This window comes from Athene noctua, chromosome 15 (assembly GCF_965140245.1).
Source record: "Athene noctua chromosome 15, bAthNoc1.hap1.1, whole genome shotgun sequence".
In the NCBI taxonomy this organism is placed as follows: domain Eukaryota; kingdom Metazoa; phylum Chordata; class Aves; order Strigiformes; family Strigidae; genus Athene; species Athene noctua.
This window is the reverse complement of record NC_134051.1, coordinates 9,081,832-9,153,232: the sequence shown is the minus strand read 5'-3', so window position 1 is coordinate 9,153,232 and position 71,401 is coordinate 9,081,832. Positions and strand designations below refer to the sequence as shown.

General features: G+C 49.0%; 1 protein-coding gene across 3 annotated transcripts; it reads right to left on the bottom strand.

Moving 5' to 3' along the window:
• Window positions 1-44,823: 44,823 nt before the first annotated feature.
• MICALL2 (MICAL like 2) lies at window positions 44,824-69,904 on the bottom strand. Of its 3 annotated transcripts, XM_074919560.1 has the most exons (17): window positions 69,700-69,904; window positions 63,087-63,135; window positions 59,338-59,479; window positions 56,767-56,927; window positions 55,968-56,089; window positions 54,925-55,596; window positions 54,548-54,723; window positions 53,602-53,677; window positions 53,201-53,316; window positions 52,533-52,682; window positions 49,720-49,775; window positions 49,104-49,227; window positions 48,427-48,517; window positions 47,983-48,056; window positions 47,524-47,638; window positions 46,487-46,533; window positions 44,824-46,395 (listed from the first exon to the last, which is right to left on the bottom strand). In XM_074919560.1, the coding sequence occupies exons 1-17, from the start codon at window positions 69,840-69,842 to the stop codon at window positions 46,298-46,300; spliced, it is 2,412 nt and encodes an 803-aa protein (XP_074775661.1). In that variant the 5' UTR covers window positions 69,843-69,904; the 3' UTR covers window positions 44,824-46,297. The 3 variants fall into 3 exon arrangements, with proteins under 3 accessions (XP_074775661.1, XP_074775662.1, XP_074775663.1); XM_074919561.1 differs by lacking the exon at window positions 47,524-47,638; XM_074919562.1 differs by lacking the exon at window positions 59,338-59,479 and having other exon boundaries at window positions 69,700-69,765.
• Between the last annotated feature and the right edge of the window lie 1,497 nt (window positions 69,905-71,401).

Here is a 71,401-nt window from a genome sequence, read left to right as displayed (position 1 = left end):
TTAAATATTTACTACATTTTTATAACATCATATTTAAAATATATATTCCTCAAATTTGGGGGATTTAAAATGAGGTCCTGCAAGGACACTGGTCCCAAAAACTAATGCCCACAATTTCTTCTTCTTTTTTTTTTTTTTTTTCCATGGGGAGGAGGGACTTTGTCATGGACACCAAAACCCAGCAGCACATGGAGGAAAGTGTTCTTGTAGGGGGTGGAGGTATTCTCCTCCATCTTCTGAACCTCCCTGTGCTGTCTGGAGACTAGGGATGAATTAAACAAGTCTACTTGCCGGCAGCAGGCAGCCACTGCCAAGGAGTGGGGGAAAACACAACTTTGTACCTATTTCATTGGTACAAAACCAGATGTTGGAAAGAGAACAGAAGAAAATGCTGACAGTTAAAGCCTGTTTTAAGCTTGGAGGAAATCTGAAAGCTAAAACATCTTAAGTGAGTTTGTTCCCCTCCTGTCTCACCACCCCAAGTTTGCCCTTCCTCAAGGTGCCCACCTGGCCGAGGGAAGCCCAACACTGATCTGCCGTGCTGGGACCTCAGGATGCAGATGACATCCTGGTGACAAAGCCGTACAGACTGACCTGCAAGAAGCTCGATGGTCCAGCAAAACAGCCTCTCCCCCCATCTCTGTTAAAACAAAGAGCAAAAACATGAGAGTCCAGCCACCAGGGCAGAGCAGAGCCCTTTTGGGGTGCAAACAGGACATCCCTCTGCACATGCACCCTCTCTGTGTCTGCAGAGTTGAGATGCGTAGATGGGCTCTGCTGACCTGGGGTGAGTGTTTTGGAAAACAAAAGGCAAGAGGAACAAGCAGAAGGAGGTGTAGAAATCCCTCCGGTGGAGGTGCCTTGGCAACACGGGGAGGGGGGGGTGTTCCCCAGATAGCCCCCTGCTAACAAGGGATCCTGTTTCTGAGACAAATAAGTCACTGCTGAAACCCTGGCAACAATTATTTAAATCGAAGCTGCAACCCTCTTTCTCTGGGAGCTGGAAGATCAGTGCTGATGTCTGCCTTTTGGGGGGGTCCTGGCAGGGCTGCCTGCAGGCTGTCTGCACCCAGGGCATTGCTCGTGGGGGGCTGCAAGTATTGTTGCACCCACCTTAAAGTACCAGGAGACTTGTCCAGTGTCACCAGCCACCTTGGGCCAAAGCTAAGATCAGGTCCTTGGATTTTTCTAGGCTAAGAAAGCTCTTCCTCCTGGACATAATGTGTATTTTACCCTTGGCACCAAGCAGAGAGTCTGTGGTAAAATACCAGATTTTTTTTTGAGAGGTGGCTGGGTAGCTATTACCTCTCAGGTGGTTTTGTTGCATTCCTGTCTCCTGAACCCTCAGCTGTCACATCTGGGTCCTCATCCAGATTAGGGCCACATCCGTCCAGAAAAAAGTAGATTACATCCCCCACAACCAAGGCAAACCAACAATACCTCCAAGTCACACCCAAACAGTTTCCCCAGGATTCAAAAAGAAGATTTTACTCTCCTGGAAACTATTTCCTGGCTGGTCTATCCACAAAACATTCATGGTGTATAGATGTACCTGTCCTGCCATACACTCTGAGCAGCTGTAAAGCATCCTCTGAACACTTTCCTGAGGCTGAGCCCTGGGATGGCTCAGGTGGCTGCAGGTCTCTGAGCTGAGATGCTCTGTGAAGCCCCTACTCTGGGTCAGAGGGTTGGCAGCCAGGGTAGCTGGAGTGGGGTGCACAGGGAGGGGAGTGGGGCTGGGAGAGCACTGGGGTGCCTGCAGCTGCCAGCGAGGTCAGGGATGGTCGGGCGTGGGGATAAGCTCCCACGGGCGCCAGGCAGTGTGCTCTGGAAAAGAGTGCCACGCTGCGTCTGCGTGGGGCCTTACAGCACGCAGCTCCTCGGGGAAACACAGCCGCTGGCTCCAGCCATCCCCCATGCCTGTGGCTTCCTCGGCACCCGTGTATTTCCTGCACTATCAATAACCATGCCAGAAACGGACAAGAGCAGCACCCCACTGAGAAAACAACCGTGCTGTAATCAAAGCCAGAGGAGATCTTCCTGTGCTGCCAGCCAGAGCAAGGCAAACGACAGTGATCCCTGCAGCTGTAGCAAGATTCCTGCGCTGCTGCCCGAGCCTTTCCCCAGGCAGCACGATGGGAGAGCCCGGCGAGTGGCAGATGCTCACGGCAGTGAGGCGGCAGTGACCCTCACACGCATCAAGTGCTCTGCCACATATCGAGGATATGGACCTTACCAGTGATCCACTTGCTTCCTCCTCCTCCTCTGAAATTTGAAGACAAGAATGGCACAAGGTCTAGCAGAAATGATGTTCTCATTAAAGCTCTAGAAAGAAAACTTTAAATTGCTGGGAAAGTTGAGCATGACACAAAACCAGCATGGAAACAAGTGCAATTGGGACCTCTTGGCTGCTTGGACTTGTTCCAGGAAAAGATGTTAACATGGCGAAGGGTAGGTCATGTATGTCAGGAGGAAGAGCACAGGGACCTAGAGCACAGTAACCTAAAGCACAGAGGGATGCACCTGGAAAAGGGACAGCCCTAGAGGGACCAGGAGCTGCCGTGAACAAGGAGCTCAGCACCAGTTCCCAGTGTGCTGCTCTAGCCAAAGAATGAACAGGATCACTGGATGTATGAACACAGGAGCTGTGTGTAAAACCACCATCTTTCTGCTCAAAGATAGTAGCAATAAAATGAACAATGAAATAGGATAAAGAAGGGTGGATGTGGATCAACAATAAACCCTCCTGTTATCTCATTCTTACTGATATGGACAGGTTCAAGCTGAACTTTCTCTAGGCCTCTCTTGAGGCTCCCCAAATCATATTTATTTTCAACTTGCCTGGCTAGTGCCAACTGCGCAGGCACTTATACAAGCTATTTCCTTATTATCCCATCACAGAGAGGCTACCTGTGGCTTCCCTGGGTCCTAGTGACAACAGCCTGCCCCTACCCAAATCAAAAAACCCCATCCTTGTTAGGGACTTACCAAGCCCTGTTCCACCAGCAACATCTGTCACCCGACAGCAGATGAGACCACTCTGCTGCCTCAAACCTTCAGCGAAGTTCAATGAAAAGTCTGCCTGGTAGAGGAGAAGCAGTTAGGGAACAGCTTGGAGCTAAATCTGATTTTGTACTCCACCAAAGGCTTCCCGTGAAGCCTCAGAGCAGGTAGCAACTCCCAGAGCCTCTAAGGAAACTGGGCCTGCAAACAAGCCCTTACGGGAAACCCTCATTCCCCACCCGCAAAGCGACAGCCATAGTGCTCCCGTTTTGCAGTACCCAGCCTCCTCATGCAGAGCTCCCCAGACAAAACACAGCTCCCTGCACCCTCTACAAGGTGTCACCATGATGCAGAAGCAAAGGGAGGTCTGAAGAGCCTGGTGTGATGGTGGAGGAGGGCAGGAGGGCTGTGGATTTACACCAGCTGTGGGCAGATGATGGTGAGCTCTCCTCCCCTAGCCCCACGCAGGGGAGGTGTTACCTCGGAGAGGAGCTCTGCGCCAACACAGTTCAGCAGCTGCCCACACTTGGTTCGCAAACTAACGCCGCGTCATTTGTCACTGAGAAAAGCACCCGGCATTTGAATGGGTAATGCTGGCAGCCTCTCATCAATGTTTTCACAGGCAAATTCATACACTGACCTCCGCGGTGAAACACACAGCAAATGCCTGGAGTCTGGTTTACATCTGCCATGGGATGCTGTTACATTCAGAACAACCCTTGTCAACGCTGAATCTGTAACAATCAATAAAGAGAGAGGGTTTGTTCGTGGTGTGTGTTTTTTTTTTGTTTTGGTTGGTTTGTTTTTTTTTGTTTGTTTGTTTTGTTTTGTTTTATTAATGTTTCCTCATTCTTAATTGTGTTATTTTGCTACTCCAAGTTTTGCAAGTTTTGCGTTTGCCTCCCCCCTCCCTTTCTTGTTTTCTTTCAGGACAAGCTGTCATCTTTTCACATCTTTTCACCAGGCCATTGCAAATGTAAAACTGTAAATTGCAGGATTGTGCAAATAGCACTAATAGCATTTGCATAAAAATTGGTTGCAAAGAGCAATTAGCACTTCATTAATAATCAATGAAGGGCCAATTTACACATTGCCCAAAAGCAAATTGTAAATTCAATTTTGTCTATAATTGAGCATTTGGTGCTGGGCAGCTATACAATGGTGCCAGAAGAGACTGGCACAGCAGTTTTGGAGTAAAATCTCCAGTGAGGTGAGGTTTCAAGTGAATCCCAACATGGCTCTTTTGAAGGCCAAGACAGCACCTCCTTCACAGTGGAAGGAAACTATAGGACATAGATTTTCTTCAGAGAAAACACACAAACGTCTGCCTGCTACCAGCCTTGCTTGGATACAAACCTATTGCCAAGAACTTAGATACTGCTTATAGGGCAGAGGTCTTTGTGCTGCCCAAATCTACCTTGCAGCGATGCTGTGAAAAAAGGGAGACGTGCAAAGGACATCAGAGAAGAGATATCATCCCCTTGGTACATAGACCTGAACATCCTTCCATTGCAGTATCAGCTAATGCTCTACAAGTGACACCAGAGATCTTTCCTTTACCTCTAGATAAAGGTCTAATATAAGCCTTGTGGGTTAAGTATTCCTACTAAGCCAGTTCATTCAATCTTCAATCCATTCGCACATGACCTTTCTGGGGTATCCCAAACTTGTATGCAGCCATTAGGGTCAGAAAAAAAACCCAACTCTGTTTTATCACTTTGATTTCAGTGTCACCGAAGGGCTCCTGGCTCCTGATTTGGACATGAGGCAATGTATCCCCCAGGCTTCCCCTCAAGATGAACAGTGGCATCCAGTAAAGGAGGACAGCTTAACCACAGCAACAACTTTCCAAGCTCCAAATTCTTCACTGTCTCGTCCTCCACTTAAAAGGCACAGCCAGCTCTGTTTCATGAGCAGTCTGACTCTAAACCACTTGACATCTAAGGTTTTCTTATCACATTTTGTGTGGATCTCATGAATCTTGTGAAAAGCTAGACGATCATTTAGCAGGGGTTGGTCGCTTTATCTATTTTCCATAATAATTTGAATATTATTACAATGGCACCTTTCATCTGGGGATATACATGCACTTTACATATGTTACATTAATTTCACCGATGAGCTGGGGAAGCACTCTTTATCCCTATTGTGCAGATGAGGAAATGGAAGCACAGAGATGATATACCGCTTGCCCAGTATCACACAGGAAGTCTTTGACAGAGCCAGGAATAGAAATCACATCTCCCATGTCTTATGCAGAAGAATATCTTTATGTCCCTGCCCAGTAACTGAGCCCTTAATCCAGACTAAGACACCCACACAGGACCCACTTTGCTAATACACAGAACCCAGCAAAGCATGCCTTGCTCTGGGAGGAGACAACTGATCCAAAACTTCCCCCCCCATGAAGGTTGGAAGTGCCCTCTGCAAGCATCAGCTTATGGGGCTCAAGGGGAGGGAGGCCGGCTCCATGAGTGTTTCCATCTGAAGTGGATGTTATGAGTTGGTGTAAGCAGATGCTCGACATGGGATGCCCAGGACTTCTCAGCTTTCACCCAGCAACGTCCCTGCTCTCTTTTTCCTGCCTGTTCAATCCACCTTTACCAAGAGATTGAATTTACAATGGACTCGAACACATTTAAATCCATTTATTGCAAAATTACTTTTCAATAATTACATCACTGTGCTGGCTGTGTTGCATAATGAAATTAGCATGAGAGATATTAGAAAGAATATAAAATTATAAGAAATATTGAAATACCTCTTTCCCCGTCTGCCTTAGCACAGACCATAGCTTAACTGGAAAACGAGCACTGCTCCTGGATGGGATTTAAATGCATCAAGTGTAATTTTATAATGTCTTTTATATAAATTAATTATAATGGTTATTGCTGCTTTACATTATTAGATTGAAATTTGCCTCCACTTCAGTGCATTAAAAGAAAGCTGCACCCATTTTGCTCAGCAATGCCCTGAAAGTTCTCATGGCATGGAGCCATCCTCCCCATATTGACATCACCAGTACGTCTGAAGTTAAAAGCTTGGGCTCATGTTGACATTGCAGTGCCCCACCATGGATCCCAAAACAGCAACTCACACAACACACAACCAAAACCACAACCTCGGGGGCGGGCACTGGGACCCCCATGGAGATCTTTGGCTGGGATGGGACATTGCACCCCTTCCAAAGCCTGTTTTAGTTCTTCATCTCTGCAGCAACAGTAGGGATGCCTGGGTTGGTTTAAGCAATCCCACCCAAATTTTGTGTCTTCAGAGAATTAGAGGTGATAAAATGAATTGCAAAATCCATGCAATGACACAGGTGAAGTATTTAACTGGGAGCAAGTACAGCCCATTATATAGCTGGGGCTGCTGTCGACTGAGCACTGCTGGGTGTTTGCAGAGCAACCGTAGAAGAGCTGGGGCTGTCCTCCTGCAAAGCTCTCCTTTAAAAAAGAGTTTGGACACTGTGCAGTGCTAACAGGGAGGGTCATTTTGCGTAGCCACACTTTTACGCACAGTTCTCGTATCTCTCTTCTAACAGCTGGGCTATTATAATACATAAAAAACCAGTACAGGGAAGAAGGTGGCGAGCTCTCGGGTAGTTAACTAACCACTTGCTACGCTGGACAAACGACAGTTGTGCAAAGCAAAATGAAGACACAGTGATATGCTTTTACTGCCGCTTAATCCTCAATAGAAGTCTACTAATATTCAATTTGTGACATTATTTGCACATTGAATTAATCCAGAAACTAAAGGGCTAATGAGTTATGGAAAGTAGCACATAGCTTAATTGTAACAACAAGGGCCTGCCGGCCTCCATTTGGTCAGGAGAGCCTGGCTAAAAATAAAATTTTGCATGCACCAATACACACCAGATGGTCGGGGGAGCAGCAAACTAAACAATGCAAACTATCTGAAAGACTGTTCTTCCAAGTGCCCCAAGTTTTCCCTTTTTTCACCCATGTTCCTCATGAAATGCCACAACATTCATTAAGCGTAGCACAGAAAAGGCAGGATGATCAAAGGAAAAAAAAAAAAAAAAAGTATTACCTGCAGAGTTATTTTCCATGAAAATAATTGTGCAATTTCCTTAGAGAAAGCCAACTGGACTTCAAGGGGAGTTGGTGAAAACAAGCAAAGACTCTAGAAGAACGTAAAGAATGAAAAGGACAGTAGATATTTTCAGCATATGATGCCACCAGCCCTTGGCAAAAGCTGCTATTTTGCTCAGTGTGCTCAACCCTCAGCACAGCACTTATCCTGCAGCAGGACCCCAGCCTTGGTTCAATCCTGTATGGGTAAGAACTAGGACTTAAAAGTCTGTCTACCAAAACGAAAACAACTGTAAAACTTTTCCCCTCCTCAAGTCATCTTCTCAACCAGCTCTGCAGGCAAAAATCTCTCCACCATTTCACATCTTTCTGATACCCAGGAACACCTGTATGTCCCAGAGCAGTCCCATCTTCCAGCCATAAATGCTGAGCATCATCACGCTTCTGTCTGTGCACACACCTGGTTATGGGCCAAAGGGTCTGAAGGAAGAGGCTGCAACCAGCAATGAAGCTGATGGAAAATATGAGGAGAGAAAAGAGAGGATCAGCCCTTCATCTCACCCCACCAGTTGCTGGTGAGGTGACTGCTGGCAGCACTGCTCCTTGCCTGCTTGCTTGCCATTTCAGATGCCCAAAGCCTTTTACTGGGAAAAAAAAAGCCAGGGAGATCCTCATTTTCTGCACAGTCTTGTAGATCCTGCCCCTTCCTCCATTCCCCATGTGGCAGAAACTCATTTCTGTTATGTTCATGGTGTTGAAGGCTGGCCTTCTCTAAGATCTCCTCCAAATCTGACTTAGGCAGGAAAACCAAACACATAAAGTGGCATATCCAGCAAACCCAGCCCAAATTCCTCCTCTGCCTTGCCTGAGCTCTGCTAACAATCAGTCCAGGCAGGCGGCTTCTGCCTCCTTCCCACTTCTGCTTTTCCCAGGTCCTAAAACAAAAGCAAAATGGAGCTGCCACTCCCTCATTTCAGAGCCAGGCCAGGATCAGGAGCTCAGAAGTTTGCACTGTTTAATAGTGCAAAGTGAATAAATCTAAACAACACTTAATTTACTGATGAAGTAAGAAAGACTGTTTAATGTGGAAAACATAAGCAAGATCAATAGCAGAGAGCACAAATAGCTAAAGCTATTGACACATAAGTATTTTAAGCCTAATTGTGGGCATATGCACTTTCTAAGGGTATCCCACCTTCTAATAGCACCCTTGAGATTATGGGGTTAATTGATGCAGCTGTTTACTCCTGGCTCATGTGGTCCAGATTGGGATTCCCTGGAGGATGCTATTAAACTAAAGTGTTTAATGAAGTGCTAAAGCGTGGAGTTTCTAATATTCTTCTCTTGAATGAAATTTAATAGAAATTTGAGCAAACTTCTCTTCCCCAGGTGGAAACTGCAGCTCAGCGTTGGAGTAAATCACCCTGTGCTCCTCATGGGGAGAGCCTTGTGATGCAGGGGAGAAAGATCTGCTTGGGTTTATTTTTTAGATGGAGGTTATGGGGATACTCTTGTGGGTGTTTTCCTCCCAAATCATGGGTAGGAGAAGACACCTACAAACGTGCTCCATTTTAACACTGCCGTTGGCTAAGGAATCCCAGGAAACTAATGCAATTCACTCCAGTGGCTTTTCAGATTGATTGTTCATTCAGTATGATACTATGCTTCTGTCTTTTGGGGTGGACTGAAAGGAGGATTTGATCTCCATTTGGGAAGGAGAACAGATAACAGCACCAGTGGTGTCACCAGCCCAGGCATTTCAGCCTAATGGCAGTGGAGCAAACCAAGACTGCCAGAAAAGAGGCTCTTAAAACTAGTCTTCTTTTATAATTCGGCCCCAGTCTGGTCTGGCACCTTTGAAAACCTGGTAGATGCCTACGTATGACACCTGTGTCCAAGACTAACAACCCTGGACAAAGTGCACTGCCTTCCTGTACCCATCCGATGGTGCACAACCCAAAGCTCAATTACCTTTATCTCTGTAATGGGAAGGTCTTGGGTCTCCTTCACCTTCATCCACCACCACCAGCTTCTCCCGAGTGAGGTCTGAGCAAAGCAGAGAAAGTAATGATGGATATTTCACCTCTGCAACCCCTCACCACCACTTAGACCCTGCCTGGAGGGACCCTGGAGCCTCCCCTCCATGATCCAGCCCTCTCCCACTATCCCCCCTACAATCTCCCCCAGCCTCTCGCTCTCAGCAAGGCTTGTAATTGCTGTGAGGAAGAAATTGCTTTCTCCATTTGGCTTTTCCAGTTGGAGAGGGCACACAGACAATGAATCTGATGAGAACAGGGATGTGCCTGGAGCAAGGGGAACGGGGCTGGCGGGCCCATGTTGAGCGAGTGGGGAAGTGCGCTGATCTCAGAGCCTTCAAGGTCCACCCATGGAATTAGATGCAAGGCACAGACCCTTTAAAATAATCCTTTCCTTCCACAATGGCCTTCCTACTGCAACTTGAGATTCTCTTCTTTTAAAATCAATTAGTTTGAAGCAATTTTACAAAAACCTTTCTGCAGAATAACTATTCCCAGTGAAAATGCTCTTTCTATTGCCTCCATCCATGCTGCATCTCCCTTGAGAAGGGCAGAGGGGTGGTGGGAAAGAAACATTATGTTTGTAGCCCAGATAATGTTACTAACTCCACTGAAAATGCTTCCAGAAACAAGCACGCTGGTTCATGCATCCAGTACGCGGTTGGGAGTGTGCTGAGTTAACTAGATTGGTGGTTTCAATGTGTTGCCTACAGACTCCAGAGGGACCCATCAGGGGTTGTGGAAGGTAACTGAAAAAAGCTGGTTTGCTCTCAGTCAGCACAAATTTTAAGTATATGGAGGGGTCTGCACATGCACTGTCAAAACCTAGGGGTTCTGTGAATCCTAAAAGGCTAAAATCATGGGTGACGTGTGTTTTGGGGCTGTTTCTCCTCTGTCTCTGTCCCCCTTGTCACAAGGAATGTGGAACAGAAAGAGGCTGTGTCTTCGGCAGTTGGATGGGGTTTATCTACAGGAGAAAACCATAGTCAGCTTTAAAACATACCTGTGTCTGGCCCCTCCTTCCCTGGTATCTGGGACCTCTGTAGTTTTGGGAGGATGTGTCTGGAGCTGGAGGAGGGAAAATCTTCCTGCTATGGCAGCATGGTCATTGTCAGACTCCCAGCTCCCAGCTCTGCTCTGTGTTGACCAGGCAATTCTGGGCAAATCTGAGGGAAACAGGGAAATAATATGAGAACAGTGAAAATCCAAAAAGCTGGAGAGCTCGGCTGTGTGCTGAGGGATGTGCTTGCAGGCTCAGCTCTTTGCAGAGGTGGACATTGGAGGGGTAAAGAGAAAGGAAAGGATTCATGATCTGCTCCTCAAGTGTTGCCTCATCTTTTAGTAAGTACCAGGACTTCTCCAGTTCTCATGTCTCGCACAACAACCTCTCTGTGCCTTTCTGATTTTATACTGCCTGTGATATTTCTGCCCTCTGTGCAAACCCTCCATGCCCCACACACCACCTTGTGTGCCTTTAGCCAGCTGTGCTCCCCACACCCTTCCCTTGCACATCAACACTCCAAATTTGGATCCTGGAGCCAGAAAAGCAGCTCTTCTGGGTCATTTTAAACATGCGCTGCATCCTTATCAACCTGTGTCATGGAGCAAGGTCAGTGTCAGCTCTTCTTCTTCTCCCTGCTCTCTTGCAGCCCACCTAAATCCAACCCCTGCCATGGGACAGTCTCTGAGCCCTGACACCACTCAGACTCAGAACATCTTCAAGGCTGCATCCAAAAATGGACTCTGAGTTCCTGCTCTGGACAAGGGCACCAACATTTGCCTGGAGAAAGGTGTTGTTTTCTTCCTTGCTGCCAGCCTCATTTTGCTGTGTTTGCTCACATTTGCTCCCGTGCAGATGATTTCCCAGCCTCCAGCAGCGTCCTAGGTTCCCAGCTCAATGTCACCGATGAATGCCACAGAAGGTGTTTCTATGTCCTCGCAGAGCCAACGTGGAGGTTGATCTGCCCTGGGTGCCCCACAGCCACGTCTGCCCTGGATCTCCTGCCCACATACAATACCAGCAGCAACTCGGACAGCACATGGTCTTGCTGTGACTTTCCACACACTCCAGCAAAGCCACAACTGCCCCTCCAAACCTGTAAGACATCTCTCTTCCATTAGCTACAACCACCGTGAAGGCAGGCTTAAGCTAAGCTGTTTTATTTCACAGATGCAGCCAGGCCGGCATACAGCCAGATACTGAGGCTCTGCTGATATGTGCTAACTCATTAAACGACCATAATTTAATTGCTTGCAATTGTCCGTCCATCCCCTGAACTCCACACTCGCCACAGCATGGGGCACGGATGGTCTCCCATCCCCGCAACCTTCCCCAGTCCCCGTCAGAGCAGGACCCACAGCAGCAGGAGGGGCATCGCACAGCCCCCAAGCCCAATCCGTCCACCAAAGCCCCCAGCACTGGTATTACAGAATCATTTGTGGTGTGGAAAAAAATGAAAACAGCCAAAAGGCTGAAATGGAAAATCGGGGAGAGAGGACAATTAACTAAGAAATATGCAGCCTTGATGTCCATTTGCTAAAGAATATTTATTGTCCTCTCATGCATCTTGCTTGCTCTCCTAACAAATATAATATTTTTGAAAGAACTAGTCTCCTTTTACCATTGCTGTCTCTCTCATGCCCTTTCTCTGTCTCGCTAGCTCTGTCTCTGCCTCACTGATACCAACTCTGACAAACCGTGCGATTCTGATGGAAAATTCATTAGTTGTCCCTTTTTTTTTTTCCTTCCCCATTTTCCCAGTCAGCTTCGCGCCTGATCTGTCAGCCTCTTCCATCCTGATTATCTGGAGACGCCAATTTCAAAGAGACATCTTAATAGTGATGTCAACGAATTAATTAGATGTGTTAATGAGCTAAAAGCAACCCAAATTAAATTAATGCAGTAATAAGCACAGACAGCAAAATTAGCTCCAATTTCTGTAAATGATTCTGAACTGTACACAACATCTCATCCTGCTAGAACATTACCATCCCCCAAAGCTAATCAAGAACTCCAGTGCAATTAACTGCTTAATTACAAAACACACACACAGCTCATAGATCCAGCAGCAGGAGGGGTGCACCGGGCTGCGGAGCGAGCGGGGATATTCTCTGTAACAAACACTGTGCATCGGCCCTGCAAGAGAGGCTGCACCCCCAACCTTCTAAAATGGGGTGATCCAGAGCGAGAGCCGGAGCAGGGGCAGGAGGAGGGCATGTGGGGGAGCTCTCTGGGAGTACCCCACATGCCAGGTCCTGCTGTGGGACAACCAGTGTGGCCAGGGATGCTTGCTGGCTGTGCCAGCACGGTCCCACCAGCGGCAGAGACGTGCCCATCGCCCCGTGTTTATCAGACTGGGGGCTGCATGGAAAAGCCTAATTGTCCAGCTCTGCTCACCTCCCCCGGGGATGAGCGGGAAGACACTAATAGCTTTGCAAAGCTGCTCAGGTATCTGATTATCTCTAATTGCAGCTGGGAAGACAGAGGGAAGGAACAGGATAGCGCTGCAGATGGAGGGAAGGGGAAGAGGATGGTGGAAACGGCAAGAAAGAAAGGGCTGGGGGGCGATGGATGGAAATCCCTGGGTCAGGATGAAGGCACACATGGAGAAGGAAGGAGGAAGGAAAGGCCAACAGAAAAATGATGGATGCAAACAACAAAAAAAAGGAAAAAAAAGACAAACAAAGAACTGTAGCCAGAAACAAAGGGAAGGAAGGAAAGACAAAGAGGGCTGCATGCTGCCAGGCCCCGCAGAGCAGCCGGGGCAGGAGGGCTGATGGAGATGAGAGCGGGTCCCAGACAGGCCCAATCCCAGCCCTTCAGAGCCAGGATGTGCTGGGGATAGTGGGAAATGCAGCTGCCTCATCACGGGATGACACTACCGGTTTGGAGGTTGTAGAATCATTAGTCTGCCTAGTAAACGAGGAATATTTGCAATAAAGATGAGGAGAGAGATTCACTGTGACAAATAGCATCTCTGTGTTTCTCTTTTTTTTCCCGCCTTTTATTGCAATTAGTTCAGTCTGTTAATAAGCAAAGGATATTTTTAGTTAATTTCAGTTCCAGTTAATTGATTAAAAAGCGAAACCCAGCAACTGAGTTAAGTGATCCATGCGTCTTATGTTGTAGCAGTGAGGTACTCTCTAGGCAGCTGCCATTGCTGGGACTCATAACAGTACGGGAAGGGTGGAGAGCAGGGGGACAGCAGAACCCCCTGCCCCGAGGACGGGAGGGGGATCACCACCACCACCAGCACCTGTGCCACTTTGCCCCTTGATGCAGAATAAGCCACAGGGCGATGGATGGCCTTTGCACGCCTGGCATGGGCAAGTGTGCCAGCCCCCGTGCAAGCTGGTGTTTGCACACTGCAACAGAAATGCTCATGCCAGAAAGCTCAGTGAACGGGATGCCCGGGCTGGCTCTGTCAGCGGGATGTCCAGCCCGGCACGCTGGCTCCGATGGGCACAGCGCGAGACGGTGTTGAAGGAGAGCGTGCTACCGGGTGAACTTCCACCCCTTGCACTCCCCAGCTCCCTGAGCTATCTTGTCAGGAATGCTGGAGGGCGCATCCCTGCCCAGGGTTTTTAGCTGCCACTTGCATGAGTTTGTCTAATTCCCTTTTCCTCCCATGGTAGCAAGTTCCCAAAGTTCACTGCCTGCTGTGTCCAGAGGTGCTTTCTTTCATCTATCTCAAACTTAATCTCTTACTGTTTTCAACTGAGTGCCCCTCATTCTTCTGTTCCAGGATTTGATGAATGACAATTCTGTGTCCAGCTTATCCACTGCCTTCAGAATTTCCTAACCCTCAGCCAAATCTCCCCTCAGCCTTTTCCACCTCTGCCTGGCAGGCAGCACCATTCCCTACCAGTGTTTTTTGTCTGCATCTTGTCACAAGGGGCTGGTCCATCCTTTTCACTGGAAGACTGGATCTCCTTACCTGTTGATTTAACACAAGAGTCTCCTGTCCCTACGCTGCTGGTGTTGTCCAGCTTATGGTGCTCACAGTCATGAATAGCCAACACTTAGCAGCATTTTGATTCATAAACTCAGAATCATTTAGTTTGGAAAGGACCTTTAAGATCATGGAGTCCAACTGTTAACCAAACAGTGCCAAGTCCACCACTAAAACATGTCCCTAAGCACCACATCTACATGTCTTTTAAACACTTCCAGGGATGGTGACTCCACCACTTCCCTGGGCAGCCTGTTCCAATGCTTGACAACCTCTTTGGTGAAGACATTTTTTATAATATCCAATCTAAACCTCCCCTGGTGCAACTTGAACCCGTTTTCTCTTGTCCTATCACTTGTTACTTGGGAGAAGAGACTGACACCCACCTTGCTTCATCCTCCTTTCAGGTAGTTCCAGAGAGTGATAATGTCTCCACTGAGCCTCCTTTTTTCCAGGCTAAACAACTCCAGTTTCCTCAGCCGTTCCTCACAGGACTTGTGCTCTAGACCCCTCAGCTTCACTGACCTTCTCTGGACACAGTCCAGCACCTCAATGTCTTTCTTGTAGTGAGGGGCCCAAAATTGAACACAGTATTTGAGGTGTGGCCTCACCAGTGCCGAGTACGGGGGTATGATCACTTCCCCAGTCCTGCTGGCCACGCTATTTCTGTCACAAGCCAGGATGATATTGGCCTTCCTGGCCACGTGGATACACTGCCAGCTCATATTCAGCCAGCTGTTGACCAACACCCCAGGCCCTTTTTCACCAGGCAGCTTTGCAGCCACTCTGCCCCAATTCAGTATTACGTAGTCTGTCCTGCACCTGACTGTTGCTTTTGGGGAATTTTGGTTTCATCACTACAGGCAGAGGCAGCCTCCGCCTCCGATCCCACAAGCCCACACACCCAGGACCTCACAGCCAAGGTTTGCACAGACCAAGCAGGCCACGGGCTGCTTGGCCACATGGCTACCATGGGCATGTGTACACACTTGGATCATACGTGACTTTATAATCTGGGTTAAAGTCCAGTGGCAACCAAGCTGATCACATTGCAAGTTGTTTCCTCTATCAAGGGCTAACTCCCCTAATGCCTTTCTGAAATACCTGTTGATACAAGTCTGCTGTGTTTTCTACAGACTGCTACCGTTCTTCTAGCCTATTCTGATAGCTTCTCATGTCAATTCACAACCACCTTATAATTTCCAGGGGAAAAACAAAACTCCCAGGGCAAATAAAACAGAACCGTCAAACACTTGAAGAATGCAAGCCATAAATTGGATCTCACTGTAACAGGTACAACGCAAACAGAACACCTGGGCTGTGATCTACGAAACCAGGTTTGAAACAAGATGCAAACTGAGACAGTGGCAAATGAAGAGGCTTTTTCTGCACTGTCTTGGGGACCAAAGAGCAAGTCTACAGGATCAGACCATAACCAGTATGCAGTTCAGCATCTCTTGAAGTACGCAAACACCCTCCCATGTACATGTGCACCACAACAACTCACTTCAAGTAGACAGCATTTTCCTGGCAGCTCCATGGCTTCAGAAAGGGATCAAAAGCAACCCATCTGGAAGGCTGCAACAGAGGTTATCTAAATATGGATTGCTTAAGGCACAGAGAAACGTTGTCAGTAAGGTACGAGCAGATAGCAAGAGCATGCTCTTGAAGCATCTCTGCTCCTGAGCCGTGCACCAGCTCCCTCCAGCTCGCACCACTCCTGCTCAGTGGCCCAAAGTGACCATTAACGAAGTGTCTCCATGGAGCAGGGACACCTCTCTTCTCTTCTCATGGCTCTGCCTCCGCACCATTCTCCAACTGCCCCTCCAAAGCAATGGTGGGATGTGTCATCCACACCTTGCTTTGGCACAATGTACATTCAGCTCTCTGAGAAGAAACTCAGAAGTTGTTTTTCGTGTTGAGGAGAGCTGAAGTTGGGATAAAATTGGCACGTAATCAAACATGCTCTACCAGTTTTGTGCCTGGCCACTTCTTTACTGATCTCACTTTGATTTTAATAATAGGAGTAACATTTAAAGACAAATAATGCACTTTCATGGGACATGAATGATGCTATTTCAGTCTCTGGAGGCTACATACCACAGCAATGAGAACTAGTGATAGACAGACAGACAGAGAAATTTCTTGGTTTCTGCACCTGCATTATAACTAAGGACCTACTTAATGAAAGAGCATAATAAAAATAAGCTTTTTCAGAAAGTGCATGCTTAAACAATCTTCTGGAATAAGGCCTAATAGCAAGCCCTTTGTGCAAGGAATACATAGATCATCATGATGCAGCTTCCTTTCTTCCCCATTTTTTAAATGGGATTTTACGATGCACTATCCACATAGAAAGAAAAATCAATAGATGTGAAGTTGGGCGAGGCTCTGAGCTTCTTCAATGTGGTTGGTTTTGAGAGCATTCAGCATCTCTCAGGACCAAGGTGCAGGTCCCAGCAGCTCAGCAGCATTTGGATGAGGATAATCCTTCCCTTGACAGAAATGACAGGGACAGTTTGCTTTTTGTGCTTGTGGGGAAAAGTTGAAGGGAGAGGGTGCTCTTCAATAATGCTGCAAATTACCCACACTTTAAAATGCTAGTCCTTGATTTGTCAGCATATTTTTGAATAATTTACAGTGGATTTGGCAGGTTGCTGTGATATATAGTGTAATATGCAGGTGGAATACCTTTGAAACAGAAGTTAATACTTTCCAGGAGAAAAAGGAGATAATTGTGTCAAAACAAGCCTTAACCACTGAGGTTTACCTGTGTCTCAATACTCAGGAGTTTGCAAACATGACTCCCATTAAAGCAAACGAGAAACACACATATGAGTCTGTGTGCCTTGAGAAGAAAATATTCTTCACAAGTGCCTTTCTTGGTGTTGTATGATCAATCCACCATCTGTTTTTATTTATTCATGATTTCTCAGACTACTACAACACTATTGACATTAAATACAGCTTTGGCTTATTAATTTTTTTCATTCATATGTATTTTAAGTCAATTTTATTACTTTCCCTTGGCTTGTTCTTTTTGCTGTTTGCTTGTTTTCCTGGCCTGTTACTTTTTGCCTACCCTTACATCCATCTCCCGTGTTGTTTGTGTTTCAGGTAGCCACCAGATAGTAATTTTGGTAGCCACCAGATAGTAATTTTCTGTTCCAGGTGCTGTGGATAAGCTGAATTAAGACCCCATTGACCAGACGGAAAATTTTCTTAGCTCAGGCTGCAGGTTTGGTCAGTCCTGCTTGTCCTGGGATGACTGAGGTTCCACAAAGCTGCTCCCAGAGCCAGTAGCTATTTCAAGGTGATGGGGACAGGGCATCTACATCTCAAGGAGACCATCAATCTCCCCCACAATGGGCATATGCAGATATATCACTCGTTCTCAGTAGCATTTGTGAAACTCAGGACAGACAATTGTTAACTATATTTGTCCCCTTTCCCATCTTACTGCCCTGCAAGATCCCAGGATTGGCTAGGACTGTGCATCTTCTGACAACCCACCTCTGGCTTTGACCTGTCACTTCACGACTCTTCCAGCTCATCTCCACATGCCCTTCACATCTTTCCTGCCTCATCCCAGTTTCAAGCAACAGAGACCACATCAAATAGCTAAGCAACAAAAGGCTCCCAGCTAAGGACCTAGTCTCCATTCAGACCTTAGCTGTTAATTGCAGGGAAGATTTTGCCTCCACATTTTCAAGTTTTGGATCTTGCTCTGAATGTGCCATCCCTATGAAAGAGGACAAATCTCACCCTACTCGACAGCAGCAATTCACAACCCTATACCCCCCAAAAGCTCTGTGTCCATTTTAGGGGGTATTGCCACAGAGTGTGTCACTGTTTTCTGTAAGGTGTTTTTCCTGCCTCTCTAAGTAATCTTCCTTCTCCTCTGTTTCTGCAGCTTTATCTTCCGCATATCCCTCACGAGTCTGTACTCGTTCCTCTTTGTGCTCTGCTCTCTGATCACTGCTTCCCCCTCTTGTCATATTGTTCACTTGTGGAGTAACAACCTGTCACATTCATAACCTCTTTGCACCAAAAATGTTCTTTGATCTGTGTAAACTACATTTGATGCTGAAATCCTTGATATTAATATCTTTTGTTTGTGTGTCAATGTTCTCTAGAATCTAATTAAGAAATGTTTTGAGAGCATTATATATGTTTGAACAATTTGGCAGAGCAGACAATATGAGCTATTGACCTGCAAGGATAAATTGTGCTTGCAGATTCTAGGAATTCACACGTGCATGCTTCTTTATGCTATTTCTTCTGAAATATGTGCATTTGGAAAGAGGCCTTGCTTTGTAATAATCTCTGCAAGGCTTAATCAAGTATCTGCTCATACTTTTTACTGTAATTGCAGTGGCAGTTACAGTAGGGCAAAACAGAAGCAGGTTCAAACTAACCAACAAAAATAATAATAAAATAAACCAGAGCAAATTCTATCCAAACACTAATAACAGACATTATTCAATCAATAGCCTCTTGTTATGTATGAATAGGATAAATTGCCTTTGAATGATGTAAAGATTGACAAGGCATAGGTCAGCCTAATATAACTACTTACCCTAATTTGACTTCAGCAATTTGAAAGGCAGCATTGGATGGCAGCAGGGTCAAGGCAGCCGTGTGTGTGGGGTGGCTGGGCGCAGCGGCGATGCTGAGCACATCCTCAGAGAGTCCGCAGGGGCTCGGCAGGAGATGGGGATGCTCTGGACCTGGTGGCAAATGCTTCATACCTCTGCTGGATTGGACCTTGAGAGGGTTTTTAGAAGAGGGAGGGAGGAAAAAGAGCAACGGCAAATTGTAGGAAGGCAAGGCGGAGAGACGGCACCGCAGGGTGCGGAGCTGTGCTGTGCAGTCACTGCTGGCCCCACTTGCTAGGAAAGGTCCTGTGGCTTGAGGCAAGAAAATTGGGCCGTGTTTCTGAGTTTCCCCCACCTTGACGGCTAAGCCTGTTCACATGTAGCTACCACGTAAAAGCAGCTCCCAGTGCTGGGTTTGGAGCCCAGCGAACAGTATTTGCTGTTGAATGGAGGATGTGGTACCATTACAGAGGGAGAAAAGATCTCAGGGCATGTAAGGCTGTTAAAGAACTGGAAACAAGGGAGACCACCACATCAGTGATGACAGTGATACCCACCAGGTAGAACTGGGAACACTGGGGAGGAAGCTCCACAGGACTTTGCAATACTGGACTGGGAAGGAGTTAGAGTTTTATCTCAGAAAACAGGCACATTTTGAGTGGTAGCGATAACTCACCCCAAACCACCCGCACAACCCTGCTACGAGGCACAAACCTATGGTTCGAGCTGTGAACGTCTGTCTCTGCTCCCAGACCAGCAAGCGCAAACCTGTAGACCTGTAAAATGAAGGGCACTCTTGCACACAGGATGCTTGATGAAAAGAACAGGCAGGGTTATACTGCTGGGAACCACCCCCAGCATCACCCCACCCCTCACCTCTGCTCCACCGATTCCAAGCAGCAGGAGCACAGGGGCTAAAGTCAAACTCCAGATGAGGGCCACTGGCCAACCCAGCCACGCTCCCATGGAGCCCTGCGCCTCCTGCCAAAATAATCAGCTCCCCACAGTTGATTTCCCCAGCAAGGCACTGGCACAGCACCTGGGGGGTCCAATCTGCCTATGTCTGCCACAGAGGGGGCAAGGAGAAAAATGTTCCTGATGGGAATTTGAGCTTTTCTGACATTTGCCCGGTTTGCAGGATGGTTTTCATTCTTTTTCCCGTTAACAGATAATGTCCCGAGGTTGTGTACAAACATATCCGCTTTGCATCGTGCCTTTGGCCAAAGCAGCAGCAGCTCAGGGTGAAGGAAGGGCCACGGGGAGATTTTGCCTCTGCCTTTGCACAGGGAGAAACTTCCCTGAAGTGCAATGCTTTTCCAGAATTCGGGCATCCCGTGTGTGGCCTCCAGCAAGGCTGGGCTCCTCCAGAAACAGCACAGTGCCATCTGTTGGCTTCCTCACCGGCCATAGAGCAAAACCCTCGAAAGTCCTGGGAAACAGGAGAAAACTGGGGAAAAAAATGTTATGTTCGCCCCAAATTTCCCCAAGCTCCTGCCTGCCCTCCTCTCTAACTTCTGCAGGCAGAGATGATGGCTCTGGCAGCGTAAACACTTTGCTTTTCCATCTGATGCCTGGCGTTGCGTGTGAGCGGGGCCGTGGCGCTGCCCTCCTCGTGCTTCTGCTTCTCCAGCGTTAACGGTGACGGTGACAGCTCAGTCCCACCGGGATACCGGATAATTAACTACCACCACCACACGCCATGTCTCTTCCAATGCACCTTCCTGGAGTTTTTCTCCAGGTGGAAAAGGAGATTTTTTTCAGGGATACGCAGATGTTGCAGGACCCTGCTGGAACTGCCGATGTCCAGAAACGTTGGATGGATGGACAGCACAGGCAAAACACATCCAGGGCTCAAGTACCTGCACAGTAACTCCTACACATCCGCCTTTGGCACAGCAAACTGAGCAGAAATGGGCATCTTCTGAAAGGCTGCAGTGCACTGTGCTCCTGGGTAAAGGAACAAATGCCCTCACCCTGCCCCACCTGTGTCTGGGCTGTTTCGCTGTTTTAACTGGAAGTGCCTACATCAAGGTGGTGGGTGGATTTATCGCCATGCATTGCTTGTGTGTCAGCTTCAGTGCTCAGGGATGATTCAGGTTGAATGGCTCTGAACAAATGCAGATTATATTACCGCTGTACAGGATTAAGGAACATGGCTCTGCTCTGAACATTTTTGTTTGCATTAAAAGAAATAAAGAGAAAATGGCAAAAAAAATGGCAAAAAAAATGCTAAGATTCCTAATAGAGGAAATTTTATTTTTTTCCTGTTTTTTTTTTAACCCACTTTTCTTACTGGAGGTGAACATTTTGCAAGTGAACCCAGAGATGGTGGGCCACAGTGAAGCACTGAAGGATGCTGCCTGAGGCCGGGCAGGAAGTCCAGGCTCCAGTCCTGATCCTGCCCTACCTCCTCTCCTGCCTTGAATTTTCCATCTGCAAATGCAGATAAAGCTGCTGTGCCCCTCCATCTCATGGGAGTGGCCCAAGGCTTCATTAGTTAATATGTGCAAATGGACCTGGAAGATGTAAAGTGCTCCCTAAATGTTAAATATTATTATTCTTGCTAGAAAGCCAGAAGTTAAAAGAGACAGGGATAAAGTTCAGCCAAAGAGCTCTCTCATTACAGATAAAATAGTGTCTTGAACGATGTATGGAGAGAAAGTTTACACCACTTCCACAGAAGAATGCAATTTCCACCTGGAGTAGTTTTACTCTCTAAATTACAGTAAGTTCACGTGTCCAGAACAGCCACATTTAGTTTGCATGTGGTCTGAGCAGCAGAGAGGGGGAGAGAGGGTGCTGTTGAGGTGTTCCCATCCACATCCGTCTGCCCCAGGAGCTGGGCTAGGGGCTCCCCCCCATCTCCAGCACACGGTGCATTTTCAGCAGTAGGTCTTTGCTGTTCTCTATCCAGAAATGGCATTTTTCCACTCTTGAAAGTGGGACTGGGGAGATCCCTGTGAAATGGCACCACGTTATTTAATAAGCCAAGCTGGTCAGTTAAGGACGGGCATTCCGTGGGTCTCAGCCCTGGCACTGTTGCAGCTGAGGATGGGTCCTGCTTTTCTCATCCAGGCGGTTGTCCTCACGATCCAGACGGTGGTCTTAGGGGCAGAGGTCAGGCACTGGGGAGCTGGTCTGGGGGAAATCAAAGGCTTTTAAGATTTTCTACTTCCCTTACATTAAAACTAAGTGAAGGAAATGTTCAAGTCAGTATTTCCGAGCTGAGATGTTGTGCTTGTTGCTGTGGTCTTCCAGGGAATGAGCTGAAGCATGTTGGGGACAACCTGCACATCAGCTCTAGCCCCCACAGCATGGCAAGGGTTATTTCTTTCTGGAGTTTTCTTAATAATTTTTTTAACCCAAGTAGATCCAGATTTTAAGGGCAATAATTTCCTGATCTGCTCCTTCATCACTACTAAACTCTCAAATATTTTAGAAATACAAATTTGGGAGTGATGATGCTACATGCCAGGGTGAGTCCAAGCAAGGCAGCGAGCAAATCTGTGCCTCAGTTTCCCTTCCCGTGAGATGCAGCTAACGCCTATTGACCCATGTGCAAAATGCTTTCTAAAGCATGCATGAAAGGCCTTACACAAGTAGTTATTAATATTAATAATAATAATTGTTGTTGTTACTAAGCCAACTATAAAAATAATTTTTCAGAGAAACAAAGTGCCCTGTCTCCTGATGATAGATTACAGCGATGCTAGAAATTACTCACAGTATGAAGCTGGTTTCTAGTCTGGTTCCTTTCAATAAATTATAGACCCAAGCCCCGAGTGTGTACAGTTTACCAAAGTAAATTCAAAGTAGGCAAAAAGTATATTCTCCCATCAATTTTGCTCATGATCATTTGGGGTTTGCTCCTGAGAACGAGAAGTTAAATCTCCCCCAGCCATTTCCCGGCACCTTTTGCTGGGGCTGGTGGGGATGTGGGAGGGCGGCTGGCCCTGGGCTGTGCAGAGGGAAATGGGGATCCTGGTGCAAATGGGGGGTCCCTATGCAAAGGGGAATGTGTCTCGGCCACCCTGTGCCCATGCACCGCCACCCCAGGTGCCACTCAGCCCTTGCCCACTCCGTCCCACGACCTTACCGGGGTGGTCGCGTTCTCCCCTTGCGCCATCTTCTTTTTTTTGATTCTTTCATTTTCGGGTTTCGCTGCCCTTGTTTATCCGCTAAATTCCTTCCAGATGGGGCTGCCGCTTTTCCTCCTTCCTTCACGCCGGCGCCACGCGAGCGGTGCGCGGAAGCTGCCCATCGGCAGGTGTAGGGCAGAGCGCAGCATATGCCGCGGGTTTGGCAGCGCCGGCTGCGGCGGCAGCTTCTGCGCGCGTCTCGCCGGGCAGCGCTCAGCTGGGACCTGGCGTCGCTCACAAACACCATCTGGCCTTGGCAGGCCTGCCGCCCGAGGAGCCGTTCCCTGTGCCGGCAGCCCGGACGGTGCCAGCCACACTCGGCATGGCCGAGGTGCCACAACGCCGCTGGGGACGGGGCTCAGAGAAGGGACTGAGGGGGTAAGAGGGGTTTCTTGCTGGAAGCCTGACTCCATGCAAAGAGGAGCCTTTGGCAAGCATCAGCTGCATTAAAACAGCTCCGGCATCTACCCCATGGATCCCCAGGAGTCCCCCAGCCCCTGCAGCATCAGGCGGTGGGGAGGTGGCACCAGGAGCCTCCTCAGCACCACAGGGAACCCTCACCTGCGCAATGAGAGGGGGTTCAACACATTGTGGCAATGCAGCAGTCTCTGCTTCCAGCCCCTGAACCAACTCAGTGTAGGCAGGAGAAAAGCCACAAATGGGAAATCATTTATGGCAGAATGAATCTCTCAGCTAGGGGGGGTCTGCCCTGGAAAGCTGCCCTGTGCCTCTAACCAGCATGGCGCACCTGGGAGAGGGGGTATTTGTGCAGGACCCTGTCTCCTCCTCCCACAGTAAGTGTCATCATTGCTGGATGACTGGACCAATGTCAAAGTGAATAAAAAAGAAAAAGAGACATCCAAAGCCTGCATGGCAGTCTATCAAACTCCATCATGCAGAGTCTACAGCTACTACAAACACGTGCAGGATACATCCCGCTCTAGGATTTCAAGATGAACATCAGTCCATTTGATTTGCTCTTTGTGATGTTAACACATATTTTCTGTACCTTGATTGCAGCCCCCCATCTCCCATCCATCCTCCACGAAAGCTCTGCTTCTGCCATTGCTTGCAAAACCCTCTCCACTTGAAGACTGCCATGACCCAGCACATGCAACACCCAATGCTGTGACCAGCTCTGGCTTGGAAACACCCAAGCTGTGGCAAGAAGCATTTCTGCACTCGCTGAGATGTCTGGCCCTCCCAGCTTCCTGCCAAAACGCAGTTGCATCTTATGAACAGAGTTGCAAAGGAAAGGGGCACCGGAAGCCTGTAGGGGAGAAGTGCTTCACTCCCCTCTGTGTACAGCAGAGGGACCATTTCCATCTGCTGGGACAGCCTCTGCAAAGCCTGACCATCACAGAAGGGGGTATGCAGGAGACAAACTTTCTTAGAAAGAATTGGACTTGCAAACACCCTGTTTTCCTGTGGAAAAAAAAGGGTTTTCCCCCTTCACTTCAGAGATCACAGCATCAGGAGCAGTAGCTGTTGTGAATCAGCAGAGCGATGCATATTTTGGCTCCTGGCAGGACTCCTTCCAACTTGCTTACCCACATGAAGCCCACATGAACCGCCTTCCATGTGCCTTGTGTTACATTTTCTTGGAGGATACACTCATCACGCTCCTTTCCATCTTCACTGCGTGGCAACAGCCAGGAGCTCAGAGAAAGACTTGGATTGCAAATCTGGATCCATAACTGATAGTAGGAAACGACCCGTGATGCCATTGCAGCCTCCCTGTGCTGCAGGTTTGTGTCAGCTGGACCAAGCACTGTCTTCTCTTCCAGGAGGCCGTCCGAACCCCTCTACCATCCCTGATCATGAGAAAGAGCTATACTGCCTTTTGTAACTGCCCTGACACCTTTCGGAAGATAATGAACATCCCCAGGAGCTGCACCCAGCTGACAGCATGAGCACTGACAATGTTGGCTGTGAGGTCTCACCTGGGGAACCTTGCAGGGACCAGCTCCTTACAGCACCCCATTTTTGCACACATCAATGATCTGATGATCCAGCAGATGAACACCAAGCACTTCAGGTGGGACCCAGTGAGCATGTATCCTTCTCCATTTAAATTTCATGCCCAGTCAGCCTGGCAATGATCTTCCCTGCCCAACTAAGCCCCACAGGAGTTATTTCTCTCATCATGATGTTCTCTCATCATGAAGGTCTCCATGGCTGTAGACCAAATTGCAACTAATATTCCTGGGGTTGTCACTGGGAGTCATCTGAGTTACATGCCTCCAGGCAGCAGCCACCCAGAGATTACCAAAAGATTCATTTTTACTCCGTTTCTGCAAGTGAGGAGGTGTTCTGGGTCCAAAGCTGACCAGATGGGGGTCTGGTCCCCTCTATTAAATCCCCTTCTGTTCTGCTGTTGGCTGATTCTGGTTCATGTCCTGACCTCTGTCCTCCCATGGCAGCTCCTCAGCATTACCTGCCCAGACCTGGGCTCCCCTACCATTGACACAGCAAGGGAGAATAAACTCACTGTACAGGGCTGTTGTGATGAAATAGGATAGTGAGGCAGCTCAAGAGGGGTCAAGGCAAGGTGGGAAGAGGCAGGAGAGATGAAGACTAGAAAAGGGGATGAAAAAAATAGCTACGAATCAATAAAGATTTGCAAAACTCTAAGGAAAATTAATGAAAAAAAAAGTCAACACAGTCTCCCTCTGCTGAGATCCCCGGGAGATGAAATCACTCATGTTGCTCTCCCTTACTGTCCTGCCAGCGCCCAGCAGTGAGGCAAAGCTCTGAAACTCACTCTGTCTGTCTGCACGGAGGAGATGAGATGGCTGCAGCACCTACCAGAGAGGTCTGAAGCTGAATTCAACTGCAGCAAAGCAGCCGCTGAGCTCTGGTGCTCCAGGGTGCAGGCAACAGGTGCTGGCCATGAGGGCAACCATCATCTGCCTCTGCCCCAGCACTTCTGCCATCTCCCAGGAAAACTCCCATTTCTTCCTAGCCAGGTTCACTGGAAACCAGTTCACCAATAAAAACAACTTGCACCCACACAAAGAGATGATGTGATATCAGCTACTGCAAGTGACAATTTTTGCGTGTTCAAAGACAAGTAACTCAACTAAAAGGCTTGGACCTCAGGACCCTGCAGTCCTAGACAAAGCAGTGCATCATCTGTGCAACTGCACAAGAAATAAACATGCAAAGTCCCGGCTGCAATGGCACAGAGCATCTCACAGGGTCCATTTGCTGCTATTTGATAGCAAATTCTGGTTGCAATTATTCTGACAAAAACCCACTGCAAGAGAAGTGTCGGCAACACTACACCCAACCTCACCGGTGCATCTGCCAGCGTCCATCAGTGTAACGTACCCAAAGCTGGTCTCTATTTCCCTCTCTCTTGAAGAGGAAATTGTCTGATTTCTTCCTTGCCAGATCCTGCTCGCCAAACTCAAGCAAAACAAAACGGGTTTTGCCAGACTCCTGTGTGCCAGACACTGCAAATCCATGACAGAAAGGCAGTGCCTGCCCTACAAATTACTCTGTGCAGCACAACTACAAATATATATATATTAAAATACACACACACACATGTATCTGCACTACATAAGTAGTTATTTGCATGTAGAGCACCTTGAAGCCAGGCCAACCTCAAACTTAACTTGAAGCACTGTAGCTCACAGGCCTTTCTAACAGCCTGGCTGCCCCTCTGGGCTCCATCTAGCCCAGGAGGATGCTGACAAAGGAGAAAGAAGAATGACAGATGCTCCCCATGCACAGAGGCAAATAGAGATGGGACGAGGGGGGGAATGAGAGCCTAAAGGGAAAGAAAATGAACGTGAATGCACACACACACATGTGCACACAAAGACAGGCAAGACAAAGGAAAACGGGACAAGCAAAAGGAGCGAAGCTGGAGAAAACCACCCTACACACTTGGCGAGGGCTGTTTGCAGCAGCCTCTCATGCTGCTTCGTGAGATCCATCCGGGACATATTTGCATTGGTGAACCGGAATCCCCGCACTGGTCCCTCTGATAAATATTTATTGTGCCTGGCTCTCTATCACTTCAGTTTCCACCAGATTAACCTCGATTCTTCCAACAAAAAATGCCCTGATGTTCTGCCTGACACACACATGCCACGCTGACCTTCCTTCTCCGGATTCCCCACGGCCCTCACTCCCATTCAGCTAAGGGGAGAATTTGCTCTCATCAATCAGGACCAGATTTCTCCCATGCCATGTAAATAATTTAGAGGCACAAGCATCCATGGCATTGCTTATGTGCAGCCCAAACCCAGTGCCAGGAATCTTGGGAAAAGGGCCCAATAATATTGTACCAGTCCAAAGTAATTAAAGTGCATCATTACATATAAATTTGTAATTAAACACTTTAACGTAATCATCCCGCACAGCACGATTCCTGATGAATTAATTAAAAGAACTCCAGAAATTAATGTTTTACTTGTCACCATTGTTGTGCTAGCTGTAGCCGTCTCCCTGACTATTCCTGCAGCATGTTGTGAAGTAATTATATAATTACTGGGGAACGGGAAGGCCCAAAGTCCCAACAGAGGCGAAACCTGAAACAAAGTGGAAATAGCAACCACAAAAGGCAGAAGCAGAGCCAGACTCCCCACCTTCAGCCCCAGCAGAGGGGAGGTTGCGGGAGGAGGGAAAGGATGAGGTTTCCACCAGCTCCACATCATGAATGTGTTCTCCCAGGTGGGAACGTCTTGCTCACACCCGTGTGTGTGCAGGCGTAGGGGTGGCTCCTGCGCTTTCCTGCTGTCTCAGCTCGACTTCCTTCACCCCATACAAATGTCCTTCGCCCTCACAGTCTGTCCTTGTTCTGCAGAAGCAGGGCAGTCACACCAACGATTGCCCCACTCCATATGTGCCCACCTATTTCCCTGCCTCAGTTTTCCCCACCTTCCTCACCCTCTTCCTACAGCTCAGGGCTTGCTGCCTGAAGGGGAGGGTCCGCCCCACTCTTCATCTGACCCCCCTTCCACCCAGACCTCCTAAAATTCCTCCTTTGTGCCCTACACCACACTGGGCTTCAGTTTCCTTTCTCCACCCCCTACCTCAGACACAGCTGAACAATTTGGCCTCCCAGGGCCAGCCACATCAACGGCTCCATCAAAGTACCACTGGCAGCGTGTCTCTCCTCCGGATGGGACTGAGCCCCAGGAGATGCCTCCTGCAGCGGTGAAGGGGTTAAGGCTGGACTCAAATTGAATTGTTGGATGCAGCGGGCATTGGTGCCTGTCCACCCGTCCATGCGTGTGTGCATGAATATATCTACACACAGCAGGAGGCTCGCCAGCCGAAAAACACTCCAGGGGCTGTGTGGGGTGATGCACACGGGGTATTCCTGCAACACCAGAGCCCAGGCTCTAACTTGCTGTTGCAAGGAAAATGTCTAGATACGAGTTTATACAAGCCCAAAGTGCACCTGCCCTGTGGCGGGAGCTGGGCGCCCACCAGTATGGGTGCGAGGAAGGGCTGCTCAGCTGGCTGCAGCGGGTGGCCGGCGGCTGGTGAACCTGGACAAGCCCCAGCTGGACTCAGCTGAGGTGGCGGGTGGCCCAGAGCCACATTCAGTGCCCCTCAGAGGGGTGCCCTTGTTTTAACAGGATTTCCAACACCGACATGTGGCTTCACACTGCTCTTTGCAGCCAGGGCTGCCGACATCTCCATATGAAGGGAGGATCGGGTGGGGTGCACACAAGAGGGAACCCCAAGGTAAACCTCCCTCTTCTGCCACCCTGCAAGCTGGGTGGGGAGAACAGGTGTCAGGGTGACTGCGGTCGATGCTGGCCCACATGCTCCATAGCAGCATTGATTCTCCTTAAAAAAAGCTTAACCTGAGGCTGCAACACCTGGTCCGTATTTAAAAGCTCCCAGTAAGGCAAAGGCTCTCCTCTTGTGTATTTTCCATGACTGATATTCCCAATACTGGGTCCTACTGCTCCTTGTGCCCCAGGAATACCCTTTATTATCCCAGGCACCATCTCTGGTCTCACCTGGATGCACCAATGCTGCTACATCATGACAAGTCTCTGCTTCCAGCCTGTGCCTTGGTGTCATGGCAGTCAGTGGCTTTGGGTTTTTTCTTTCTGTTATTTTCTGCCCAGCCAAAAAACATGAAATACAGCTTGGTTTTACAGCGGCAAGACCAGGGGATCAACAGAGCAGAGAAGGTTCAGAAGAGATGACAGTGCCTTCTGGATGAAGCATGGGACAAGGACCCAGCAACTACCCTGTCTAGGATAAGGGACTCGAGCAGCCTGTGACTCTGTTTCCCCGTTTAGAGATTATGCTTAACAGGGGCCGTATTAGTTAAAATTTGTACAGCTCTTTAAAAGAGGAAAGTGTTTGAGGCTTTAAATCCTGCCAGTGGGAACAGATCAACAAGATTTCTAACCCTTCTGAAAAATTAAGGCTTTTGCCAATTAAGCTGGCAAATGCATGGATGTGAATCTAAAAACCTCTCGAGACCAAGACTGAAGCCTCCTGAGAACAGCCTCTTCTGGCTGCTCCTCACACTCCTCCTGCTCACCCATGTCAGAAATATATCAAGTAACCAAGCTATAAGCCTTTTTGGCAGACACATACTTCAAATGTAACTAGGCTACAGATGTAACTGTAGTGGAGCTACTGCTCTGGACATTTAAATGGACACTATTAATGTGCAGATAACGTCTTCTCCTAGATTGCTTGAACCGGTATTGCAAAAATGTCATAGTAAAGCATAATTTCCTTTAATTTTGCAATTACCCCTGTAATTTGAGTTGCAGCTTAGGTGCCACAAGCTATCAATGATCTCCATATGCATACCCACACCAGCATATTCATTTCCTACGCCTGGGGGTGTCTACTGCTTCAGGGGTTAAGAAACTGCTTCTGAGCCTGCTCTGAGCTGCACCTCTGCTGAAGGTGTGAGGTTACACTCTCTTGGATGACTCCAGGATTTAAGGGCAAAATTTTATGCAACATAAAGCAATCTGCACACCCCATCCATACACCCTTTTCGGGCAATTTGCACCTTTGCAGGCTGAGCTGATAATCAGCAGCAGCACGAAGACAAAGATCCTGGCAATAACCACAGCTTGGCAAAGGGGAAAGACACTGCCCGTTCATTGCACGTACACTTGGAGACGGACACGGGCTTCTCTGGCATCACGCAAGCTGAAGGAAAACAGTGTGGGGCAGTGGCAAAGCAGCTCAACACCATGATGATGGATGGTGAAGCAAATCACTTTGATAACTGAATTTCCCCTTTCCTTCCAGGCTAAATTCCATCCTGGGATGTCCTCACCGACTTTGATTTAGCCATGCGCGGCTCTTGGTGGTTCACCTGCAGAAAACAAACACACTGTGCCTACCTGGTGCGTCTCTGCTTGTGGCGCAGCCCTGTCCCGGTCCCTTGGAGTGGTGTTGCTGGAGATGTGCAGCACTGACACTGCTCCGCAGGTCCGGGGAGGGAGGGTTCACCCACCTCTGCAGTGTGCTCATCGCCAGTGTGTAGATGAAGGTGTTAAGGATACATGGGGAAAGATAAAAACCATGCATGTGCAAGCTCAGAAAGCCCATGAAGTTTTATTCACAGGCCCAGCCCTTGGCTAGACATGGACAAAGGAAGATGCCCATGTTACTGCACTGTGAAAACAAGAATTGTAAAAACAAGAATTGTGAAAACAAGAAGCTGCTACTAACCTTGTGTGCATGCAGCAGCAACAGCTTGGATGAATACAACAGGCACGTGTGTCACAATGCACATGTGCCCAAGCAGAGGAACCTGAATGTCAAGGGACACCTGAGCAGCAGTTTCTGGTGAAGACATTTATCCTGTGGGCTCAGACCTCGGTGCACGCCCAGGGCTGCCTCCACGGAGAGACACAGCAAAATGTTCATCAGAGCCCAGGGTCACACAGGGTACTCGGGAGTTTGGAGGTACCAGCTCAAATCTCTGCTCTCCAGCCGGCCCATGCAACCTGAAATAAGTCACTTGGTGCCCCCATGGGGGTGGGAATAACCCAACATTGCTCCCCCCTGTGTGGCTGAGGGAGGGCTGTGGGTGTAGCCTGGAGGGGCTGCTCCATCCCCACACACACACATACTAACCCCGGGAAGGGTCCAGCTCACGGAGCCAGGGGCCCTGTCTTCACCCTTCCACGGTCCCCAGTGGAACAATTTACCTTTCGGAGCAAGTCCAAGATATTAATTAAGATAAATCTACCTCAATTTTGAGATTCTCTTATCATGTAATTTATCAAAATTATGTTAATTATTTCTGTAGGGCAGCAAAATTATTACCTCTTCCGTGTCTGATTTGTATTAATATTCATAATTTAATAATTCAGCATCCAAGCCATCTGGTTTGGGGAGCCACGCTCCTTCCCCTCCCTCTGCCAGAGCCAAAACGCTCCTGCATTCCTATTCCTGCACCCGTCCAGGCAGCCCCCAACGGCTCCCAACCAAAACTGTGCCACCAGCGCCTGTCAGCATCAGCATCGGTGTCCCCTCTGGTCCCGCCAAGGCTGCCGTGGTGAGGTCCCGATCCCCCAGAGAGGAGAAGCAGCCCCTTCCCCTGTGCCAGGCTGAGCCTCTGTCACCGGCGCTGTCTCAGCCCGGCAGGTGAGCACAGCTGAATTGACATTTTCCACACTTTGTGATTTTTACACTGTAATTTGACATAATTAATGCCTACATTACTGCTGATAATTTAGCTAGTTAATTAAACTCGGAGGAGATAATTAAGGAGAGGCTACTGCTTGGACTGCTAATTGTTTTTGTCATTATTTTAGGGGCCCGACAGCTGCCGGCTGAGTCATCCTCCCCATCAGCTGATGGCCACACGTGACTGTGGCTCCATGGGCACTGGGCTCTGGGCACCCGGCGGAGCGGCTGGGGGCTGCTGGCGGCTCGGCCCGCCGTGGCCTGGCTTGGAGCCAGCGTCTGCCAGCACTGCGCCGTGCAGATGGCGAGCGGGGGCTCTGCAAACACACATCCCCAGCCCTGCTCCGGCCAAGGGCAGGTGCCCCCCGGTTTGGGGCTAGAAGAAAGTGGAGAGATAGCGAGAGGAGTTTGCCGAGGAAGAATTGAGCAGTAGACAGGAAAATGGTATTGAGCGTGCCAGGGAGGGCAGATAGTGAGGATGCCCACGTCATCAGTCCATGAAACGCCCCAGGCACTGTCAGCTCATGCTGCAAAGGGGGTCCCATGTCCCCATGTGGGTGGTTTCCCTCTTAACCCAGCCCTGGCTGCAGTGCTGCAGCACGTGCCTTCTCCTTCTCAGGTGCCCTGGCTTCATCTTTAACTGTGGATAAATCCGAACTCTTACTGAAAGCAAAGCAGATGGGCAACAGATCCATCTGGTCCCCGAAAAGCACATTGCTGGAGTCGAGTCCCTGCTCCCCACTGCATTTCTTGTCTTGCAGAGACCTCTGCCAGCCTTGTCAGCATGGTCCCATGCTGTCCACCCTAAGTCATCCCCTACAAGACTTCAACCAAAGCCCCAGCTCCTCCACCTGACAGTGGCACCATGTTCAAAACGATTTTATGCTTGTGTCTCTTCCATGCCAGGCCACTTGTTCCTCCTCCATCCTGCTCAGCAAAGAGCTAAAATCAGGGTGTGAGCAGAGGAGCCCATACCCCGTGGCTGGTTGGGAGCAGCATGAGCACAGCACATCCCAGCCACTCCCCCTCCCTCCCCGCAGATCCCTGGGAGAAAGGCAGCTTGAGGCACAACCATCACCTTATTCCTGCTCTGGAGCAACTGGAGGAGCTTTATCTGGCCATTCTGATGTGCAAAGCCCCCACAGCCTCACCCAGCAGCACCACCCTACAGCCTCTGATGGCCAACCTCCCTCCCTGCCATGGGCAGCCCTGCCAGGCTGTTTGCTGCTGGAGATTTCTTTCCACCCTCTGCCTCCTGGCGAGCTCAGTGCTCCGAGCTGGAGGCCGGCTTGACATCTCAATCCGGAGATTAGGACAGAGACTGGTCACTTCCCAGTTCTGGCGAACACCCTTCAAATAATTTGATTAATCATCTTAGCCCCACTCGGTGCAGTTGGCATCCTCCAGAATCAAAGCCTCTCCTGAAATGCTGTGTTGAAAAACCATAAAGCTGCTGTAAAGGTTCAACCAAGCATGGACCAAAGCAGAAGCCAGTACTCCAGAGGCTGTGCACTGGGTTGGCTAAATACTCCCTCTAAATATCTCTACAGCTAGCAGTCAGAGACATATGAGATGTGTAACAAATTGCACAGGGACTGCTTTCCTTCTCTCACTATTAGGAGGAGATTTTTTTTTTTTTCTCCTCCTGCATTTCTATTTATCACAACGCAAAAAAGAAACGTGCCAAAAGGGTTTTATATTTTCACTTGGAACAACAACATTTGGACAGCCCCAAGGATAGCAATTGCAGTAATCATGAAAAAGTAATACTTTGCGCTTCTGTAGTTCCTTTCATCCAAGCATCTCACAGCACTTCGCAAATGTTGGCCCTGATCCTGTGGGGGCCCATGCACATGGATCATCCTACACAGGAATTTATTCCGCTGGGTTCAGCAAATCAGGACCGTGGGGCTCTGTGGGGCTCTGGAGTTGTTCACCTCCACACTCGCCGAGTCAGCTGCTCCATCAGCACTCACGAGTGCATCCTGACATATTTGTTGATATTTAAGTCTGAGCTCCTGGAGTCAGGGGATTATGTTTCCATTTTTCAAACCTTTCTAGTTTGTCATCTTGGTGCAGTCCCTAAAACAGGAACTCAAAAATCCCAGAAAGCAAAAGAAAAATAAGACAAACCAAATGTACTCTCTTTCCAGCATGGTGCTTTTTCGCAGGCTCGTCTCTCTTTGGAGTCGTGCTTCAGGATTTCTGTATTTATTTTCACTGGAAGGGAGCAATTCCTGCACTCCAATACTCATAAAAGAATAAACCCAGCTGATCTCAAACTGCTCAGGGAAAACTATGGCAGAGAGAGCAATTTGCCAAAATCTGCAGCAGTGAAAAGAATAAACCTCAAAAATGTCCTTGTTCCCAGTGCCTCCCCATGACAGAAAAACAACCACGGTCCAAACAGTTGACAGTTTGGTTGGAGTTTCTGCTGTCATTGTTTTCTTGCTTAAAATAAGTTTTCTTTCTTCCTGTATCCAATGCCCCAAAGCCCCACCAGGGATATGAGGCCAAGAGCCCCCATGGGCAGAATCCCTCCTTCACCCACTCATGTCCCACCACCAAAGAGCAGCCAATGTTCAAGATGAAGCCCAAGCCACAGACTTCTTGCAGGACTTCTGGGGGTCACCCCCCTGAAATGGAGACCTTGACTGTCTACCCTTTGGTCTTGGGCTTGAGAACTCCGTGGAGGACATGCCATTGCTAACGAACCCTCCTGCCACAGGGAGGCAGTGGGAGACAATTAGCATCCTCAACCCTGCGAGGCTATTACTACAAGAGTGGTTTCATTTAAGCCTGAAGAGGTTGCCCTTTCCTCTCTGCAGCCCAAGCGTGGCCTTGCTGGGTCACCAGATTCATCACTAATGTAGGGATAATGGTGGGTTTGCAAAGAACCCTGGACCAGCCGTTGGCAGTGCATCACTGGGATAGCGCAGCTGAGTGGAAGGGTTGTCCCATGGAGGTGCTGTGACACCATCCAGCACTTCGCTGGGCAACTTCAAGGTGTTTACAGCTACCTTGGCAAGCGTGGCCTGAGGTGACCAGCTATTAACCAGGGCTGATGGGCCTTCAGGGCTGTCTTCTGCTCCTGGGGGCAGTTCCAGCAAACCATACAGCCTCTCTGGGCCAAAATTCCTTCCTCTGTGAAGAAGGACATATTTGACGCATGTGGAGATCTACGGCTGAGCAGCACAGCAACCTGTGGTTAAAATCCAGCAGAATTTCAAACCACCCTTTAACCTCTCTTACCTCGGTGCTATCTTCCAGTGAAATGAATCTCTCATATCTGCCCAGTCCAGCATCTTCATCCCAACAGAGACAGCCTCAGCCTTGCCTTCCCCGACCCTCTTTTCCTCCAACACAGTTGTGCGGGCAGACGTGTGCGGGAAGAGCGCCCTTAGCACTGGAGGGGAGCGAGATGCAAAGGAAGAGCATCAGGTGGAAGGAGAGATAGCAAAAGCACAGGCATATCAGGCGTCTCCAGGCAAGATAACACGATAAATAATCAATCAATCCCTACAAAATCCTTAAGTGCTTGATGTATCCTCCTGCAAATTGAATCACTTCTCCTACCAGGAAGTTCTCTCTTGTAAATAAATGAGTGCAGAAATGGCCCATATTGAAAAATAATGTTGTTAAAACCACTGATTAAGTTTTACACAAGCATATGAGAGCAAACTAAAAGGTTTTAGCTTTTTAATTTAAGAAATGAGGAATATGATATAATTTCAATTTGTGATGAGATAAGATGTTCTCGATATTGTGGCTTCAATTGGATTATATCCTAATGTACTTTTATAAAGTGTCAGGCTAGCTGCAGATTAAGGTATGTGTGTAATATTCTTTATTAACAATTTAATGGACTTGCTTTCACTCTATCCATCTTAATCAGTGTTTCCAGTCCACCTGGGAGATCTAGTTAGTGCAGAACCTGAAACTCCAACCTGATGAAAGAGGGAACTCAGTGATCTGTCAGTGTCAAAAACAAGAGGGAAGCACTGATAAAAGACTGTTGAGGATCATCTTTAACCTTCTGTCATCAGCACCACTCCAAGAGCTCTCAACAACCGTTCTAGGAGTCACTCAATGAGACATATGCCCTCCTCAGATCTGCATCCTTCCCCTGCCAGAATATTAAAGGGGCTTTTGGCAACAGGCAGGGCTTCCTGGATCACAAAACGCAGTTGCCTGATCTCGTGGGACCTGCTCCTATAATCCTATTTTACAGTCAAACGCCAGTGCAAGAGCAGCCTGATTGTGTGGACTCTCCAGTGCTTGTCCATAGTCTCTGCTCTGGCACTTACACACTTCCATCTCATTTCCCTCTGAAATTTATTCATGACTAGTTTGTATCTGCATGTTCTAGTATCAACACTGGCCTTTAGCTTAACTAACTTCTCCCCTCACTTGTGTTTATCTGCCTGTGCAATCGCATCTCCTCTCCACCTTCATTTTGTTAGGCTAAATAAGCTGTGCTTGTTTAGTCACTTCTCATAAAGGGGCTTTCCAACACTTTCCCCACTCTAACAACCCGTCTCTGCACCTCTTCCACCTTTCCAAACTGTGCACAGCATCCGAAGTCCCACTGTGCTCCTAGATGGTTTTCCATCTCTCCTGGAAAGGCTGTCTCTCCAGATAGCTCCAAGCACCCTTTTATTTAAGCAGTTGCTCCCCCTGGCTGGCTCCTGCTCTCTAAGCACCCACCTCTCCCACCCTTAGACACCTCAGGGGGGTAAATCCTCCACCCCAATCAAGGCCTTTCATGCTGCAGGTCTTGGTGAGAAATTGCTATTTCACACACATGTCAACCCACCACAGGGTGACCGGGATAGCTCGTGATACGCTGCACGAGATCTCACTGCAAGCCAGTACCCCGCCTCCCCCTTCCCTGCTGCTGGACTGCCATGTGCATCACAAACAGCGACTTGGTGCACGAAACTAGGAGCAGCAGCCTTGTAAATAATGGCCAATCAAGAAAAAAAAATAAATGTATATACATCTCATCTCCTTTAATTCCCTTGCAATGCGATGATTCTGCAAGGGTGGGTCGGTCGTAGCTGCAGGTGCTCCCGGACGGGGGAGGAGCACAAAAATGAAGTTGTTTGCGGCTTTTGATTCCATCCCTGGAATTATTTACAGCTGCAGGCAATATTAAACTATGTAGAGCAAGTGTCCTCATTTACATGCTAATTCATTTATACCCTCTGGATTGATTTCTCCAATTCATTTTCAGCCCACTAACTCTTCTGATATGAATTATATTATCACCTCCAGAACGGCAGCAGGGAAATGTGACGAAGCCACCCCAGCTCTTCTGATCTCTAATTGCCCTCGCTGTTCAGAGCCGGCATGGCCAGCTGCAGCTTTGCCTCCCGGCTACCAGCACCCAGCTTCCTTCCATCTCCTGGAGAAAAACCAGCGGTGTGGCTCAGAGAGTGAATCATCCCACCTCCAGCACTCGGTTCTATTCTGGGGAAGACCCAAGTGAGCGGACTTTGGGCTTGCTGCCTTTGGAAAGCATTCCCTCTTTCTGCTCAGGAGGAGGAACCACCTCATTTCAGAGAGCAAAACTGAAGTCCATCTGTGTTTTGCAGCGTGAAGCCCTGGAGCCATAAGGAAACTGAATTAATCCTTGACTTCCCAAGGGTCTTTCTGAGGCTTCTCAGCTTTTCACAGCAGCCTCACACTGTACCTGGCAGACACAACACATCCCTAGTTCTCCCTGCCTTGGGAAGGAGGTACTCACCAGTGGATGGGGGACAGTGCCCAGGGGGTGGAGATGAGTGGGGAAGTCTGTCCATAGGTAGCAGCAGCTGGAAGCAATAGGGTTTTCTCTCATCACTGTCACTGATGGATGCACAAGGTTTAGGTATCCTTTTCCAGTAGGCATATCCAAACGCATTGGCTCACCTCTCTGAAAGACCTGGTTGAGGTTTGCCAAGGTAACAGTGGAGAAAGGAACCACGTCCTGCACTGACTCTACCTAAGCAGAAGGGTGAGTCTCCAGGACACGAGCTGGACATGAAGGAGGGAAGAAGCCATCAGCAAATGGAGGAGAGCATGTGCAGTGATGCAGAGTGCAGTGCAGGGCTCCCTGCTTCCCCATCTCCCTTAAAATAGCTCTGAAGTTGTGCAGAAGGTTAAACCTCAGCTTCTATAATGGATTTCATCAGCCAAATATCTCATTGACTAGCCATGACATCATTTTCAGCCCTGGACCAAATACAGAGGCCAGATTTTACTCAGAAAGTCCATTAAAACCCTACCCCTGTGCACAACAGGCCTTTCACTGCTATTCCTCATGACATTTCAGCATTTGATTTCTTGTTTTTCTATATTTTTTTTTTCCACAAACACTGTCAAAATAAAGAAACATTGGACTTAATAGAACTCTGTGTTCCAGGATTCTCTGTCCCTTGATCTGTGGTATGGGTGATGTCCCTTTAGCAGAGCACACCTTCTGCTCTCTGACTCAGCGTTTCAGCATGGACTTCATCACTGGTTATGAGCGAATTCAAAGTATGGGATTGGGATATTCTCACTCTGCAGAGCACTTGCACATGCTCCCTCACTGCAGCCAGATTCAGGTGTGTCAGTCCTCTAGCAGGGGCAAACCCACCTCCCTGCATCTGAGAGACTTGTGGCAGGACACCTCTATGTGCATCCTCCAGAGAGTATATCAATGCTTTATAGGCACTCGTCAATCAAGGCACAAACCCAACTCCAGTAACCTGTGCAAGTCAGCAGCTGAGGAACCCATCAAGAAGAAGATGCTCAGCTGGACAAAACGCCTGAGTCTGGACCACTGTGGTTCATGCTGGTCAGATGCTTCCCTCTCCCTTTGGCCCAAAGTCGTTCAGCACAGAAACCCAACTTGTGGGATAGACACCAACACTGTGGTACTTACAGATGCATCCAAGCTGGATAAGGACACATGGAATTTGGGATTTTAAAGACTTCCAGAAGCCTTTCTACAGCCTAAGTCCTTCCTTGTTCTCATACCCAGCATCTTGTTTGAACAGTATGCAGCAGGCAGACATGCCAGAGGGACCAAAAGGTCCTAGACGGCTGGGAGTTAAATGGGACCACTTCTCCTCCAAAATCCTGAGCAAAATGAAAGCTATAGGGAAATTATGATTTTATTTTTTTCTGGCTGGCGGGAAAGGACAGATCTTTGTTCCTGATTTACACCATCTGAGACAATTAACTTGTGAAAGCCGAGATACCGTTGCCCTTGGCATCCAGTGTTTATTATGCTTCAGACCATTTCAGATGAGCACTTGAAAAGGAGAGGGAGCCCCTCTGCCTCCTGATCACTGGAGGGAGGGAGGAAGTTGTCCTAAATGGAACAACAGACTGTCCCTTCTTAATGCCACTTCAAAGCTCCTTGGACAGGAAAATTGATAATTGCGTCAAGTGCAGTTTTTCTAAACTTCATCATTTAGCGCCGAAAACTGGGCTATTGAATTCATACAGTTCTTTGATCAAGACCAGTTAATTAAGTTATTCCCTTGATATGACTCTTATCACTTTAGTGCCAGACCTACATCACACTTGCGCAATTCACATACTGGCTTTGATATGCATCGTATAAGCTTCCCAGACAATAATCACTGGGTTTCCGTAGATCCACTGCTACCTCACCAGTTTCACCAATAAGATGGGCTATAGGTCAGCTATTAAAAGAGAGCCTGTGCAGCCCAGAAGGCTCCTGGATGAACTGTAACACGCAAAGGCACATATGAACTGAAACTAGACCAGCGATTTCTTCCAGACCTTGCAATTTCCAGTTACAAACTCTCAGTGTCTCCCCTGTCTCCTTTTTGAAATATATCCAGCAATATTGATAAAAACTATGCAGCTAAGTATTTATTTCACCCTCCTCAACAGGACAATTGAACTTGATCTATCCTTTTGCTATTCTATTGCAATAACATCATACTTACAGTTAGAAAAAATGGTAAAACTGAGTGTGAGTTCTGAAGCACTGCACACCCTTCACAGCACTAAGTCTCTGTTGTAAGCATGTTTTTCCCTGATTTCTCACATCCATTCCCACCCCACACCCCCTAGATCATCTTCTGCCCTGGCCACCCCTCACAGAGGCTGTCTCATGGCCTTGCCTTGCCTTGGCAAATGGTTTTGCTACTCCATGCAGTTTTTGGTGACTCCTGCCATTCCTTCCCACTCTATAGCTCTTGACCCTTCATCTTCACAGTCCTCCTCCAGCTGCCCTCTGTTTCTGACCAACCATCCAGTGACTCTTTCAGCAAATCCTCCTCCTCCACACTTCTGCTTTCCACAGGAGAGTGACAAGCTCCAATTTAGGTCTCCACAGTTTTTCTTGGGCTTATCCCCTTAAACCGGATTAGCTAACATCTTAATGCCAGCGACACCAGTCACAGCTCACCATCTGATCCTGCCTTTCAGGATTTGCTGCATCTATGCACTTTCCACTGCTAAATGAGATCCTGTGATCTTTCCTTACAAGGCCTCCAACTCCTCATCACCATTACCCTGCCACTGTGGCCTAACAGTTCTACTCTTCGTATCTAGGAGATGCCCAGATCTCCTCACCCTTTCCTCACCCAACACCTCCAGTTTCTGAACAATTCTAACTTGCTGACACACTTGTGCTTTCTCTGGTTTGATACCTACAAGTTTCTCTTCCAGCCCATCTCCCTCACTTTGAGATACAGGCCACCTGGAAAACTCATGGGCCCCCTTCCTTGGGCCCCCTTTTTCTTCGGTATCAGATACAAAATCTTGAAGCAAACAATTCAAGGTCTCATTCCCACTCATCTGACCCATTCTCATATTGAACCTGCCTGTGGTGTCCACCTCACCAGTTTAGCAAGGCCCAGCCCCAACAGCCCTGTCCTTTGGACTTGGTCTACTCTTCCCATCTCAGAGCTTTTTTCCCCACTGCCTTTTATACACAAGTTAGCCCACATGGTGACTCCTTTTGCCTCTTTTAAACCCCTTTTACAGACCCACATCCTTCCCAAGCCTTCTGTTCATGCACTCCTTCATTCTCTATCCATCTCCATTGCAAGGTGGAAATGCTGCTGCTGTAGCACTCTCCATTATGCATTGCCAACCAGTTGCATCAGGAAGTTGTTTTCCTCCCACCTCCATCCCTTTGCCCGAAACCAGCTCATAAACACCTTGGGGTCAAACCAAGTACTTCATCAAAATGTCTTTCCTGATCAGCTACATGTTCCTGACTTTTAGCTGGTCCCCTGCTCTCCACATGGAGGTGAGGGACTCTTATCCCAGGAAAACAAGTATTACAGGGAAAGGAACAGACTGCAGCTCCCGAGGAGGTTCTTATACCTGGCATCTACTCATGACCAAGGGAAGAGATGGTGTGAGCTGCAACTTTCTGTCATGGTCCTTCCTTGCTGGGATGTGATGGAGGAACCATTGAGAGCAGTGTAGAGGCAAGGCAGGCGATGATGGGCTCTGGCTCTTGGCCTGCTCACTCCCATCACGCCTCTGGGTGCTCCCCAGCATCCCCACCATGGCTTGCTCTGGTCCCCAGCTCATTGCATGATGCAAAAAAAAAAGAGTCATGTTCTCTTTACTGATCAGGCTGTCCCTCCCCACACATGTTCCCTTTGTCCCCCCCCTAAAATAAAACCCCAACTGAGAAGAGTCACCAGCTGGAGTTTAATTTCAGACTCCAAGGCGTATCTGGAGCCAATTTGCAATGCGCTTACTCCGAAAATCGCCCTCCCCTGTGACGCTTGACAGCTCCAGACCACAGTCCTGCTCTCAGCTCCGAAGGAAAAATGTTTTAATTTGTCACAAACCAATTATAGCGTCTCATCTATCCCTGAATTACTCATCTTGGCTACAGTCTAGGACAAAGGGCCCCTCTGAGAGGAGATTAGACATGGATATTAACAAGAGAAAAAGTGTCCACTGTCTCACCTTGCTGGGGACGCGGCTTCCAACGAGACAGGAAAAGGAAACCCCTCCTGACTGACAGCCAGAGGGAGGGCTCCCATCCCACAGCAAATCCCTTGTTTCACGCGGAAGAATAGTCACAACAAACTCTGTATTCAAGTAATATTCATGCATGGCAGATAACAGAGTCACGGCTGGCAGAGCTGCAACATGAATATAAATAACCTTCGCTTCCTTGGTTGCTACCGCAGATGCACTGCCACGGTGCTGGAGTGCGGGTGAAGGGGCTGTCAGCATGGTGCACATGGTGGGGAGGGGTGTGGGTGCTCCAACGGGTGCAACTCCTCATCTGAGCTCCATGTGCCACCCCTCTACCAAAGTCCCTTTCCCCTGAGCCCAGCACTAGGCTGAAATTTGCTCCCATGGGCTCCCACCAAAGAGGTCCTCTCCAGCCACCTCCTCCCACTCCAGCTACCAGGCTTATCTGCTGTCCTCACAGGGTGCACCAGCATCCCTCTGAGTTCTTGCTTTGGACTAAACCTAGTTTCCCAGGCCCCAAGTCCCTCCATATCAGCGCTCCTTCCTTCCCTTCCTGACCCTGCACTGGCCTCAGGCATTACCCTCACCCCAACAGCCAAGGATCGGGGTGTCAATTTCCATGATCAGACACAGCCTTGAGGATGCTTTCGGTCCATCCTGTCTCCTGAGCAGCTTGGGTACCAATTCATCCAGCTAGAAACAGGAGGTGAACACTCAAAAGCAGCACCCAAAGCTCTCATAGGCAAGAGGCACTTTGCATTTACAGTTGCAACCGTGGTAAGCCTCAGCCACTTAGCTCAGCAGTAGGGACAAAAAGCTGCAGGCAGAGCTGGCCTCCCAGTCAGCTGGATAAACTTGATGGGTTGCTGCTCCATCTCAAGTTGACTTGAGGCATTTGAGGGCAGCCACAACGTTCCCTTCCTCTCTGTGTGTACTGCAGATCAGCTTCTTCCGTGGATGAAGAGAGAGACGATGAAAGCCAATTTCCCTTTGTGCTCATGGCGAATAATTTGGAGAATTCCCCTTGTTTACTCAGAACTGTTAATGATGCGTCAGAAATTACCTCCGAGATTGTAATTAAAGAAAACGGCAGAAGAGAGACATACACACACACACACACTGCCTAATCACAGCTTCATCTGCAAGTTTTGAACTGCTGGAGCAGACAGCAGCCTCCCTGTCAGCACAAGCCTGCAGAAGGACCCCCAAGAACCTCCTAAAACAGCAGAGGCTCAGGGGTGCAGCCCCCAGGTGCCGTACAGCCCCCAGCACCCCTCTCCAGCTACAAAGAAAGCAGCAGCAGCACTTCAGGTATCCAGGAGCTGGAGAGGCCATGAACCCGACTGGAGGCCATCAGGAAATGAGCAGGAAGCTCAGTCCCCTTAAAACCATTTTGGAAGTGGAGCAGCTGACCTAGAAGAGTAATTAAGCTCTCAGTCATCACGAAAATGGAGACACCCACATGCACAGAACAACGTATCAGTCAACCCCCTGCCAGCCTGACCTCAGTGCCTGATGGGGCTGGAGCAGAGCACAAACAGTCCTTTCTCGTGGAGAACGGAGAGGAATTTGATTCCTTTTCGGTTACAGGAGGGTGCCTGGATATCCTAATTACTCAGGGGCGACTGTTATGGAGAGGCAGCCAAGAGCTGGTTTCCCAACGCCTCCCTCCCCGCTCAGTCCCAAGGCTGAATCCTCCTGCTTTGCCTCCTGGAGCACTTCCACAGGCTAAGCAGAGCTGCTTGTGCCGGGAGAGCAAACCGAGTCAGGCAGGGGGAGTCGGCTCAGCTGAAAGCAGCCAGCTGGAAAAAAGCCATTCCCTTTCTCCACCTTAGCCAATAGCTTAGTTCATCTAAGGGTCGTTTCAAGCCTTGGATTAAGAAAGTGGTGGAAATGCAAATCCTTTGAGTTCCAAATTTAAGGTAGAGAAAGGAGGAACAAACTGGGTTGTCCTCATGTTCACAACCAGCAGTTGTCTGGGCATAGAGGAGCTGTGGGGCTGTGCAGGCTATATGGGGCTTGGTACTGGTAGACCGTGGCCACCAGACAGCTCTCCATCAGTACAGGTAAGAGTTTGGGTCACCACTCCACTATGTATCCGCTTATCTTTGGTGTAGAAATAATTGTGGTCAGTCTCAACGTCAGCCTCACACCAGCCCATAACCTCCCATTCTCAGTGGCGTGGCAAGGCTGGGGCCCTGTCTCCACTCCTGTTCTCAATATTTCTCTATCTAGAGACCACTTAATTCTTTTAAGCCCACATAGCATTTCCAGGTGAGCCTCATATCCCCTAGACCACAGTTACCATCTTCAACCGACTTCAGATGGGGGAAGCAGTAGTTTTCCCCTCAAAACCTCTTGAGCTAGCAGGAGTAACAAGTGCCTGTTTTCTGGCAGCAGTCGGCCTTCTCACAAAAGCAAACCTTACATCAGGTCAAACCATACATGCATTGCCACTGCCGGGCCCCACGGATTGTTTTTTTAAGCACCTTGTGATCACATTCCTGCAGACCCATGTCCTGCCTGCCCTCAAGATGGGCGAAGGTTGAACTGCCCCGTGTCTCCTGGAAAGGGAAGGATTGGATGAGTTTGGACAATACTGCCACCCCCAAATCCATACAGACTAAACTTCTTGCGGTTGGAGGATCTGAGCCTAAAAAGATGAAAGCCCAGCAATAACAACAGCCTGTGACAGCTGTAGGAAGGGGACCCATTCCCATTTCTCTCCTTCAGCAGAGGTGGTTTATCAGGTCCCTCCCTCTCAGCTGGCAGGCCATGCAGGCAGGTTTCATTCTGGGGATTTGCTGCTAATGCCCAGGTCCAGAAGAGGGGCCCTCCTCCCTCCCCTCACGGTTACACACAGCTCCAGGAAAAAAAGAGCTTCACAACAAGCAGACCAGGATGGCAAGGCACAGCACGCCAGCCCTTGTGTCAGCATGTCCCCCAGAAACAGCCCGTCTTTCCCTCCAGGCAAGCATGGGCCAACACAGAGCAAGAGTGTAGTGACAGCACTTCCGTTGGTGTTTTACCTGGTGAAACCACGGTTCAGCCATTCACGTCCCCAATGCCACAGGACAACATGGCAGAACAAGCTCTGCCTCTCGTCTTCTCCCCCAGGCTGCTGGCTAGGTTGGGATCCCACAAGGCTTGGGGACGTGGGTGATGCTAAAGCAGCAAGGGAGAAAATGCACTTACCTGAGAGCTGGGGGCAGTCTGACACAAAAACAAAATTGCTGAGAAACCCCTTGGCACTTCTGCTCTCCCAGGACCTGCAGTTGGTCTGTAAGCTCTGGGCAGGGCAGTCTCTCCATGACAGGTACACCAAGCTCCTGCTGCCACTCACAGCTCCAGACTGCCAGTGCTCACAGCGACCGGGGCAGGCCACACCCTGTAACCCGCGCCCAAACCTGCGCTGGGACTCTGAGATTTGCTCCAGCAATTCTTTATTGGACAAAAGCATATGCAGGTACAGGGTGTCCCACCACTTGTGTAGACATGGCACACACGGTGGGCACCAGGAACCCCCTGGGGCACTTGGTACCTCACCCAGCACACCCTTCTGGTGCCCAGGGCCGGCTGCCTGGGACAGAGAGTCCCACTGCCACCTCGTGGGTAAGGGACGCATCGCCTCTGCTCTGCCACCGGCCACAGCAGGAAGCAAACCTCCTCCGTGCATAATCCTGGGCCCTGCTGCAGAACAGGACCCGGAGAAACCTCAAAGTACCTGGCTTGGTGGGAGGACGGAAGACCACACATACCAAAGCTAGAGGCATCGTGAATCAATCTGATCTTTCTCTGCCTGTCTCCCTCCCTGATCCCCAGGTTGACTGGGAAGAGAGGATGCTGCCACAACAGGACAAGTGTCTGTCTGCAGCCACTGGATGGAGAGAAGAGTAGAAACACTCACTGCCAACAGCCCAGGACCTACCGGTACTCTTCTGGTCTCACCAAGGTAAATGGAAGCACCCCTTGAGGGCGCTGGCTGTCCAGGATGGAGCCTTAATAATTGAAAAATTGGTCCCCTGCTGAAGACTCATGGGTGAGGCAATCCCACTAACTCCCTTCTGCTCCCAGGTAGCACCACATTGTCAGAAGAATACTTCTGTTCATTTTCAACAGGATGGGCCACAGACAATGAAAACCCTGCTTCACTGTGCAGTCAGAGAAATAAACTACAAATCTCCCCCATAGAGGGAATGAAGCAGTGAGCAACCCCTCATGGCTGTGAAAAATGAGCCTATAGCAACTCCCAAGAGGAGGTCTGGAATCAGAGCACTACTGCTGCAACCACTCTGGGTCCAGGACACCCCACCCCACAGACACAGAGGTGGTTTTGCTCTCTGCCTCCCCCCTGGCTGTGGGGTCTCCCGCTCCAGTTTGTACTGGTGTAGTAAGAGGGAGACCCTCAATCTCTTCTGTCCCATAGCCCTTCCCTCTCTGCATCTCTGATCCTGGCCACAGAGCCCCAGCACACACAGGGAGGGAGGCAGGGAGGGAGAATGGCCCTTTTGTAGCTCAGCACAGCATCCTTGGTGCAGCCCTGGCTGACAGGAGTGGGGCACCATGGGGTGACACACAGTGCCATGCTCTTGCATTCAGGACGTAATGACCTGAGCAGTGGATTGGTAAATTGAGCTCTGACCTCCTGAGCTGACAACGAGGCTGAAGTCACTTCTGAGCTAGATCCAAAGAAGGAAAACAGTCTTAAAAGTCCATCTTCTGGGAAAAGTATCCTTGGGCCCCATATCAGAGCCATCAGGGATTCACACGGTCCCTTTGGTCTGCAAACCTTTGGTCTCCATGTCAGGGAGCAGAGAAGCCTCATTACAGTCCTGCATGACTCCAGGAAAGCAGCAGTGAGGAAGGACTGTATCTTAGATGGCCCTGTCTGGGCCACCAGGCAAAGGAACATCACTCCTGAGCTTTACTCTTATTTTTCTGCTTCCATATTTTGGACAAGCGGAACTTGTTCTTCTTCTTCTCTGGCTCCTGGCTCTCAAGAGATCCATCTGCAGGAGAGGGAGCAGACACAGAACAAGTTGAGACTCACAGCCCCAGTGCCACCCAGTGCTGCTCCATAAGAGTAGAAGGGGCCCTTACCCAACCTCTGGATCATGTCTGCCAACATCTGGTCCTCCTCTTGCTCTCTGTAACAGAACAGGATGGCATTAGAGAACTTTGCCATGTTTCATGACAAGATGGTAGACACCAAAAAACCATGCAAAGACTACTGTTATTTCCCCAGATGGAAATTATCAATGTCCACAGCACACCCTGAGAAGGGCATAGGAAAAAAAAAAAAAACAAACCAACAGTTGGAAGAGTCTTAGACATTAGCAAGTTGCATCTGGTTCCCTTGAAAGCAAGGGCCTGTGCGGGGATTTCCAGACCCTGGCAGTCCAGCACTGCAGCAGGGAGGCGCTTCTCCCAGCTGGCCTATGAATCACCCGAGAGCACTGACTTGTGTTCACCACTGAGGAGACAAATAAAGGTTGAGACACCAGTAGCCTGGGGTGCTGCAGAGGTGCTCATCACAATCAGGGACAAACACCCTGCTGTCTCCTTGGGCCTAGGCAAGGCCAGAGCCAAAAGCCTGGGTATTACTAGAACCCTCAAGCTGCAGTTGGTGCCCCTGAGGTCAAGAAACAGAGGCTGCTCTCAGCAACAGGAGGCACAAATCCAGCTACTTGACACAGCAGTCTTCCTTTGAACTTGGGGAGGATCCAGCTCTTGGCTACAGTTGTTCTTTCACTTACTGCAGCAGATGAACACATTCCTGGCTTCATGTTCCCAGAGTCCTCCTGCAGCTTCTGTGCTGCCCTCCATCCTCCCCATCTCCAGCCTCTCCCTTTCTTCCCCCTGCCTTCTACATTTTCACAGCCCTTGTCCTCAGAGCAGCATTAGCTTGAGAGAGCACTGAACGTGGCTGCAGTCCTGATCTCAGTTTCTAACAGCTGCCAAGGAAGCAATGGCAGCAGCATTTAGGACAAGATGGTTGGTGACAGGTCACCACCCACCTCTCATGGAGCAGAAGTCTGGATTACAGCCATTTATCCACCCCTACAGCCTGGGCAGCGCAAGTACAATGGAAATTATCCCTGGTGTTGGCTCATCTCCCACCATCTGAGGACCCTCACCTGAGTCTGTCCTCATCCAAGCACTCCACAATACTATTCCGATCATTGACCGTGTTTAGGTATGAATCCAGCAGCTCCTTCTCTCGCTCTTTCTCCCTGTGTGTCTTCAGTTCCTCTGCACAAGACAAGGGAAGCCCATGTCACAGCTACAGATGAGTACCTCCCCACTGTGGCTCCTGCCTCCACCCTGCTCCAGCAAGTTCCACTCACAGGCCCAGACTGTATTATCCTCACGCTCAGGGGCACATCTTACACCCCCCCAGAAAGCACAGGTGGGTTGGCTGTTACAGCGAGCCTGGACCTGACAGCTCGACGGCGCAGTCAGGAGACACCCCGCAGTGGAACTGCAATACCTGGCAGTGTCACTCAGATCTGAAGGACATCCTGGGTTTGACATGCAGAGTGGAGGGCCCCACATTGCCAGGGGCCAGCAGGACTCTCAGTGCAGCTGGTCCTTACCTGGCTTGTTCATGAGGTGTCGCAGCTCCGTCTCAATGTTCCACTGCAGCTCCTCCAGCTTCTGCTGTTTCATCCTGGAAGGGACGACAGAAGTGATGAGTTGCTGCCCCTCCATGCCCCAGGGCCAGACACTTCTCATATTATGCTAAAGCCTCATCTCTGCATTGCTGGGTATGGGTGGGTCGAGAGAAATCTTCCTCCATAATATTTGTAAGGTTTCCCTCCCCACAAACTCATCATAGACCCTAGGCGCTCATCAGTGCTCAAAGCCTGTCAGCTAATACCTCAGGATGCTGGCAGTTCTCCCAGAGATGTCCTCAAGCCCTCCCCTCATCCCACCAACTGGCATATTATTTTTTGGGCTGCCATGTTCCCTATCCTTCCCTGCTTACTGCTCAGAGGTGAAATGCACAAGTGGATGGGTAAATTTCTGGTTGTACTCACTTGTACATCAGCTCCGACTCCTGTCTGAGCAGCAGCTGTTTCTCATGGATCAGTTTGAACCAATCCACCATGAGAGCATCCTCAGACTCGTCTGCAAAGGAGACAGAGGGCAAGACTCCTTCAGAAGCTGCATCAGTTCAGTCTCCCTGGCTCAAACATGCAGTGACTTGAGAGAGAGCCCAGGATAACATATGAGCCACAGGCAACCTCAAGTGAAAACAGCTCATCGTTGGTACTCCTGGGTACAAAGGAAAGGATGCAGATCACTTCCTGCAGATTCAAGGAGGCTGCTCACAGATACTCTACTACAGGGCACCCAGCTCATCTTCCATGTGGCCGGCTCAACTCTGCCATTCTGAATGAACCCGCTCAGCCCTGTGAAATCTAAGCCAGCCATGACGGCCTGTCTGGCTTGGGATCCAAAAGCCAGATCAATAGCAGCCTTCCACTCCCCAAACTCCCTGATCCTCAGCCAAATGAACAGAAGACCTTGCTCAACAGTAGGTTAGGAAACAGAGAGGGTTCAAAATTCCCAGGGACTTATCTTGCTATACTTTGGCAACCTGGTGTCTCACATGTAGTATGAGCTCCTAGGAATGGAGCCAAGAATGCCCAGGGGTAGGACATGAGCCTCACACCTCCCCACCATAACAGAGTTGGTCCCCGGACTTCTTTACCTCCCTCGCAGCCACGCAGCTGCTTCTCCAGATCCACTCCTTTCAGTTCCAGCTCATCCAGCTGCTTCTCAATGTCATGCACCTTCTCCTGAATTTCCTCCTCAGGGAGGTAGTCTGGGTGCAGCTAGGAAAAATGCAGGACCAAATACAGCTCAGTGCCCTCCAACTGCCTGCTGAGGTCACAGCCCCAACAGAGATGAGAAATGACATAAGGAGCCCAACTGCAGAGCCAAGTCCTGGAAGGGCCAAGTCAGCAGAGATGCAGAGCTGGCTGCTCATAACAGAGCAGTGCCCATTGAAACTGTGATACATCTGCTATAAATAAAAACACCTACCCACACTTCTCAATCCACAGACATTCTTCTCCTTTGTCGGGGGATGCAATGTCTACAAGAATTTTGTTTGGCTCTGTCTTATTCTAGCTTCTACTGTCTCCCTGCATGGGAGATAACTGGCAGTCTCTCCATCTTGTCTCTGCCCCAGAGCCTTTCACCCTTCCCCTGGGAATTCAAATAAACACTCCCAGTAAGACAAACTGAGATATATCTGGGCAAGCACTGCAGCAGGATACCCAACAACCCCAGCCTGTCCACTTACGCCTGGTTTCCAGCCATACCTTAGTTGGGGACACTGCTTCAGGGCTCTGGATGCTTTTTGTAACAGAAGGTTTAACTAGAAGGGAGAAAAAAAAACAAAACAAAACAAAGAAAGAATGCCACAATAAACCTTAGATAATTTTGTGTTGTGGGACAGTGCCTACACCACCAGAGAGCACAATGGGTCCCTGCCATGCAATAGAGGGCACTGACGACACGCATGCATCAGCATGCCTGACTAGGGTGAGATGTGTGTCTGCAGGAAACGGCACAGCCTGATTTACTCCTCGTGGCTGGTCACTGAGATACCCTCTGTTCACAGGGCGTTGCTTTCATCCCCAGGGCAGAGGCAGTCCCCTCCCTCAGGTGTGACTTGGGATCTTGCACCTGAGAATATTGACTTTCATGTTTGTCCATTATCCTGTTAAAACTCAGAGATATTTATTGTGGCAAAACCCAGCCCTTGTTAAGCTTCCAAAGGATAGAACAGAAACACTGGGTTACTGTCATAGGGAACACCAAGATATACTTAAAAATGCCCCTCTAGTGCTCTTGTACAAAGAAGTATCAGTAAATACTGATGAAACAAAGATGGTCTAGGGACCTTAGCATAGGTCTCAGGAAACTAAGGTTCAATTCCTTCCACAAAACACTTCCTAGGTGAGAAGTCCCTTAGGCCCCGCTACACAGCATTATTTAGGCCCTGGACACCTATTAAAATCAATCCTTAAGCAATGCATATTTGTTCCACTGTGCCTCAGCTTCCTCTGCCCAACTGTGCTGCAAGGATAACTACAGAAGAGTGTGAGGTATTCAGATACCCGAGGGGCTGGGCTGGATAATTACCACAGAGAGAGAACAGAAGCATACGTGGATGATGTGATAAGGAAGGAAAACTCTAGTACCAAAAGAGCAGGGCTCTAAGAAAGGCAGCAGCAGTGCAGGCTCAGCACACACAAGGAGAAAGACAGGACAGACAGACTAGGGGAGCCTCATGAGAGTCACTGGCAATTGGTGCTGACTCGAGGAAGAGTTCAAGGACAGCTCTCCGATCGCCCAGCCCTTGCTCTATTGCGTTTTCTAGGAAGAGTGCAGAAGGAGAAGATGCTGGATGTGGCAATCAGCTGTGTTGTTCCTGCATCACTCCCCTCTGTCAGGGTACTCTTCCCTCTGGATGCTGCTGGTTTGCTGCCCTGTACACTGCCTGCGACTCATATTTCTCTTAAAGGTTCCTCCACAAGGGACCTGGCCTGAAACAAGCAGTCTGCTGGTACTGCCTGAGCACCACCTCCCCCTCCCAGCTCTGCACCTTCAGGCTCCTTCTGAGTGATCTCGGCAGCACCTCCAACCCAGGCAGAAAACTGCACCACTGATCATGAGAAGACCAAGGTCACTGGAGGGGAACAGCTAGTAAAATGACACTCCTGACCAGTTCAGGGTCTGATATCCCTTGATATCCTCAAGTCCTGTCTTGACAGACACAGGATGGGTTGGCTGCTTGCCTGCAAACTGGAAGTAGGACAGTTGGCAAGAAAACCCTGGAGTCTCCTTTCTCAACAGAAAACACTACCTACGCCAAAGAAAATGAATGATCTAGAGAAATGCTCACCATCCACAGTCCCATGCAACACACATGGGATTAAGGGCAGGAATGGTTCACAGTGTCCCTCTTAGTGCTGAGGTAAAGACCTATACAGAGGAGCAACAAGTCTGGCCTTAATCCATGGGCTGCCAAGTGAGAGCAACAAGAGAACAGCCTTTCAGATGGCAGACGTGTACACACGTGAAAAATGGGGGGAGACTGCTGGGAAAGTTTCCCATAGTGGGCACTCCCCAACAGCAATCATTAAGCTTTAGAAAGATGGATATAAAGCCTCCCTTATCTTAACAGCTCGCTTCCTGGGAAAGATGTAATGCTGAACCTTGTGGCTGAGTCTGAGGGAAAAGGAGATGGAAAGTTTTTGGGAAATGATGGCAATGGAGGCATACTAAACTTTTAAAATAGACAACACAATTGGAGTTTGAATGCTTTGTAGCTGTCAGAAGTGCAGGCTAAGGACAATGCTGGAACCAGCTACCAAATACTAAAGTATGAGCCATCAGGACACATCCTGCTTGCTCTGGGACAAATTTCAGAGTCAGGGCTGAGCCCTGCTGTGAGGACCTTCTAGTCCAAACAGATAAGACAGAGACAGATGAGATAAGGAAAGCAAGCCGAGCAAACAGGACAGCAGCAAACATCAGGTGAGTTCCAGGAAATTTCATTTGCATTGTGGTGGGATATGTAGGAGTAAGGACAACTGGGCAAAGGAGGAGAGGTACACAGAAAAGCTGTGATTGAACACACAGGAGTAAGAAACTGGATTAAGAGTAGGGACAAACTGGTCAAAACTGGTCAGAATATCTTTCAAAGTCCAAGCAGCAGCAGCCTTGGCTGCTGCTAGCATGGGGCCTGCCAGCTGGAGTCTGGCTGACAGTTCTCTGCATTCCTTTCACTTCCCACAGCCACTCAACTGGAGAGGAACAGAGACATCAACTAGATCCCAATTCCCGGAATCAGGAGATGGTCCTCTTCATAGATTTGAGTGTAAAGAATGACAGGGCAGCGACCTTGACAAATCCCTATTTCAACTTCTTCTTTTCCCACTGAATTCTCTGGCCTGGCTGGTTCCTGCTTAGGCCAATCTGGCTAAAAACAATTAATGACACAGATTTTTCCCCCATGACAACAGCCACAGAAAACTCGAGGACATATCTCCCATACTGACCACTCAGCCTGCTCACTGACAGTGGAGAGGAGAGGATGTCTTTAAGCAGGCAGAAGAGACCTTACATGTGGTAGTGCTTTTCTTCATGTGGTTGCCCTCTTCCTCCTTCTTGGTAGAGACCCCAGGGTCTTCCCAGCCTTGCTTTGAATTCTGACAGGTCCTGATAAGATCTGAGCTGGGGGTCAACCTCTTCTTCGCAAATCCACCAGATGAAGCTGGATTAAGAAGCACAGACAGGTTTTGGTCAAGAAATTTCAACCCTCATCTCATAAAGATCTCTTTGCTGCCCAGCATCTCTGGCACTCACCACCAGCCACCTTCACTTTTAGACCTACTTCCCCTCTCTTGATGATAGCAAGTGCCACAAGCCCAAAGGAAACAGGGAGAAACCACCAATTACAAGGCCAGAGTATGAAAGAAGGGTGGAGGATTAGAATGAACAGTTGGGAACCATCACCAAGTTTTCTCACCACTAAACATTTATGCAAGAGAGTAAGTGAAATCTTGCTAGCTGTCTTGCAGAAGGACACCCTGTGAAGACCAAGTCCCTCTCCTTGAGGAAGGATGGCTCTCTAAATAAAGGCATCACAGGGTCAAAGCAGGTGCAGAGAGCAAAAATCCCTGAAAGCAAGGCACAATCTCCATCAACATGCTCCTTACATGTGCCTTGCAGCACTAATGCCTGTCCCCTGCTTGACTAGCAAAATGAAGGCCGAGTTTATATTCTTCATACCAGAGTCCTGCTTTGCTGATGGGACAACTAATGGACTTGGCCTTGTCTCCTCATGTGCTGGGCTCCCTGTTCCCACCTGGGAGTTATCAGTAGGTTTCTTAGAGCCACCTTGGTCTCTGCAAAGAAGAAAGACAAAGGTAGGAAAGCATTGCTCTTGCAGAATGGTCCACAGGAAGAGTTCTGGACATCCTGGGGTAGGTCTCCATCTGGGATGGTCACATATTTCTAATCAGAGTCCAGCAATTCGAATATTCGAAATGAAAGCCTTTGACTTTCTCACCAAATTGCTGAAAACAGAAGCTTTAAACACAGGAGCTCTTCCCCTCTATGTGCACAGAGACTGTAAGCATGGACATCTCCATTCACTTGCCATGGAGGCTGAGTGGCTCCAGGACACTCACTTGTTGGTTACGGGCTTCAGCCGAGATCTCCACTCTGCTGGGGTCTCAGACTTGTCTCCACCACCATTCATGTTTCCTGAAGAAAGGAACAAAGCAAGATAATATCAGATCCAATAAAAAGAAACAAGTCAGATTTGAGTCTCAAGAGGATCTTAGGAGATAAGCCATGCACTGGGGTAGACACTGTGATGTTATTGCAGCAAACTAGCACCAGCTCAACAAGTTTAACATAGACAGATTCACATACAGCAGGTAGTGAATAACCTTGGTGGCATTTTGCCTCTTTCAGCTCAAATGCTTTAAAACCTATGCAGCTACAGAAACACAGCCCCGCAGTGTAAATGAACAGGCATGTTCAACAGCAATATAACACAAACAGCTCAGATCTCAGAGACCAAAGGATGGGCCAGGAAGGGGGAGAGACAAAAAACCCACAAGCTCACAGCAAAATGCAGACAGATACTGTTTCTGGCCAAAAAAAAGACAGGCTACCTGGAAGTGGTTGAGACACTGGGTACCCCCAAGACATCATCCCTTGGCCTACTGCTCAGTCACCAGTGGAAGCTTGGTTCAAAACAGACAAGGAGGCTGGATGAGCCCCAACTGCAATCACAAAATCATCCTGAAGTTCTGGCAAGGTCTCCCACTGGGGGAAGTCTACCTAAGCCTCTGAAATCCACCATGACCCCAACATTTGAGGACAGCTAGTACAACCACATATACCTGGAGATCCTCAGAGAAGAAAAAATTGCCATGCTAGAGGGAGCAATTGCACAGGGACAAATGGGAGATGTGTTGAGCACCAGAACTCAGAAAGCCCTTATGTGGTGGTACAGACAGAAAGTACAGGAGTCAATGACACATTCATTGCACTGGTCCAAGAAAAAGGCATAAAGCAGGCCTTGCTGTGTCCAGGCAGAGCTGTACTTGAATCACTCATCCTCACCTTTGATGCCTTTTGACTCTGGCTTGTGCACAGAATCAATGGGTTTGCTAGCAGCCCGGCTCTTGGGCAGAGGGTCAGTAATCTTTTCCTGTTTTAGTGCTGTGTACCCTGTTTTGCTGGACTGTGCTTTTGGAGCTGGATTCCGCCACTGAGAACTGGTGGGAGAAAACCTGCCACTGCAAAAAAGAACAAGCTAGTGAGTTTTTGAAAGAACAGACCTTTTATTGGCCTCTGTTCCAAAGACCTGGATAAGCCCCTCTACATGTCTTTAAAGCCACAAAAGCAGTCAGAGAAAAGGGAAGAAAGATGAAGGGACTTCTCCAAGTTATTCCAAAGATCATCTTGGGAGTAAAAAGGGAAAGAGAAATAGTTCTCACCTGCTGGATGACGAGGATCCAGTGGAATTAAGTCCTCCTGGCTTGTTTGGAGAGGTGTTTGATCCAGTCAGAGCCTGTATAATATGGTTACGTGCCTGATCCTTCTCAGCATTCACTGGACTGATCTCAGCAGCGGTTCTGGCAGAGGCAGTTTTACCAGGGCCATGAAAAGAAGGGACTTGGTTTTTAGTGTCAGAGGTTTTATTGCTGGAGGACTCTAATGACCGGAAAAAATTTTCTCGGGCTTGCTGTGTTTTTGTTGTGGAGGTTGTCTTAAGAGGCCCTGATGGGGAACCTTCACAGTGATCTGTTTTATTTCCCAATGGGGTACCTTTGCAGTCATCTGATTTATTCACAGCTGAAGAGGAGCACGAAGTATTTACACTTCTGAAGCCAGAGCTTCCAAAAGAAGAAACAGATGGCTTGGTTGAATTAGCAGGGCCTTCCTGGCTGGATTTCTTCAACACCTGCTCTGGTTTCTTGGGTTCTCCTGCTTTCTGGAACACTGTGGCAGCAGTAGGGGCTGGGGTACTCTCGGGTTTGTTCCTGGTGCTGCGGAGACCAGAGATCTGGACATTGTCTGGCTGCTGGTGGCTAGTACAGATAAACGTACTGGGCTCAGGCCCAGTTTTGTAGCTTCCAGGAAGAAGCACATTCCAACACTGCCGGCACCTGTGGATACAAAAGTCTCAGAAAACATCCTCCAGAGCACTGAGAGGCCATTGACACACAGCTGAGAGTGCTGGTACAGTTCCACCATCAGCACAGGGAGGATGAAGGTACCACAATGGCAGTGAACAGACCCCGTGTGCACACGCCTCAGGCACCAAAACAGGAGCTGCTGAGACCACAGCCTGGAGAAGGAAAGGTGTGGATGAAAACAGACCTGTGCAAAGAGTTTCCCCTATGCATGGGTCAAGAGCAGGCCCAGGTTGCCTCCACTCTGAAAAAAATGTCCCACACCACTGTGCCTCCAGTCCCAAAGGAACCAGGCTGCCCCTCTGCGACCCACAGGCCTCTGTCCCCACTTCGACAAGCTGTACCTGAAGCAGTTCCTGTGATAGAGCTTCCCATCGACCAAGTAGCGTTGCACCAGGTGCACATGGTTCCCGCAGATCCCACAGCTGCTGCTAGGGATATTCCCGCTCTCTGCCAGGACCCCTTTCTGTGGGAGAAGCAGTGGGTGAGCAGGCAGCACCGCGGCCTCATGTACAGCTGTGAATCTCCCAGGTAGGTGAGTGCTCAGCACGCACAGCAAGTTGGCTGGGTCAGAGAAGTGATATCCAGAAAGCCCCTGCTCCCACTAAACCCTTGTTCACATGAAGTGGAACAGCCCTTGGGAGGATAGAGTAAGGGGTACGTGTTCCCACAAAGCCAGAGGACCAGGGTGTTTTGTCTGCCTGTTGTAATCTGAAGTGCAAATGTCTCTGATTTGAATTAGCTGGGAAAGAGCCTCAGTCTTTTGAGAAAGGAGCTTCCCCTTTTCCACCACATCTTCATCCCTACTCTGCTTTGAAACTGTTTGAAAGAACTTAATCAATGTTTTCTAGTAACAGTAATACATTCTATTAAAAATCTCCATCCCCAAGATCTAGGAACAGCATAGTCGTGTCCTAAGACATCTACATCCTATTCAGCACTAGATGAAACCCTGCTGACTGATGGCTTTCCAATGCCTCCCACCTGAACCTGTGCAGCAGCCAGACCTCTGGATTAAATCCTCCATAGTGAGCAGAAGATTTAGAGACCAAGCCCTTGCCACTAGGAGCCTTGAACTAGCCCAATACTCTCATTCACTGAAGAGACTTAAGGAATAAGAACACCCCAAAACACATTTCTTACCGTGGTGACTGGGGAGGTTTCTTTTGGCTTAGCTCTGGCTGGTGGGTGGGCAGGAGGCAGTTCTGGTGGCACTGGCTTAGGAGGCTGTGAAACAGCTTTCTTCCCAAGAGGCTGCTCCTGAGGTTCAGAGGAAGGACGCTTGATTCCAGCCATGCCTCCAACTGGAAGAAAGGACGAAGGGAAGATTTTAAAGGAACATAAAACCTATTGGCTTAGGAGTAATTTACAATATAAGAAGATTCAGAGGTGCCTGATAGATAACATATGCAAAGCATACAAGGAGACACAGGCTTCCTTTACAAGCAGTTCTGTAGTGGAATGAGGGGCAAGAGGCAACAAGTGAATTTTACCGACATTCAGCTGAAACTGCTGACTTTTTCTTCTCAGGGAATTCCACGGAGGGGAATGAAAAAGCAGAAAAATACAAAACAGCATCCATCAATGGTTTGAACAAGACCTTGGGTTTGTACCTAGCCCACAGTTTGGGTGGAAGTAATCACCACTGAAACAGGCACGGTTGTTAGGTATTACCACTAAGGTTCTGAAGCGTGGAGGGTTTGCTTTGTTCAAGTTGCTGCGCGGCAGACTTCCTACACATCCTGAACCTTCACTGTTGTGGGTATCCACCCCACATCCCAGCTGGGACTCTCACAGAGCAAACAGGCTTGTCAATGCAGAAATGACCACTAAAGATGGGTAATTCTACAATGACAAAGACTTGGAGGTGCCATGATGGTGTTGACGTGGAAACCAAGACTTGCTACAAGAAGCCTGCAAATGCCCAACCCTCTTTTATTTGCAGATAAAAGTGAAACCCTCTACATTCACAAGTGGAGAAAAGAGAATCTCCAACACACTTCAAGCAAGGAATGATGCCCTGTGCCGTGGAAAGTGCAGAGAGACTTTCCTGGGAAATAAGGCTTCATGCACAGTTTTTACAGACAAGACCCCTCATCTGTCTCACGGGGATGTTATTTTTGCACCACTTCCTATTTTGAATGAGATGTCTCTGTGTTCCTTGTGGGTTATATGAGCCACAGCTTCATTTTAAGAGCAACCAATTGAATGACCACCCGTCTGAAAAAAGATTATACCCTTCTCAGTAAATACAGAGAGAGTCTGGGCAGGGAGCAGAGAGGAAGCCCAGTTCCCAGCAGTCTCCTCTCAAGAAAGTTAGCTATCCAAATAAACACGCAGGGCTCTTACCACAGTGACCAGCCAACCCAGCAAATGGTTTAGACTCAGGCTGCCCCCTCACTTCCCACTCGTGCCATTTAACTAATTCCCAAAGCCCAGCACAAAGACGAGTGGCTTCAGCTCTACTCTTCTGTAAATGCCTGACCTCAATAAAATATTGGCCGCTCACCCTCTCTGGCCTTCTGTGTCCTGCTTATTTCATGGTCTTACTGGAGCCCATTCGAAGGGCATGATGGTGGTATTAGGGGTCTACTTGGTGTCAGAGGGCACATTCCTGGCTGGGCTCATTTTCAGACATGCACATTCACCCCAGCAACAGGAATGGAACCAGAGAGTTTTGTGGGACACTAGAGAGTATAAAAATGCTGTGCCTGATGACGTGGTAGGCAAGATGGGGGGGGAGGGGGTAAAGACCCCAAACTGACCCAGATTCCCACCACTTGGCACAAACACAGTGGAATTGGTTTGACTTCAGTCAGAATGGTTTTAAAAAAAAGAAATAAAAATTGAAGAGGAGGGAGGGAAGAGGTTGTGGAGTGAGAGAAAAACTATGCTTAAATGTGTAAAGAGGTGAAGAAGGGGGAAGAGCTTAGACATTAAGGTAACTCTCAGAGTGAATCGTGCTTTCTTTCCAAGATGTAGGACATTTTCAATATATATCTGTCTTCTCCATCTATATTCACCTTAACCAGTTAAGTCATTCACTTTCTAAAGCTTCCTCTGGAGGAACCTGTGAAATTGGTTTATCGTATTATTTCATTTTGTATGAGCTTAAAGCCAAATATAAACCAAGTCTACAATAATGCTCCTGTGAGCCCCGATAAACTCTCCAGTACGTGAATATAATGCCTTGGCAGCTCTGTGGCCTGTTTTATGTTTGAAATAATTGCTATCACAATTATGCCAGTTAAGGGGGTCATTTTCTTCTACTTCCTTGTATCAGTACTGCTGTGCTGTACAAGCCCTACCATGGATGCTGGTACATTGGCACAGCCTCACAGACAAGCTCAGCCTTGTTAGACTCCATGTTCTCACCAGCCCTCTGGTGTGGTAAGGGCTGGCACAGGGATGGAGGTGCTTGAGAAAGGAAAGCTGAGGCGGGGACCATGGAGGGGAACCTTCACTGCTCCTGTCTGGCTGAACCATAAGAAATTTTAGACTGTATATTACATTTTAAGGCAGTAGTTTTAAAGACAAGGCACTAGTGCTACTGTAGACCAGTGTATAAAGAGTTCAGATACTCCACTGAATTAGTTCTGGTACCCTAAGGCCTCTGTGCAGTCCATTTTGCTTTTCCAGGCTTGTTAGGAGGCAAGGGAGAGCATAAAATTAAGCCCCGATCCTTCCTATCCCTCCAGGATATATGATACTTACTGGGAGACCGTCCATGGAAGTAGTTATAATACTGGGAAACATAGGTAAGGATGCTCAGTCTGTCTGGTACCCTCAGAGCAACCATATCCTCTGCATCCAGCAAGGCTGGGATCCCCAGCTCCTCCTCCGCCACTCGAAATGCCTAGAGAAGGAAGGAAATAAAAAAAGGGGGGGCTTGTCCAGCCCAGACAGCAGAGTTGCTTCTCATCAGAAGTAAGAAACTCCACTGCAAACAGCCACACTAGAATAATAACTCTACTGGGGAACAGCTGCACCAGTTTAACTCCTACATCGTACAGCCATTACAGGAACCAACAGAGTCATGGCTTCCAGCCACTGCATTGAGAAATTCAGGCAGCCAGCCAAAAATCTGGCCTGGCAAGCTGGCCGTAGCTCACTGCACAGGAACTCACCTGGGCTTCCCCCGCTCTTCCTCGAACCTGCCTCTATCTGGATACGCACAGCTGCGGAGAGCGAGGCCTGGCAGAAGGGGATGTGTCAGTCCAGGCTGGCAGACTCACTTGCAGGCTTCCAGCTCAACCTGGAGTGCTCCCCAATTAACAGTGCGCTGGTAGGTGTTTGCAGGCAGCCTTCTATCTCCGAGTGCTGTGCAAATGTTAAAGCTTCCTGCCCACTGCCTGCTCTTCCCCGTCTGAAAAAGGGGAAATCTTGAGCTGCAGGAGGGAGCGCTCTCTCTCCCAGACTTAAAGAGAAGAAGAGAGGAATCATGCAGAATTCCTGATACCTAGCTCCCTTCCAGCTTAACCACTTCCATGCTGCCTAACATGTATTTGGGGCAAATATTTCTCTTTGTGGTGCTCTCTGCTTTGAAACTGCAGGATCAAGGTCAGATAAAGGAGGCAAAAGCTATTTTCTCTTGCGTCTGAACAAAACCTTTACTAGAGGACAAAAAAACTGCAACATCCATAAAGCAACTTTGACTTTGCTCAACTCAGTGAAGGGCTTTTATTAGGGACTTTCTCCAGCTCACTTCCTTCCTGGCTTATAGGAAAAAATCCTTTCCCTCCCCCTTTGGAGCATCCCCTTAGAAATGTCAACACAGTAAAGGAAAGCAGCACTTGCAGGACTGGGGGCACAAGGAAGGCTACTGCTGAAGGCACAGTGAAAGGGTTAAAGAAAGACTTGAACATATTAAAACCCTCCGCATCTGACCTCTGGCACAGACACACACAGTGTTCGTGTACAAGCCAACTATTCCTGCTTAGAAGAAACAAACAGCCATTATTTTTCAGCAAGATAATTACCATTTTTTTCCATTGGGTATCCCAGTAAAAATGTAACCAAGCTGACATTAAGCACGTTTTCAGCCAGTTACCTCCGGTGCGTCACCCCGGCTGCCAGCCCAGCCTGGCACTCGCCAGTCTTGTAACCTGGTACTTAATATATTCTTTGGCGTGTTCCCCATTGTACTGGCTGCACAACTGGTCTGACCAGTGGAGTTTTTCTGCTGGACACTCTTGGCATGCAGTCTAGCAAGAACGCAGGCCATGTCACCTCCTGCCACACAGTGTCATGGGGGAGACCAGCGCAACAGAACAAGTGTGACGGGGTGCCTGGACCACAAAGAGGAGGATGCTTTATGCACACAACGGATTTGGCCAGAACCAGGTGAGCAATGCAGAGAGCAGCCTTAGGATGTAGTGTCCCCTGTGCCTACAGCATCCTCATATTCCTGGGATCTGCTCTTGCCTGGAGATCCAACAAGATCGCCACCTAACATGGCCCAGTTGTCCTTCTCCTCTACCTGTCTGCCCAGAATGGCCTTTAAAAAAGCAACACGTTATTTCTGCATAAAGTTTTTCATCAGTGCAGCTCCAAGTGCTTTATGAAGGAGGTATGTGCCACTGCTCTCATTTTGCATAGAGGAGGCAAAGTGATATGCTCAAGGCCATCTGAGCCAGACATGCACAGCTTTCCTCTGATGCAGACTACCACTGTATCTGCTACACCACGCCATGATCCATTACCATTGAAAGAACTGGATCCAAGGCCTCTGAAAATCCTTCTCCTCTTTATATATTTTTAAAATCTTTAGCAAAAAAATGCCACCAACTGAATTTTTTCTAGGGCCTGGGGCTGGGTTTTTTGGCACTTGAGTAGTGACACATTTTTCTTCAGCAGAAGACCTTATATGGCAAATTGCAGCCCAAACAAGATTTTTTTAGTTCAATAATACAGCCCCTGAAGTTATTGAATAGTGAGGCATCAAGGAGGGTCTGAACAATAGCAGAGGAATAGCGTTGGGAGAAATCAGACCCACTCATATCCCAAGGGCAGGCAGAGCAAGAAAGTGTAGGAGCTAGGATGGAGAGCAGTCCGAGGGGCAGACCAGCCCAGGAGCCCACAGGGAGATGGAGGCATCAGCCCCACTCAGGGCAGAGCTAAGGCAGCAGGATACCAGCAGTGAAAGGGCAGCACTGACAAGTCATCCTATAGCAGGTGGAATAAGGAAGAGAGAGCAAAATAAAGGACATAAAAGAAACTAAGAAATGGAAGGGAGAGGGGGGGAAACACAGGCTGCGACAAAGGAGGGGAGCAACTCTTTTTATGAGAGGCACAAAGAAGCTTTTCATTAATAAAAGCAGTGAAGGCAGCTCATACAGCTCATTTGCCAGAGACAAGCAAAGCTGCCAGCAGAGCAGACACCATCAGCCTGGCTGGGCAAGGAACACCCAGGGCTTCACAGCACTCTGGCCAGGATGGCTGTCCATGGCGAAGAGGCCTGGATACCTACCAAATACCAAACCTCGAGGGCAAAAACACTTGGTGTGAATCTCACCTAGACAAGAGGAACACACAGGACTGAACCCCAAAGAGTGTGAAAAACTGCTCTCATACTGCAGCCTCAGCTTGGGCAGAGCGGGGATCCTCACAGGCACCGTGAACATGGCCAGGGCTGAAGTGGAGGGGAAGCTAAGGAGGGGAGGGGGGAGCGACTTTAGCTCTCCCGAAGGCAAGGACCACCTCAGACAGCTCACTGCATCACAGGATGTCATTCCTCCAGTCCAGACAAGAGTGAACTGCCGTGGTTCATTCACATCCCGAGCTCCTGCCAAGCAGCGGTGAAGCTTTGTGGAGCAATGCCAAGGGAAGAGAAGCATTTTACTCCGCTTCCTCTCTCCTCATGAGGGAGAGAGGGAGGAAAAAAATCCTTCCTTGGAGCACTAAACCCATGTTTGAATCCAGTATAGGAGGGGGTTGGGCTGTCCAGCTTCTACTTCCTTCATGAAGAGAACAATATAAACTTAAATCCTATCCTGGAGTGAAGTGTCCAGGCAGGATGAGGTTTTAGGATGTCTCCACCTTCCAGCAGCCTTCATCCCCTACACTGGGAACAAGTAAAAGTGAGAGCAAACTCCCTATGCTACCCCTTTGACACCAGCTACCTCTCAGCTCCTGTTCCATCCCTCAGGAGCATTATGTACTCAACACGTCCATGTTTTGACCTCCAGCACCTCTGTCTGAGCTCCTGCTGCCATAGGACACACTGAACACAGGCATCACTGAGCAGCCAGCGAAGTGTGAACAGTCTGAGGGTGCTTTCAAGCAGCCAGCAAGCCTGGACATTGCTGTTCAAATCAGAAAGTTGGATGCATGCAGAATAGGGCTAAGGATTTGAATACAGCACACTCAGCACGCTGCATCTGCAGGGTTTCTGTTGCTAAACCACATAAGCAAGGTGCTAGGTCACAGACTAGACCACAAGTAAAATATTAGAAGTCACTTACCAACTTGTTGTTCTCATACACATTTTCTTTACTGAGGGAGTTGAAGTTTCTGAAATACAGAAAGCAGATAAAAATCTCAGGTTGGTGATGTAGAGCAAGCTCCTTCACTTCCAGCTTCTCAAACTTCCCTGGGCCTCACTGGTTTGGGGGACAGAGCACCTCCTCCCACGCTGCCTTTTCAGAGATGCTCTGGAGGGAGAAGTGTGGCAGATCCCGTCTGAGACAGTCATAGAATCACAGAATCATTCAGGTTGGAAAAGACCCTTAGGATCATCAAATCCAACCATCAGCCCAACTCTACAAAACTCTCCCCTACACCATATCCCCAACATCTCATCCAAACGACCCTTAAACACATCCAGGGATGGTGCCTTCACCACCTCCCTGGGCAGCCTATTCCACTGTCTGCCCACTCTTTCTGTGAAAAATTTTTTCCTAATGTCCAGTCTGAACCTCCCCTGTTGCAGTTTAAATAGACCTGCTATACCTCCCAGGACAGAGACTCAGCAGGCACAACCATCTGCTCACAGGCAGCACAACACATTTTTGGCACATCGACCCTTGCAGGTCTCACTCCCGCAGCCTCCTGCAGACAGGACATGCTGATATCACGTCCAAATATCCCATGCAGATTCAGGGGTTTTGTTCAGACAGCCAGGAGCAACCTCTAACTCATGGGGTGCTTTTTTTTCACCAAAAAAAGCCTTGCTCCTCTCCTACCTCAAAGATACACCAATGCCTGCCAGCCATATCTGCAACACTCTCTCCCTGGAAGTACTCTCCAAAGAGCCACATCCATGCTCTTCTTCCATCTTGCAAGTTGTCTCCACGCAGACAGCCCTCAGCTCCAAGGAGGTGCGGATCCCTCAGACGCTAAATGTATCGCATGCTTCTCCGACATAGCCATATCCTCTGATCTCAGAAGCTGCTGCTTCCACCAGCACACAAGTTCTGGTTTCAAATCCTCTTACCTCCTCTGGCAGAGCTCCAGAAAACCAGCACCAGAAATCTGCCTGGGAAATACCTCTGCCTACAACATAGTATTGTGGCTGATAACACTGAAGTTGCCTGTAGAAATCTTATTCTCCTTTCCCTAGGGCTGTCACTTTTGATTTGTAATCATAACCAATAACTGAAAAAGAACAGACAAATACTGTTTGCAGTTACAAGCCAAAGTCAACAATCCTTCTTTCCTGCTGTCCCTGGACATCACCTCCCTTTTCGCCTCTCCTCAGATTTGCTCTTCCCCTCTCTGGTCCAACCCAGATGCCACTTCTCTCTGCACTGTGCTGGGAACTCAGAAACTGGGACCTGGCAGGACAGGCAAGAAAGCATGGGGGAAGAGTGAGTTTGTGCTATTGGAAGTACAGCTGCAACACAGCGTGCCTTCTCACCCACAGCAGAGTGTGTCCCTCGCTTAGGAAACAGCCACCATCAGCTTTGTTTTAAACCGACTGTCACTTGCTAAACTGGGAATACAAAACTGACTGTTGGCTGGCAGCCCTGCCCTCCACACTGCTTCTTTCTGCCCAGGCAAGCAAGCAGGGTCAATTCCTTTCTGATAACCCAGTTTTCCTTTACAATCCTTGTACCTGCTGGCACAGAGCTAAGTGAAAGGCTGGTATCAGAGATTAAATTCTCACTAATAAACAGAAAAGGCTACAGCACCAACTTTGCATTTTTGTATGCAGCACCTTTACAACCAATGTGGACCTACCCTTGTTAGCCAGTCCCTCACCCCTGAGAAGAGCCAGGATAACCGTGTGAAAGCCAGGGCAAAGCTGGCTCGCAGTGACCTATTCATGAGACAAACACATGATATGTATCGCTGCAGGGGAACTTTTTCCATGACTTGTTAACAGCAAGGAGCAAGCCAGGTCCTTTATCTTAGTACAGAAAGTGGAGCATTACATTGCAAATAAGAGAGGTGCCTTTAAACAGGTTTGCCCATCATGCCACCGCCTATGCCTCCTCCCTGCATCCTGCATCTGGTATTGCTATGTGGGATAAGGAGAGAACAAACAACAGATATGACCAAAGGTCAGACTCCCCCAGGAAGCATGTAAAGACAAGGCACATCCCACCTCTAAATCATATACTTCTTCCTGTGCAAAATCAAAAGGAGTTGCAGAGGTTTTTCTTCAAACAGTGTTTCTGCCCAGAGATTTCCCTTCCCTGAGACAATGGATTCAAAAGAGCAACAAAAATAATCACAAGCCAAAAAGTTTCAGTGAAACAATACCTACAATCATCCTGTTTTGTGTCAGGCAAGAAAATCAGCTTTTTTAAGAGCCAGCTGAAGAAGGTGATTGCAGCTCTCTGCCTCACTCCTGGTTCTGCTCCCAGATAAAGTCTCTGTAGCAGGGACATCCTGAAAGCTGGATAACACCTGCAAGAGCAAAGGGGAGCTCCAGCTTCCTCGGTCATGCTGACATATGAGACATAACATATTATTGGTCAGCCTCTTTTGCTCCCATGCTGGATGCTCTTTGCTAGGGTAGTGTGTGTGCAGCTTCACACCACATGGTATGTAAGAGACACCTAAAAACCCGAATGTCTGATGGTGAATGTCTGAAATCCCCTTCTGTTCCCCAAAAGTAGAGTGCAAAAACAGGTTACTTGGGCATTTCAAGAGCCTCTCAGCATCACTCCTTCCCCAGCTAGTCATGTGAACTGCTTACATATAATATTTCTTTTGGAAATTGATCTTGCTGATGCATCTCCTATCTTGGAATATCAAAGCTCTCCGGACCAATGTAATCCTAAGAAAGCAAAGCTAATACAAATGGAGAAGTAGGAGTTCTCCGCTGAGAAAACACAGGCAACTGAATTAATTGGAAAAGGTGAAAAATATAAATCTGACCCAAGAGAGAGCCTCCAGTGTTGGAAACAAATCAGAGTGAAGTTCACTAGCACAGGAATAGAAGTTTTTAGCTCCCCAAGAAATCCTTCTCTTAGCAAAAAGTGGCCGAAGATTTCTCAAGCCCACAAATCTCCGTGACAGCCCACTGCTCACAAAGCACGCCACGGTCCTTTGCAAACACATGTGCTTCCATAGGAGGAATCTCTGCTGCTGCTGCAAGCACTAACTTGGTTGGAAACTTGACCTTGGAACAGACTGAGTAAAAAAAATCCCAGAACCATGACGGTACCAAAAAAGCTTCTGTTTCTCAGCACTTTTGTATTATTTTATCTATAGACAATAGATATGTGCAATCAAAAGAATCACTGAAAAAGAGTGAAGCACACTTTGCTATCTCACAGTCCTTGAACAGAGGGTTCAGATCCAGCATGCTCTGCTGGGAACAGGACCTTTCCACTGTGCTCTTTCTGGAGGTGCAAACAACCTGGGAAGAGGGGACAGGGGTGGGAATCCCAGGTGGAAGATGTCCCCCACGTGCTCATCCTCCTCTCAGCAAAGCCTGCTCCACGCTGCTCTGGTCTTGCTGGCAAGCTGCAGTGCTGTCAGGGGTGACTAGAAACTCCCTGAACCCAGAACCATCCTCCCCTCGCCTACGCCCGTCACACAAACCACAGCCCCGCGGAGGCCAAGCGGGCAGCAGCTCTGCTTCACCCCAGCCTTTTGCTAAGGGGATGGAGACTGCGGGCAACTCATCCCCAGCACGGCCAGGGCCCTCTCTCTCCATACCGGTGACTGTCGGCCTCATCCTGCCCCACTGAGCTGAGAGCGGCCCAGGAAATGCTGCTGGAGGAGTGGGCACCCGCTGCTGCTCAGCTGCCAAGGGGGATTTCACAACCAGTCAATTCCCAGAACACTGAGCTGAACACCAGCTCAGTCTGGGAAAGAGCAAGATCCAGGACGAAGAGAAGGAGCTTAATCAAAACCTTTCCTCAACATCTGGCATTAATATCTGAGCGAGTGTGCACGGCTCCCCTGCTTCTTCTAACTACTTATCAGTCCAAGGCCACTAAAACCGTGGCCGGAGCTTGCACAGCCATTGCCACAACACGTGGCAGCTGCCAACCTCAGCCTCCCACAGCAGGGCCGTGAGGCTTCATGTCCCTCTGACGAGGAGCCTCAGGGCTCTGCAATCATCCCAGAAAATGGGCTGGGACCTGCCTGACACAGCGTGCGTGCCTGGCTAGGGCTGGCTACGAAGCACTCTTCAGCTGGGACAAAAGAGAAATGAATTTCCATGGTAATTCAGCACGCGTCTCCACTCCCCCAGAGCTTCCTTGGGCGAGTGGGAAGTGAGTAGGCAATGCATTTCTAATTTTACACAGCCTGCCCTGTTCACTGATAACATTCAAACAGACATCAGCCAAGCTTGAGAGAAGTTATGTTTTCCATGTTTTCCAGCAAGAAAACAGGAAGGAGGGAGAAATCCACACCAGCCTTCCTCTGAGCCACACACCCCAGAAAAGAAGCCTGTGACTATGACCATGTTTCGTAATTGCTTGAAGTTTTTCTGGGAATTTCAGCCTCCTGCAAGGAGAAATCCCCTTAACTCCTCAGCCCAAAAATGTCATTTGTATAAATCAAGATGGAAAACACACTGCTGCAAAACTCTGATGTTGTGACTGAATCATGTTCTGCAAGTGATTTATATAGCAGAACTGCTGCAAACACACCGAGTGCTCCAAACACCAATTATCCTTTTCTAGTTTTATTTTCAGTATGATGCTTTTAATCCTCAACTAGGATTTTTGCTAGAAGCAAGGGGAGGAGCTCAGGATAAAGCACTTCAAGCCCCTGGGAGGCAGGAGTCACAGACACACGTGCACCCAGCTGTACTTCTCTGCTGGTAGCTCCTGCACTGGCTGTACTCTCACTCAAGAGAAGCTTTCCCAGGTACACTGAGAATTTGCACAAGTGTTCAGCTCCAGGATCCGACACATGACGCCCGGCGGCCCTGGCCACCAACTTGAAAGCATAATTTCCTTCCGGCAGGACTTTGCCCAGCCTAGGATACACCTGGTTCTTTCCCGCATTACACCACTGACACTGATGAGGGAGGTTACCGATAAAAGCTTCTCTTACTTAACCTTCAGGCAGTCTTTGCTAAACTGGTCCAAGTCAGAAAGAGCTTCTATAAAGTTCTGAACAAAGTCAGGCAGAATTTCCATCATAAAAGGAAATGAATGGCAACAGAGAAATGCCACAAGGAACACCTTCCTTCTTCAGCGCAGGAGAATTTATTTAAGATATGTCTATCCACAACCCTTGACACACAGTTCAAGGATTATAAACAACCCACTAAACTGGTCAGCAGGATTATTCCAGCTCTCAAGTCTGAGTCCCTGTGTACACCCATGCTGCGGATGGGCCCGCTGCTGAGTCGGGCAGGAAGCAGTCACAGTCCCTCTATGAGCACCTCCTGGTCACGTCAACCTTTCTGCCCTGGTGCTTTGTATCTTTGGGAGTGTGAATCAAAGGAAGGAAAGGAAATATCTGGAGTCACGTGGACATGACAGTATGTCAGGAAGCTGTACACAGCAACACCATGGTGATTGCCCAAGCACCAGGGACCACAGAGAAAGTGTGCCTGAAGCTCTGCACGAACCCCCTGCTGCCCATGCCTGCTCCTGCCTCTTCCAAGTTTCAAGACCACAGAGGAGAGAGAGCAAGATCTCCTTCTTGGGCTTCCACCATAAGCGAGACACCTGTAAGAGAAATCTCCACACACAAACCCAAGTGGCAGGCTGTCCCATGAGCACAAGGGAAAAGGCAGAATTCAAGGAACAGAAGGAAACTACAGCACAGAAAACACCACCTGGTCCTCTACCAGCTGGACACATCTGTCTGTGAGAGACCTAATGCTTAAATTGATATGCCTGGGCAATCTTTGCGCTGCTGCCTTGCCTTGACCTCCTCCCTCAGCCCCTCCATCTCAAAGTCCAAAGAGCCCAGAAGTAAAAAAAAAAATCAAACTAGGAAGCAGGATCTATGTCTCCCTTTGGCAATTCACCCTCCCAGACGTTAACATTTGGGCAGGGACAGGTCAAAACGCACAGGGCACCAGCAATGGCGCCAGCAAGGGGTGGAAAGCACTTTTCCTCCCACTGGCAGAGCTCTAGATGGGAAAAATGAGTGATGTGCAGGAATCCAGCGGCTGCCGGGCCCTTCCCTTCTGTTGTGTTTTATTTAAATAGCCCTCGCCTCCCGACTCCTGAGCGGCTGGGCTGCCGTCGGGCTGAGTGAGTAAAGCCCTGCCTAAGCAAACATGAACAGCAAAGAAGGAAACGCTTCCCCAAAAACTGGTGCCTGGACTTGTTTTTTAATGGAAAGGACACATTTAAAACATTCATCATTCAGCCACAGAGGAAAAAAAGAGGAAAAAGAAAAAACACGGGGGAAAAAAAAGGGCACGTAGGCAGCAAGAGCGGAGCTCTTCGCCTGGAGATTTTCAGCGTGGGTGCTAGCAGAGCTCCTGGCGCCAGCCCACAGCATCTCTCCAGGAGGAGCTGGGGCTTCTGCTCGGGCTGTGTCTGCTGGGAAGGCGAGGGCCCGTGGCGGACGGAGGGCCCGGGGTCCGCAGCTCGACGGCGGGCGCACCACAGCCCGGCGGGGGCCCTCGGCCGAGCGGAGGGTCCCGGCCCCGCCGAGCCGGCAGCCCACGCGTTGGCCTCGACGCCCGGCGAGGGTACTCACATGAGGTCGGGCCGGTGCCGGTGGAGGATGGCGCAGAAGGCGAGGCCGTCGCGGAAGGAGGTGGTCATGTTGGTGATGCTGACATCGCGGTAGCCCTCGCACTGCTGCTTGCACCACAGCTGCAGGTTCTGGATGGCCGCCATGGCCTCGACGGGAAGCGGCGGCGGGGCAGGAGCGAGCCCCCGGCCGCGCCGTGCCGAGCCCGGCCGCAGGCTGCCGGCGTGTGACGGGCGGCCGCCGTCGGGAGGAGGCGGGGAAGGGGGCGGGCGGCGGCGGCCCCTCGGGTCCTCCCTCCGCCTCGCCCCGGGGCCGAGCTTGGCGGAGGGCGGGAGGAACGGCAGGGAGGGCGGGCGCGTTGGCCGTGACCGGCCGTCCTGCGGGGGCAGCTGCCGCGGGCCGCCGTGTGTGGCCGGCGGGGGGGCGGCGGCTGCTCCTCCACAGGGACTGGGGGCAGCCGCCCCCCGCCTCCCCTGTCGCAACCCGGAGCCCACGCGTTGGGCCTCCACCCGCGGGATGAGGGAATCTTCCTTCGCACCCACACAGAAGGTCACGTTTCCTTCGTGCAGGGGCGGCCGCAGAGGGGAGGTGTGAGGAGGAGGGAGGACGGAGCATGGCCGCCCAGAGGCCTCATCCTGCCTAGGGAGGGAGGGAGGCCGGCCCTGGGCGCAGGCTCTGCCCGGCCTGGGGCAGCCCCTCGGGCAGCAGCCGCTGCCCGCCCACCGTCCGGCAGGGGGGGAAGAGCGGGGTGGCTGGATGAGGGAGCCAGGGGGCTGCGGTCCTGGCCCAGCCGGGCTAGCCATGGCCAGGGGCGGCCCCCACGGCACACGCATCGCACGAAATAACTCACCAGAGCGCGTGTGGCTGACAAAAGTGCCGAAGAGACAAGGTAACGCTTTAAGAGCTGCCTATAAATTAGGTAAAAATAATTAATAATACATATAATATAATATATTAATGGCATTTCTATGACATGATATGGATAATATACATTAATATATAAATACCTCACAAATAATTCAGTGTGTTTCCATTTCATCAACAATCACTGGCCAATGTATTTACTTTATGGTAAGGATTATACATTTCATTATAAATGGCTTGCTGGGCATGTCAGCAACTTTTACATCTCCATTCACTTTATTATTAATGGTTTCCTGAACAGTAACGGCATAATAATGCACACAATGCAGCATGAATATTTTATGTGGCATCTATAGTCTCCCATTTATCATTTATAACAGGCTACAAAAACATTATAAAACATTTATTACAAATTTATAGATCACTTTATACTAAAACAAAGTTGTGTTATAAATACATTATTAATCCTTTATGCCATTTATAGGAATCCCTTGTAATAAGGCCTTAGCATATGTTGCTGCACAACCGTAACAAGAACGGTGTGGCAAGGAGGAAATACGGCACGGTGAGCCCGCTCCTGAGTACTGGGTGTATTCTGTGAAGGAAAGCATAAACATCTGCACTCAAAATTAATCAGACTACCAAGGGACCGATCAAAAGAAATGCTGGATTAACTCAAAGTTGTTGGGTTTTTTTTTTGCACTCTCTCGAAAAAGGTGCTTCCCTTCTTTCAAGTTGGAAACTTGCATAATTTACAAAAAGCCAACTGGCTAATGACAGGCAGCCCTTCCCATCCTCTGTCATCAGGTAACTTAGTACTTGGTGAGAAATAAAGAGGATG

Coding starts and splice junctions, on each gene's coding strand:
- MICALL2 (XM_074919560.1), bottom strand. CDS start 69,842: ATGGCGGCCATCCAGAACCTGCAGCTGTGGTGCAAGCAGCAGTGCGAG. Junction 59,480..63,086: donor TGTATGAGAACAACAAGTTG/GTAAGTGACTTC, acceptor TTCCTTCTCTAG/GCATTTCGAGTGGCGGAGGA. Junction 53,678..54,547: donor AGAGTCAAAAGGCATCAAAG/GTGAGGATGAGT, acceptor TCCTTTCTTCAG/GAAACATGAATGGTGGTGGA.